This window comes from Bos indicus, chromosome 12 (assembly GCF_029378745.1).
Source record: "Bos indicus isolate NIAB-ARS_2022 breed Sahiwal x Tharparkar chromosome 12, NIAB-ARS_B.indTharparkar_mat_pri_1.0, whole genome shotgun sequence".
NCBI classification, from domain to species: domain Eukaryota; kingdom Metazoa; phylum Chordata; class Mammalia; order Artiodactyla; family Bovidae; genus Bos; species Bos indicus.
This window is the reverse complement of record NC_091771.1, coordinates 53460424-53532512: the sequence shown is the minus strand read 5'-3', so window position 1 is coordinate 53532512 and position 72089 is coordinate 53460424.

Below are 72089 nucleotides of genomic sequence, written 5' to 3'. Positions count from 1 at the left end.
TTGCTTTTGTTTGGCTTTTGGCTACAGAGACAGGAACCTTCTAATGGGGTAAGGACATTTATTTTATCTGCAATCTATTGCTGTGAGAGCAGGGGCGGCAGATGGGGCTGGTGCGATAGTCACAGTGTAATTTAGAGCAAATCCTAATAACTAATAATGATTTATGTTAATTTTGATCACTTACGCGACTTTACCAAGGCGTTGTGATGAAAGAAAGGGAAAGAAAGAGAAGCAGAATGTGACAAGGAGGTCTGAGGCTGAGACTGGAGCTCAGCTACCCTGCTTAAAATGTATTTTATGAGTTAGCAATGGAAAAAACAGGCATTTTAAAAAGCAGGTAGGATCCGTTTGACTCTGGGCAGAGGTATCTCCCGGGGGCTTTCATTTCTTCTGAACAGATATCTAAATGAGAGGAACCATGACGCCTTTGAGGGGTGTCTCTTTCATCCCAGTTTTAAAGAAAACAGATATGGTTTCAATTGTTTCATTTGCTTATATTCAACTAAGAGGGTGTGTGTGTGTGTGTGTGTGTGTGTGTGTGTGTGTGTGTGTGTGTGTGTGTGTGTGTTCGCTGGCGCGCGCGAGCGCGTGTCTGGGTTTGTAGGGGAATCAAATGTGTGAAAGGCGTTAGTACGCGCCGGGGTCTTCCTTCCAAAGTGTACTCAGAGCCCGAGGTTTGAAAGCAGATTTAGCGCCTAAGAACACGCTCTTGTAGCTCTGTCGCCACGCCTTATGCAAAAGTTTGATTACTGAGTGATTAAACAGGTTGCCTTTTCTTAATCTTCACTTCCCGTCTGATATTTGTTTGTCTAGAATCAACTTTGGGGAAGCTTTGCCTTTTCTGCCTCCTGTCTTTCCCCTCCCTCAAGGAATCCCAGGCTTTTAAACTTAAAAGTGCTTCCCCTTCTCCTCATCCTCCGGGTTACGTGGCACGGGTTCAGAACCCCGGGGGCTGCCAACAGGACGCAGTTCTGCACAGGAACAGGCGATTTTCGGCTGCCACGCAGTGCGATCCAGAGGGTAGGAGCGATTTTGAAAGGGAGGGTGCATCTTGCTCGTGGCAATTTACTTTTTCGGTTACCTTTTTGCGCGTTTGAACGCCTCGAGGCTATAGTTTGAAAGTAAAACAGCATCAAAGCACCTCCTTATTAGCTCTGTATTTGAGAAATCCGAAGATGAAACTACCTAAAAGGTTTAATAGGGCGGAACAGCATTTATTTGCCAAGCAAACAGCCAGAGTACAGTTCAAAAGGGGTACAGCGGTTTATCAGCAGGAGGCTGGAAGGAGAAGAACGTTGAGTAAAGGGAATTTCAAGCTTCAGTTACGATGTTAAAGTGAATTAAATAAGCTTCAAGTGGGATGCCTGCTTTGATTTTGAGTATCATCTCCCTCGCCAAAATTGTATACATACACATGTGTATACATTATGTGTGTGTGTGTATATATATATATATATATATATATATATATATGTTTACACATATATGTACATCCTAGAGGCTTCCTCCACCTTTCAGAGTTATTGTCAAGACTTTGTAACTTTAGGTTTTGTAGAGCAATAATAGTAATCTTTCCAGGAATTTGATCTGCAAATGTATTTAAAATATAATCACATTTTTTAAAACCCAGAGTTTCATCACTCTCTTCCCCTTTCTTATTTCAAGGCTACAGATGTAAAAATGCACTTAATTTCATCTACTAGGAGAAAACACCAAGCTACATGATTTAATTAGATTAAAACATTATGCTGTATTTTGTTTTCACTTTTGAATCGTCTCTATCAGTAAATGTACTGTTATTGTATTGTTAGTATTCCCAGTATAAAGAGGACTTTAAACAAAATAAATCCAAGCAGCTGATGTTGCCTGTTTACTGATAATACTCAGGAGCTGATGCGTGTTTGTGAGCTTGAAGCTGCGCCTCCACGTGCATATCTCTATACAAACAGATTTTTTTTTTACTGTATTGTACTAAGCACAATTTTTTACTGTTGTTGAGTGTGGTGGAGTCATATCTCTCAACTGTCTTCTGGTTTTGCCCCAGAGTTTCAGCACCAGGAGCAACTCCCTTAAAATTGAAGAGTGGTGCATTATTGAAACTCTCTATCAAACAGCTCTGGGGTGCAGCCTTTCTGAACACACCGGCTCTAGATGAGGTCTGACTGTCTGACTGCACATAAGCCCCTAATATGTTAATGGCCGTAGGGGATGCCTAAGGTACTATCTCAAGCTGCTTCGAACACCATATGTCAGGCCGTTAGCCACATGGATCTATTAATCAAAAAGAGCTGGAGAGGGAGAAGAGGGCCTTGGAAAGGGAGCGAATGAAAGTAATGGGGGAGGGGGGAGATGGAAAGAGAAAGCATTTAAAACCCCCCATCATTTGTGTTTCTTATTGAAAAATGAACGGAAATAACTACAGACTCATCCACTGCAGATTTCCTTTCTGTCAAGTTAAAGATGGTTCATAAATCCCTACCACAAGATCTTGAATAGTATCTAGTTCTATTAATATAGAAGTTAATTTTACCTGGAGAGTCCTATTTAGAGTTGCTTTATTGCAAAACTTTTATAAGCAAGACTCTTGATACAAAAAGTTGTTTTTGCTACGTAAGTTTGTTTTGTAGACAAACTTTATCAAAAGTAGTAGGAGAGGTGGAATGAGGCAAATGAGTAAACACTCATAGATAGAAGGGGGGCCAGAAAGGGAGGTGTCTGGAGAATTTGTAATGAATATATAATTTATCAGTGTGTATCTGCACTGACAGTAGAGTTTGCTCCACCTTTAGTTCTTCTGATAGTACATGTAAACTGTTTACATTTTTATCCTTCTTTTAAGCTGGCTTTATGATAAATGAAATTGCAGAGTCTACAGGGTACAAAAAGTAATTCTTTTAGGAGGAGAGGAAATAGGAAAACATTTAAAACTCCCTATTTCTCACTTCTGGTTTGTTTACAATTATCTCTGCCCCTTGAATATTTTAAAATAATTTCAGTTAGATAAATACTTTAGAAAGTTTGCACAATCTTAGGTACTCAACATGGAGATGGCATACATGAAAAAGTACAGTAAGTCTATTAGAAAAATTTAGATTTTTTTTCTTGAAGCAGTGAATATGTTTGTCATGTGCCACAAACTTAGAATTTTTAGGGAAATCAAATGAAAGTACTGATTTTAAAATGTCAGAACTCTCAGAAACAGCAGTAAGAGGAAAACATAGAGGCACTTAGATTTAAAAGTTCCATTCTTTTCATGTGTTACCTAGGGATAGAGAAAATATAAAATCAGATGTTCATTTAGGTATCATTATTTTCTAAATTGATAGTCAATGATTATGACTCATGTGAAGACTCAATTTCTGGATTATCCATTTTAAATTTACAACCTGTAATTGATGATATGATTTAAGAAAGAATACCCTTGAATATGATTTTTAATGTTGCCATGATAGTAGGCTTATATTAAAGTATTTATAGGATAGTGAAATGACTGAAAAATTTACTCATCTTAAGTTTAAATGTCTATATCTATATGCAAGTGATTGACTATTTATATATATTGAGAACAAAGATTATTCACTCATTCTACAAATCCTCTGTCATTAACAGATTCATAGCACTCTATATATTGGATGTGAAGAAGAGACAGGCAGCAAAATGTTCTTTTTTATGATTTAGAAATACATTAAAGAAGATACTTGTGAGACTGCTCAGTGATAAACAAAAATATAAATGATATCTGTTACATTATTTAGAGTATGTAAATAGAGTACTTTGTACTGTGTATTAGATTGGATATATTAATTTTTTAAATTTTCACAAATGCACCTATTTGTGTTCATATAGAAGTAAGTCCTCAGTTATAGAGAAACGTTAACATTGTTAGGTGCCTTTAATTAAAAACACCCATTATGTTGTTTGGTTTGCTTAAAAAATCATCTATAACTCTTTCAGTAAAAGAAAAAAAGAAGCATTTAAAACATAGACAATTGTCTTGTAGAGAACTGCAGTCAGTCTGTAAATATGAGGGGTTCTAAAGCACTGTATTTCACTCAGGAGATGATGAATACATAAAGTCAGATCATCCTGAATCTCAAGAGTAGTTGCATACAGAGAAACACTTATTATCTTTAAATTTTGGTGCATGCCACACGAGCCTTCGTTTCCTTCCCTGTAGTTAAAAGGTAGCCCATATATCTGTCGCATTGGGTTTCCAAAGACTCGTAACTTAATTCCTTCAGGCTATTCATCAGCACAGTAATTAAACTAGCAAATGGATGTAAATAAAGTGAAATTGGTTTCATGACAGATGAGGCGAAGAGGCCTCTGACATGAAACGAGGCAGGACAATAATGATTTCGGCAGCATTGGGCTACGGAAGGAACGCCAGCTGGATTTATTAGATGCTGCAAGTGATTTGCTGGAAGCGGGCAAGACAAGAGCACTCTTTAATTTGACAGGATTTTGCATCCTAAAGAGCATATTGAAATATAAATCCAGAAACAAGTTCAGGCAAACTGTAAACAGATGTATTATTGGACTGAAGGTACTATTCAGCATTAAAAAAGGAAAAATGGAGAACTACAACCTGACCCCAACCCACCCACCCACCCTGTAGTAGAGCTTCAATTGCATAACTTATTACCTAGTCCTGGAGAGTGACAAAATAATTATGAAACATTCTTTCCTATTTATGAATTCTATTGCTACTTCAGGGCTAGCAGTTTTGTATTTCCAGGTTTATTTACTTAGGAAAACAGCTAATACAATGGATGATTTAAAAACCAGCATGATAAAAACATATGTAAAAATTATGTATGGGCACATGCATACCTGGAAGGGAAATATGACAAACTGAGAGAGAAGCCCCCAGATGGGCAACTTATTTTACAGAGTGCAATTATTACTGCATTTAAATAAAATCTGGGATAAAGATCTGGTACCAGCTTATTGCCTCTAGCAGTCTGTGCCGGGATACCCAGAAAGCAAATTTCTGGCTACAGAAAGAATTGTCTTAAGCCCTTGATCACACGAAGCTTTAAAATCAAATATAGATTTGTCCTTGCAAAATAAGCAGGTCCATAGATTAGGGGGAGTCAAACCATAGACGAAAATTGAGAAACAAGAGGAGAAGGTGCAAGGAATGAGTTCTTGGCTGACTCAACAAGACTTAAATGGAAATTGAGTCACCAATTCCACTACAGTAAGATCGTCACACGTAGAATAAATAAAGGGCAGATTTTCACACTAGGAGCAGATTAGCCCCTTCTCCATGAAAAGAGAAGAAATGAACTACTTTATGTTTAAATATAGTCTCAATTATTTAAGCCCCCTTTCATGAGCAAAAGCCTTCCCTTCCCACAAGATTCACGCAGGATTTTCAGCACCGTGGCCAGCTCCCGGGAGGCACGGGGCGGGGGTGGGGGTGGGGGGTAGAGGCCAGGGGCGGGGGAGTAGGAGGGTCGCCTTTGACCCAGGAAAGGGGAAATCTAAATACTTCTGAATTCTAGGGGCGGTTTAATTATTTAGCAGTGGATTCAGATCCACGAGTGGGATACCAACGTGGCCCACGTTCTCAAATCTTTTGGAAAGCTGTGTTTTAAAGGAAGAGATAGGGTGGGGTTGGGGGAGCCGTGTGAGGAGAGGAGAGTAGGTTATTAAAACTGTTAATGAAAATAAGATCTTTCAAAAAACTAAGCACAGACTGCATCTCGCTATTAGAAAATAGTGGGTGATTTTCAGGCCACGAAGGAATTTATAATAAAACTCAATTGGCTTTTCCCCCAAGCCTGTCCTTTTTTTCTTTAACAGAAAAAATATGCCTAATTATTTTAAAGTTCTTTTCCAATCGTTAGGCATAAGCAAGTCCTTTAATTATAATACAGTCTGAATAGGGGGAGCATATGGAGGAGAATGTCAAGAAAAGGGTGCCAGGGCAGAGCCTCAGAAATCTGTATTCATTTCGGGCTCTTATTTGTTCAGTAATCTCTACCATCATAACTAAATCTTGAAGCACTGATGTAGTTCGAGTTGTTGTTGACTTAACGTCAAAATTCAATCACTGGGGGTTTTGCATCAGCCGGGCTACTTATTTGTCTAATAAATCCGTCATTTTGTAAGAAAAATATTTGAGCAGCCGTACTTGACCTCTTGGTATCCACAAGTCACATTTATTTCTCCCAGTTTACAAATGCAAAATCGAGATGATCATCTAATGCCTGGAGGAACTGTGTTGATTTCTGATTGGATTTTAGATGGAAATGTCTATTTTAAATACCTTGTGATTAAATTGTACATATAATAGAATCCATGCATTTTAAGCTGATTCCTGCTTGGAAATTTAACAACCCTCACTGCTAGTCACACATACCGATGCCAAAAAAACCCCACAAAAAAAAACAAAAAAAAAAAACCCCACAAAATATCAAACTCATCTTTTCCAAACAAACACTTAGATTCAGTCTCAATTGTAAGACTTTATAAAAATCAGGGTCTTATTTTTTCTTATCTTCAAATAGCTCTCATATGGTTGGATTCCGCACCCCCTCCCGCCCCCCCGCCGAAAAATGTTCTAATTCCTGGAGGGTAGGGCTTCATTATCTCAATTCCAGAGAGAGAACACTTAGGAGAATTCATGGCTGGCACTTCAATCTCAGGGCAGCAGTTTCAAGCGTACTGCTAGACTGTAGCTAGAGTCCTAGGACGTCCACATCTACATTTAAGAACATTATTAGTCAAGGAAAAGAATGTGATATGTTTGGTTGAATTAATTTTATCCTCCGACGTAGCAATGCGTTTGGAGATTACTTTAAAATATTTGTTCCACTCCCACCCGATCTTAGTGCCAGGCCCCTTCACAACTCGAGAATCTTTCCTAAGTCTTAGGCAAAGACGCAAAGGTCCATTGGAGAGTTTCTCTGTGTAGTGTGTGGGAGAATGAGTCACCACCAGGATCCCATCTGTTGTGACAAAGTGCTTGAATGGAAATGGATGTCTTCAGAATCAGACCGAAGAACTGATTTTGTCAGCTGGGGATGAGATTGGGCTAACTGAGGCCTCAGAACCCTGGAATAACCGAACACATGCATTTATCCACGAGGCGTGCCCTGCGCACGCAGTCCCTCCGGCTCAGCGGGGATGAGAGGGGTGTATGTATTGCTGGCTGTGCCTTGGTTGAGAGAGGAGCAGGACCTGGTAACTCATTCAAGTTTTGGACCCTCTTTGTTTTCGACCCCATTTACCTTCTTGCCTGCGTGTGTGTGTATTATACAATAACTGGAAAATATGTACAGAAATGTCGTTCAAACTTGTTTGTATCTGAAATCGTCCTGATGTTCGACCCCATACACAAGAGAATTCAAGCCCAACGCGGCCAGTGCAGGGGGAGGGTCCCTGAGCCCCTGCAGCCTCTGCCCTGGTTTCTTTTGGAACCCCCCGTGGGTTCCGCCTGAATTTACTGTTAGTATTTTTCCCTCTCCTGCCCAGTTTACGCTCAGGATCCCCCGAAGCTTCTCTAAGGTGGTGACGAGAGGGATGCTCTTCTCCAACATCTCGGCGCTCCCCTGCCCGGGCGGCCCGCGAGCTGGATTCCCTGCGCCGGGCTCTGGCGCCCAGTCTACGCCCGGCCGCTTGCAGCCTCGGGGATGGGTTCAGGGATGGGTCCGTCCGGACCTCCTGGCCCGGGAAGAGTGTCCCGGATGTGCTCCCGCTTCTGCTCGTTTCCCCTTGAGATCTGGAGGGGTCGCTAGTGAGCAGCGGCTTTCCTGCCTCAGGTTGGCAGTGATCCTGCGCTTGCTCCCTAAGCTTCGCTGGTGCCTGCTGCTGACCAGTCATAGGAGAAGGCAGCTGCGATCCGGGAAACTTCCTGCAGTATTCATTTCTGAGGCTTTCTCATAAACATTTCACTTCCATTTCCAAACCTGCCCTCTCAAACACTGATTACTTCATTTCCCCCTCATTGGAACTTGAGGCATTTAATATATTCAGAAAGACACTGGGAAGAAAACAAAAACAAAAACACCCTCAACTGTAGACCCACTCTCGGTGGGAGAGGAACAATCTACACGACCCTATCCCAGTTCCAAGGCTTGTGGGGAACGGAAGGACTGGATTATATCTCTGTGGTTTATGCCAGTGGGTCTTGCTGGATGAAATTCCAGAATGAGGAGGGGAAGGAATCCTTCTTTTATTATGTGACGAAATTGGGCCGACTGAACTGGCAAATTTGTTCAAGATTTTTTTTCTGTAGTGGAAATGTACTGATGGGTTTTTGGAGTCATGTCTCAGTCCCCTCCTTCTTCCAACTTCCCCTCAGTTATGAAGAAAAACAGCGGAGGAGATGTTCCTAGTGGTCTGGGGGCTGTCTTGCTCTAGCTGATTCTCTAGTTTGCCTTCAGATGTGGAATTCTAGGGGAACTCTATTCCTTGTGTGTGGTTAGGCTAGGGAGACACGAAAAGTATCTAGGAAGGCCCAGCTCCCTGGGCTTTGTTTCTGAACAAAGTTTGGTCAGGCCTCCTTTGGCTCTCAGATACTTTTCCATCTCCTGGAATATTATAGAAGGAACTTCTACATTTCCGTGGGTTTCTTTGGTTTCCCACAGGTAGTCACTCTATCAGAAGCTGGAATTAAGTGCAAAAAGGTAGTCGTGTCTGGTGGGGTAGTTAGGAGATTTATTGTTATTGTTCAGATGCCAAGTTGTGTCTGACACTTTGGGACCCTATGAATAGCAGCACACCAGGCTTTCCTGTCCTTCCCCATCTCCCAGAGTTTGCTCAAACTCATGTTCATTGAGTTGGTGATGTCATCCATCTGTCACCCTTATCCTCCTGCCCTCAATCTTAATGAGGGAAAAATATTTCAGAAATAGATACAGTTTTAAATGCAGGTGATCCTATCCTTGCAAATGTATTAGACATCATTTCTTAGAGAAACCTTTGGAGGATTTAAAAATACTCAAGGCTTCTACCTATGGTAGGGTTTTGATGTTAGCTTTTACCTGCATGGAGTACTGACAAATTTGTGAACTTTTTAATGAGAACAAAACTGGAGTGAAAAGGAGGCAGTACTTTGGCAGTTTGAAAATATTAATGTTAGCTTGCGGAAATAGATGTACTACACTGTAGTTATTAGCAACTTATAAAATCTTAAATCAATACAAATTAATTTAATTATGATTTGTAATTGCATTATGCATGATCAATTTGAAACACTACATTAAAGATAATTAGAGCTGGGCGCCATCACTCGTCACTCCTCTAATAGCTTAATGAAAAGGAATGTCATGTACCACCTTTGGGTTAAATCTGTAAATTAGGATAAATGCTTGTTTTCCAATAAAAATGTGGTAGAATAATTGTACTTTTAATAGACATTTTTATGACTCAATTGTGAATGTATAATGGATTTTTTGGAGGAATCGTATTATTATTTTTTTCCATGGACCTTGTTAAGTATTTATTAGGGTTGATTGAGCTGTCAGTGTTCTTTTCAGGATCAGACCTCGAGGATTTGAATGAGGACTAACTTTTATGTAAAAATATCATGCTGTCCTCGAAGCTGGTGCCAAGAGGTCACTGCAGATGGAGGTCCTAACTTAGCATAATGGGTTTAACATTTCCATGACATCATCAGGGAATCTGAAAGGAGTCTAAGGATAATCAGAGTGGTCATTCAGAAGAACAGTAAATATTTTATGAGGATATATAGAAGACAGGAAAGATGGTCAGAAAGGTGATTCTGAGCTCCTTAGAGTTCCGTGAAAGAGGCTTCTCAGTTACTTGAAGTTAAAAGAGCCACTGCATATTCTTATATTAGTGAGACTCTTTCCAGATCTCAGAATAGGACTCAGATCAGGTGTTAGTTTGAATATGATTATTTTTGTTCCTGAACCCTTTGTATTTTGTTGAGCCACCTGTAGTTATCCTTTATATGCTTGCAAACAGGAAAACATATTTTAAAACATGATTTTAGTGTGTTGATTTCCCAGTATTATCTAGCTCTGCAATATTATCTAGTTCTTTACTTTTAGGGTGATAATGGAAATTACCAGAAGCATACCAGAAGTGCTTGTCAGTTAGATGAATTCAGTAAACTCTATTAATTATTTGTTTTATTTTTTGCCCTTTACTGAATATAATATTTGAATTCTTAACATTACTACAGGTGTTTAGATGAGATTCACTTTATTTCACCACTGAATTTCTACTTCTGCAGCCAGGCAGACATTGAATATATCTCTGTCTCTCTCCATCTAGAGAGTGAGAGAAGAAACAATTAAAAAAAAATCTATGAAATGCATGATTAAGGGTATGAAATATCTCTAAATTATGATCATTTTGTTTCCTGCCAGATTTTACATGAAAGAAATAAGCTTATTTTGTTATTTGAAAAGTAAACACATCCTCTTTTTTCCAGAATATGTTGAAGTACACTTGCTCCAATTTTTTGTTTTTTGTGTTTATCACACTTTATATTAATTGCATTAACTGTCTGACATTAACCATTAAAATGGGTATTTTAGGCTCAGTTTCAGAAAAACCAGCTGGAATGAGCATCGAGTCTTCATAAATTTATTTATATATTATTATAAAAATCATTTTGACACTTCTGAAAAGAAAAGAGCTTTTATCATCCTCTGCAGATGGCATAAAATGCATTAAATGTTTGGAAGGGTAGATAGAATACTTTAAATTCTAAAACTTAATCTTCTTCTTCCCAAACTTGTTTTTTCCAACATCTTAGGGATGGGTACACCCTCAGAAGCACAGGTGTTGTCATGCCATGAAGCCTTCCGTGGTCTTCTAATAGGAAGAAACCTGTTTGTGAATTCTGAGACACATTTTCCCGTTCTTTAGTCTCTTGGCCCTCTATCATAGAGTCATGTTTGCTCTCTTGCTTTTCAACCATAGTTAGAGGCTTCTCAAGAGAAGACACTTTATCTTTTTCACCTTTCTATTTCCCAGAATGTCTAACACAGAATTACATAAGCTAGGTAATAAAACTTCATAAATACATGAGTTAAGAAATGCGAAGTTTCTCCCCGATTACCATACTGAACCTGTGTGTAAATAATGCAGATTCTTGCTCTTCTTTCGTATAATTGCATGTTACCCTGGTGATTTCACACACAGTGGACAAATGGCAACACTAACCTTTTCAGGCTGAGGTTATTCTCATTTTTATATTTTATCTTAAAACTATGTTGTATCAATTAGAATTCAGTTCCACAAAGCTCATTATAGTTTTATTTTAAGTGATTTAAAAGCTGTTGATATTTGAAATATTGTAATTGTCTTCATATAATTTGTGGAAACAAAATTTGTGCCCTGGCCTCATATCATTGCCACTTGCTGTGGACTGTTCTCATGACTCAAAGCCTCCGTCTCTTTGCCTAAAATCCCAACACACTCTGTTATTTGTCCCATTGGACCCAGATTGTGCCTGAAAAATTTGGCATTGTATGGTTGCTAGATATTAACGTGAGAATGTCTCCGTGCGATTCTTTCTTTCTTTCCCCTTTGTGTAGTCACTGAATATTGCAAAGCAGTGATTTCCCCAAGTGGACCAGTCAAAAGTTAAATAAATCATTCCTTTATAAGATGCAAAGTTTAATGTGCCAGTTAGCAAGTTTTGCTTCTTGGTAATGGGACTCAGCAAATTTTACTTTCTGACACATTTTATAACGCTTCAAAGTGGTACAGTAATTACAAATGACTCAACTTCCATAGCCCTTTTGGTGCTCTATATATCTCCGAGAATGGTTTTGATTGCAGCTGAGTAGTTTTTAGTGACTGGTACTGTGATTTGATCAGTGCATCAAATGTTACAATGTGATTTTCTGGGACACTGATGCCTGTTGGTCTTCAATACAGGAAACAATTTTTATTGCTTTCGACAAGGGGAAGGATGCTATAACTGAGTAACATAAACTTATGTCGTTTGATTATTTCTGTTTTTAAATATAAAACCCATTTTGCATTTTAAAACACCAAAGAATTTTTATTTGTAATGACTGTTTTAACTCTAGTTCCTCATCTGAGAACAGTCTCTCATGCAGCAAGTTTTTCTTTGTCTACAATATATGAGAAAACACAGGGTTTCTGAGCATAGTTCTTTTCACATTAAACAAACCCCCAAAGGGAAAATGTACCAGTTTGGGGCCTGAACATTACAGTTTATGAATTGAAACCACAAGGACCAAATATTTTGTTAATCACCATCCATATTTTTCTTCATATTTTGAGCTGTTTGCCAAACAATGGGAAGGCAAAAACTCCACACTTACACAAATCTACATTAAATGTAGAAACATTAAAAAAAATTAGATTAGGAAATAGATGAATATAATGACCTTACTCTCCATCACATGCTGCCAGCTAAGTGTTTGAGACTGAAAAATTGCACTAATGAAGCTATTTGAAGGCTTTTGTGGACAACTGCTTCCTCTTTGAAGATTAAATGAATGATGTTGATGTGATTAATCTTAGTACAGGGAGTGATGCAGCAGCTAGAAAATACCTTGGTGATTTTCATAATTAAACTGAATCAACATTTCAAAGAAATGCCAGTGTTATCACTTGTATATTAGAATTACATTCATTAGACAGAAGAAACAAATAATTTGAGCAAACAAGATTTTCCTTTTGGTGTACTGAGATTTCGGTCATGTCTCAGAGTGTCTTACTATAAATCATCACTACTGTTTAATTTTGTCTTTGCCTTTTTAGCTGTTTTTGTGTCTCTGTGCGCATGCGTAGTGCTGTTAATGATTCAGAGCAGTTTGCTGCTCTTTTAGTTGTTTTTCAACCTTTGAATTTTATTTTTTCTTAACTCAACTTCCAAGGTAGTTGTCTGCTCACTGTAAACTTACATGGATAATATTTTAAAAACCCGACTTCTAATAAAACAAGACTTCTTGGAATTGCTTTGGTACCTGGCAAAGAATTGAGAAAATCATAGTTCTGGTCCACATATCTTTGATATATTTCAATCTCATGGTATAGCATTATCTTGATTCATTTATTAAAGTAATTTCTTTAAATAGTTTTTCTTTTTTCATAGAAGGGTAATTCCAACAGAGTCACATTTTTTAGTGTTTTGTGGATAACTAAATGAGAAAATCATCAGTACCACTCCCACTCAACTAAACTGTGGGAAGTTGCATTGGGAGATCAACCAGAAACAGTTCTACTGACTTCTTAGCACAAGTACAAGTTAGGTTCAAGGGGTAAGGATTACTGTATCAATAGAGACACCGTATGTTACTTGTTCTATCACCACTTTAAATTATTTTAAAGGTTTCTTGGTAACTCTTGGTAACCCTGATATTTGCAGTGCTCTTCTAGCTGTTGTACAATATTTTCTTTCCTGAGTGTTTCATAGAAATAAATACTTTCTTTAATGCACTGGATAAAGAACTGGTCTTTCTTTTCAAGGACTCCAGTTTGAGTTCAACCTACAATCTTAAGTAAAATGAGTCTTGTACCTGGTACTGAGTCACTGGTAACACTGAAAATACTCAGCCCCAAACTGTTTTCCTTTCATTTGGTAATACAAACAACAGTAAAATGATCAAATGCCTGATAGCTCTGGAACACAGGTTTAAAATAAACAGTGTGCTGAAATTGATCTAAGGTGCTGGTACATCAGTTCAGTTCAGTTGCTCAATCGTGTCCAACTCTTTGTGACCCCATGGACTGCAGCATGCCAGGCTTCTCTGTCCATCACCCACCCCCAGAGCTTGTTCAAACTCTTGTCCATTGAGTCAGTGATGCCATTAAACCATCTCATCCTCTGTCATCCCCTTCTCTTCCTGCCTTCAATCTTTCTCAGCATCAGGGTCTTTTCTAATGAGTCAGTTCATTGCATCAGGTGGCCAAAGTATTGGAGTTTCAGCTTTAGCAACAGTCCTTCCAATGAATATTTAGGACTATTTCCTTTAGGATTGACTGGTTTGATCTCTTTTGTACATATTCCCTGCTATAGCTCCTCTACTAAACCATTACCTGATGGCTTAGAATCTATTGGCATTCTTCATGTAGTGGTTTGCTTGCACATGCTTGAGGTACCAACAAGTCACCCCATGCCTGGAAGTTCCCAGTTAATCATGTCAGCAGGTGAAAAATGAGATTGGCTTTCCTCACTTGGGACTGTAGGATGTTCCATACAAACAGGTTTTCTGCACTCTCAGGCTGTGCAGATGAAATATGAGTAATTACTGAACCCAAAGCACAATTTTCCCTCTGCTTCTGTCTTCCTTGCTCATCACTGGTCACCACAACTGTCGTAAGAACCAAGGAAGGACCGGAGTAAGTGGAGACTCAGGATGCTGGGGTGTGAAGAGACCTCCTGGGGAAGGAGAGCCCAGAAAAGCTCTTTTTTTGTGGGATATTTGCCATGAGGCAGATGGGGAAACCAAGAAAGTATGGCTGGAGGAAAAGGGAGGAAAGATGGTGTCACACATGAAGGATTTGATGTTCTGGGGAGCAGATAGTCCAGGGTAGAATCAGCATGAAGGAACGAGGGGAGAAGCAAAAAGGGAGCCAGGGCTTTGGATAAACATGCAAAGGGTAGATGCAATGATTTTCGTGACTTGGTGCAGTAAACAGTCCTCAGTCAGTGAGGAGCGAGTATGGGCTGAGAGAGGCAAAGTGAAAATTACAGATGTTGTGCAGAAAGAAAGTAGAGCTGCCTCATGAGTAACTGGAAAGTTGTGTATCCTTGAGAGGAAGCTCATCCGGAGAACTCTACAAATATAATTCAGTCGACTTCTCTGCTGTCCACATTCAGAGAGCAGAGGGCGGAAAGAGATAATTGCCCAATAAATCATCCTTCTCAGGCACATTTTCTCTTCTCTGGAACACTGTAGGAAGTTGGAGACATTGAGAGGTTATGAAATTGCTCCCTGTTCTTCCAATATTCTGGCCATGTTCCTGAGTAGCCTACTTCCTTCCTCCTCCTTCCTAACTTTCTGGCGACATGTTTAGACACCCCTGCCTTCTTCAGCTTCACTCTGCTTGCCCAGCTCATCTGTAGTGCCATCTTTTCCCCAGAGATGATTTACATGTGTTTCTGTTTCTCTGCCCTTGCCTCCCTTGCTACTTTGTGCAGGCAGGAGACAGTGGTTGTTGTTGTTTTTGCCTCTCAGCTGATTTTCCTTTAGGATTGATCTTCCAAAGAGAAGGTGACATTGAGAAAATTTCTTCAATCTGCTTCTCCTCCAGGCCACGCCTTGATGGCTGTAACTGCATTTTAGCCTAAAAATAGGGTTGGTTCATGTGTAGGAGACAAAGACCACAGACGGAGGCCAAATCAAAATGGACTGTCCATCAGTACTGAAAACTCTGGTTCTTTGAATGCCATCCCACACTACCTAAAAATAAGCCTGCATTGATCCTAACCTCGCAGTTGGTATTTCCCCCTCTTCAATTTTGCCAATAGTGAAATGATTAGAGATCACTACACTTGAGAGAAGCTGTGTTTGTGTTGGAATGTAACAAAATATGTCTTGGAGATAATGTCTTTTAACCCAATTATAATAACTTCACCCTCCTAGGAATTCAGTTATTACTAAAGTGTTCCGGATTTCCAGCAACTTCCCCATTGTACGAATCTCATCTGATTTCTCCTTGTCTCCGCCCACACAGGCCAGATTGGCCTCATTACTCCTCCATGGGTGCTCCATGCTCATTCATTGTCTTGTCAGAATTCCTTGCTCTTTGCCTGCCTAGTGTCTCGTCATTTACCATGTTCCAAGTTAGCCCACTTTCTCTGTGAACCTCTCCAACTGCCATTTATCTTCTTTTCTGTAAATTATTATAACACTCAAGGGTTTTGAGGGTCAGTATAACATGTTGGTTAAGAGCAAAGGTTGGGGAATCAAAATGTGTGGGTTTGAATCCTGGATCTGCAATTTATTAGCTGTATAACCTTGGGAAAGTTATACAGATTCTCTGTGCTTCACTTTTTCCTATCAGTAAAGTGGAGATCATAATGTATTCTACTTCATTGGATGGTGGGAGAATTTAATGGGGTATTATAATTAGGGCACTTAGTGCATGCATATTTAGAATGATTACTTTCTGTCCATCACAATTTGTGTTCTGTATTTTTATTCAGTCACATATTACACAATAGAAGCAGAGGTCATCTTTTATTCTCTTTAGGCATCCCTATCAGTGCCAAGAGAAAACTAAGAGCAAAGAGGCATATAACCACCTGCTTATGGATTGATTGTGTCAATTAAATTCAAATGTCTTTTCTAATATGTCAGATGGCAAGAAAAATTCACCCTGAATGTTAGTCTATGAGTGACTTATACTAACAAGAGTGTTACTGAATCTTATGAACAGCCCTAAGCCCTAGACAGAAGTCAAGAGGAAAATGAGTACCTGCACCCCTACTGATTCAGAATTTGAATTTTTGTCCACAGTCCACACTGCTACCACCACAGGGGGGAGGCGGCACCCACTTATCTCTGGTTTTTGAACCAAGAAAAACAAGTAATTTGTAAACTAGGTCAACAGAATGTGTAGACTAGGACCACAAATGAGGAGTTGCAATAAAAGTGGAAAAAACTCAGCTTTGGTGTTTGATAGGAATCATTTCTTTCTTTTTCTCTCATTTTTTTCCCTTAAATGTTCAAGGATTTTGTTGTCCTTAGCTTTATATCTGAATTACAAAAATTTCATGCCTTAAACTAGTCACCCTTTTCCAAAAATTTCAACTGAGAACTAAGTTGTTACTCTCATTACAACAAAGAGGAGTAAGAAGCCCTTCTTGATTATTAAGTCATCATTTTATATTTTAATAATATATTAAGATTATTTGCCATATTCCTGAATTCCATGGCTCCAAACACAGGATTAGAAACATAGTGTATGTGTGTAAACATATTTTTTTTTTATTCTCACAACAGGTCACTTTGACTAGTCATGTTTTGATATTCCAATGTTATTCTTTGGTGTGCTTTTCAAAAACAGGAAGAAATAGTCCAGGCTGAGACCTCTACATGAATAGAGGCCCACTTCTGTGGCTGCTGCTGCTGCTGCTAAGTCGCTTCAGTTGTGTCCGACTCTGTGCGACCCCAGAGACACCAGCCTACCAGGCTCTCCCGTCCCTGGGATTCTCCAGGCAAGAACACTGGAGTGGGATGCCATTTCCTTCCCCAATGCATAAAAGTGAAAAATGAAAGTGAAGTCGCTCAGTCATGTCTGCTCTTAGCAACCCCACGGACTGCAGCCTACCAGGCTCCTCTGTCCATGGGATTTTCCAGGCAAGAGTACTGGAGTGGGGTGCCATTGTCTTCTCCCCACTTCTGTGGAGATAGTACCTAAACAGCAGCAAACCATCCTTGGGACCACTCAAAAATGGAGGGAAGATTGAGCAAAAATCAAAGCGTGAAAAGTTGCATGGATCTTCTGCTGTGTGGGGACAATTGATGTCATTTTCTCATTTTCTTCATGATAAGGATGGAGAGAGTTTAGGGGTAGGGATGATGTAGACTCTAGAAGTAGAATAATCATATAGACTTGGATTTTTTAGAAGCCAAGCACAGTCTATGGAGGTGATCCAGCCTGGAGTGAGTATTACATGTATCTGAGGCAGGGGCTGGAAGGGCAGATAGTGGGCAAAAGAGAGTGTTAAGTTGGGAAAGAGATGGAGATTTGGTAACACAGCTACCAGCATAATTGCTTAAATAATTCTGTTATTTGAACTTCCCTGGTGATCCAGTGGTTAAGAATCTGCCTGCCAACGCAGGGGACATGGGTTCAATCCCTGGTTGGGGAAGATTCCACATGTGTCGGGGCAACTAAGCCCCCAAGACCCCATCACTGAACCCATGTACTGCAACTACTGAAACCCAAATGCCGAGATCCCATGCTCTGCAATGAGGAGCCCATGTACCCCGACTAAAGAGTAGTCCCCACTTGCCACAACAGCACAGCCAAAAATGAATAAAATACATAAGAAAGGAAATAATTCCACTATCTGAAGACACCTGTTGTGACAATTTCCTCCTGTACAGGAGTAGTGAGAGTACCTCTAGGACACATACAGGCTGAGTTCATATAGGATTCTATACCCATGTTTCTTAGTCTCACCAAAGAATCAAGCAATTTTAATTTTATATGTATATATATATAAAATGGGAAAAGATTAAATATGAAATAGATAGTAAGTGTAAATAGATACAAATATATATATATAGTTGTACTTCCCAGGTGTCTCAGTGGTGAAGAACCCACCTGCCAATGCAAGAGATATGGGTTCAATTCTGTGTTGGGAGGATCCCCTGGAGGACGGCATGGCAACTGGCTCCAGTATTCTTGCTTGGAGAACTCCCTGGGTAGAGGAGCCTGGTGGGCTACAGTCCATGGGATCACAAAGAGTCAGACATGACTAAGCAACTGAGTGCACACACACACACACACACACACACACAGACACACACACATACACACACACACACATAAGTAAATCCCAGTGACTCCAATGTGACTCATAGTTTTACTAAATATGTCAATTTCCATATTTTTACATGGATATTATTTGGAAGAGGAAGGCTATATAAAATTGAAATGACTTTTCTTTTTTTTTTTTTTGAAATGACTTTTCTAAGCAAGTTTAACCAAACAACTGGTATAAAACAAACTTCATCTAAGAAAAGCATGCTGCTCCTTGGTGCAATGAATTCTGTTTTAAAACAACGTATTTTCTATGGACTATGCTGTAGAACCCTCAAATACCACAACAGTTTTAATGTAATTCCATTTAAATCTAGATTTTTGATGTTAGTTTAACTGTACTTCAGAGCTGATCTCATTTCTCTTTTAGAATGCACACATCAAGATACTTTTCTATTGAAAATGTTTCTAGAGGTCACATAGCAAATTCCATTTCTGCTCCTTCTCTCCTTGTTCAACCTTATTCCTTGACCTAAATACACTCACTCCTGCTGGACTCTAAGATTCAGAACATCTGTCTGCCCCTTTTGCAGATTGCCTCTGGAGGCCCGGCCTTGCTCTCGACTGTGTATTGCTAACCACAGTAGAAGCCATGAAGTCATCTAGTTTCCCTACAGGTCCCCGATGGCCTGATTGTCTGTCAGTGACAGCACATTATGCTCTTATGACCACTCACTGCTATGACACATTGAGGTTTTCTGGTATTAACTTATGGAGCCAGTGATGTTTGTGAAATTCAACTGGGTGTGCAACTATCTTTGGTTTATAATCCTGTCTTTGGAAATGTTTTCCTCTTTAAGTTTTTCAGAATTCCAGATCCCCCCAAAATCATAATGCTTGTTATGACTGCTTATTGACATGCATTTTAGACCAGCAGTGGCCCAGGGCTTAGACAGATGTGGTATCAAACACCAGAAATGCACCTTGCGTGGCATTTTGTATCACCGTGAAAATGCTGAGTTAATAACAATATCAATGGAGTAGTATTCTCTAACTATGTGCTCGGTAACCTTCATCTAGTCATACTAAAACATGATGGAAACACACCTGAAATCACTTTTATGTGAGTGGACTTCCAGCACAGCATGTTATTATAATTTTCCTTGAATTAAAGAGGTAACTCTGACTTAGGATTCAGGTATCTTGCCTCACCAACTATTACTTCACAGATTCTCCCATTATTTTATTTCAAACAAGGACACAAACCCTGGAGATAGTGGAAATTCTAATGGTTGGAATAGGCATGATGTGGTTTGCATTGTGGAGATGAAGATCAGGGGCCTTTAGTATAGAAAGGGGCTGTTGTCAGCTAAGAGGGACTTCATCAAAGTCAAGGTGATTACAAGTCCATGGAAGAACAAGAATTCCAAAGGGCAAAAGCACATCTGACATGGGTTTTTGAAGCTGATCTCAAAGATATAGGGCAAAGCACAGTGTGTTTGGAAGGAAAGAGCAGAGATGTGGAAGAACAGTGTGGTACAATGGTTCTGTGCTTTCAGGCAAGGGCAAGTGAAAGCTGAAGGGGCTAATCCTGCAGAGTCACAGAGTGCAAGGGCTTTTGAGATTATGGTAAATCAAGGGATAAAGAAAGAGAAAGAATGAGCTACATAAGTAGGTTTGTGAAATTAAGGATGGTTCTAAACAAGCTTGTTGAGCTGAGAGAATTGCAGTAATTCCTAGTGAGGAGGAAAATGAATAGACACTCAGGTTGGATGGATTCTTTTATTTCATTATCTGTTCTTACTTTTGTGCTGTAGGACAGGCACCTAATTCTTTCATATGCTCGTCTGTATAAAGGTAAACTGAGTCTCCACTTGTTTATATAGAGGGTCTAAGGGCCAAGGAGATATTGACTGCTCAGTACCTTGGAGCTCTTTGGAAGGGCATGTAAGTGCATATTCATTTAGTGGAGTAACTGTTCCTTGTTTCAACCAAACCAAGCCAAATCCATATAACTAAATGATTAAAAACAATGTTCAAAGGTGTGGAATTAAACAATCAAGGTCAAAACTAAAAACCTCATGAAGGCAGAAGCTCTCTCTCTCTTTCTGCTGTCGGCACCAAGCCCAGTGCCTGGCACATCTTACACTGTTTATGGATTTGATGAGAAATGATTCCGAAAATGGCTTTAAAAAATTAGCTTTTTCGGGGGAGTTGGGGAGAATTGGATTCATCAAAGTCATTTAATGAGTGGAGTTAGTCATGCCGAACATGTCAATTTTGTTTCATCACAGTAGAAATAAGACCATCCGTCATTGTTTTGCACTTTCTAGCATGCGCTAAGCCTGATATGCAGTGCTGTTTAAGCTGTTGCGTGTGGGCTGGATCTAGTGATTTGCTGCTACTGAATAGATTGTGGCAAGAGTGTTGGGATGGCTTTTCTGAGTTTAGGTTACAAGAGGATTGTAACCTCTTTTGTGATGCTCTCTTGCACGCTCTCTAGGGTTTCTTGTCCTAGGGGAAGTGTGCTGCCTGGATGTGGGTAGTTCTGTGGAGATACCCACATAGCATTGCAAGGAATTGAGACCCTTAGTCCAAAGTGCATGAGGGTGTTGAGCTTGGCTCCAACAATGCAAGGGAGCTGGAAAGCTAATCCTTCAGCCCTAACTGGGACTTAGGATGGCCACAAATAACCCCAGCTGATCCCTGGATTGTAACCTCATAGTGACTTTGAATCTAAGGTACCCAGCTAAACTATACCTAGATACCCAACCCACAAAAATATGCAAAATACTAAATGTTTGCTATATTAAGAAGCTAACTTTTGGGGTGACCTGTTATGTAGCAATAGATAATGAATACACTGTTAAATAAAAAGGAAAAATTGCTTGGGCAAAATGGTTGAAAATTAGAGGTGTTTTTCCCCTGACAGTTTCTACTAATATTTTTGATGAGGGTCCTAAAGAGACAGAGAAAGAGAGAGAGAAGTAGAAGGAGAGAGAGAAGGGGGTGGGGTGGGAGAAGGAGAGGAGAGCTTGACTCTGTCTTTCCTTCTACTCCATCAAGGACTCTAACTTTTATCTTCCCTGTCTTCTGAGATAGCAGGGTTGAGGTGCTGAATTGAATGTATACTGGCTTTCAAATGTGTCTTCAAATACATAAAGGCAGTTATATAAAATAGTACAAAAATTATAAGAAATTATAGCATTCTGAATGAATAAGAGATGGCACAGGAATGCTTTCAAGAGTATTTAGAAAAATGTAAAAATATCTTAAGAAAGTGAAGCAAAGACTAAATTTACATTGTTATAAGAATTATTACATATAATTTCATTTTGTTACTTATTGTTTTTATAGTAATATGTTTATACTAATAATTGCAAATATTTGCTATTATATGTAAACTTGTTTCATGGCTCTGTTTTGGAAATTTATATTGCATTTCACCTGCCTGTATGTTTATTATGGTTTCTATCTCATCAAAGATAGGAACAACATTTTGCAGGCTTTGGTGATCCTAGGGAGTTCAACTATCTTTAAAGTGATATTCTATTCATGAGGATATACTGTCTGAGAGCATATTGAATTTTATTAACCATATCTCCTAAACTTCTGAAACTTCTTAGGATAAGGAGAAATATTTTGTTTTTTTTTTATTCTTGCCACATATGGTAACTTTCTGAATCCTTTACTTTTATGGCATGCCATTTACATATGAATATTTTAGAAGTTAATTGTAAAGAACATAAATATGATAGCTGTGAAAATACACCGAAGCCAGTTTTATCTTTTTAACCAAAGACAGAATCTGAAGAAAAGCTTATTTTCTTTTTCTCCTCCTCATGATAACCAATGGGTCTTTATAATTACCTATAGTCATTGTACTATTATCTACAGACTTTTTAAAAAAACTTTTTATTTTGTGCTTAAGTATAGCCTGTTAACAATGTGATAGTTTCAGGTGGACAGCAAAGTGACTCAGCTATACATATACATGTATCTGTTGCTGCTGCTAAGTCGCTTCAGTCGTGTCTGACTGTGCGACCCCATAGACAGCAGCCCACCAGGCTCCCCCATCCCTGGGATTCTCCAGGCAAGAACACTGGAGTGGGTTGCCATTTCCTTCTCCAATGCATGAAAGTAAAAAGTGAAAGTGAAGTCGCTCAGTCGTTTCTGACTCTTAGCGACCCCATGGACTGCAGCCTACCAGGCTCCTCCATCCATGGGATTTTCCAGGCAAGAGTACTGGAGTGGGGTGCCATTGCCTTCTCCATATGTATATCTATTTTCCCCCAAATTCCTCTCTCACCCAGGCATCTACAGATCTTTTTTTTTTCTTTAATTTATTCAATGAAAGGGTTCCCAAATTCACCTATTCCATGAAGATCTTATAGAAATAGTCAATATCATCATCCCTTAAACTGGTAGAATGATTCATAGTTCACAAAGCATTTTCATGTGCGTCATCCTATTGTGCCACCTAATTCCATTCCACAGTGGCCCTGAAATTAGGAGGGACATTTACTGTTATTTTGTAGAGGAGTAAATTCAAGCTAAGAGAATTTAAGTGACTCTGCTAGTCAAGGCGTTAGAAAGTGGTATGCTTGGGTCCTGAATCTATATACTAACACTCAGTCCAGATTCCACAGTTTGTTTCTGTTTTACAAATTCTTGACAGATGTAATCACTCCAAATTTATGAATAATAATAAGTGTCAAAAATGTTGAATGACTTAGATAAGTGCATGAACATTCGAATGGCTCAGGTTAATTGTGAAAGGAATTACACCAATTAAACCAGGAGTCTATGTCTCACTCCATCTGCAGCTGTCAATTAAGTGTAGTAAAGTTTTTTGTTGTTGTTCAGTTGTTAATTTGTGCCTGACTGTTTGTGACCCCATGGACTGTAGCACACCAGGCTCATCTGTCTGCCACTGTCTCCTGGAGTTTGCTCAAATTCATGTCCACTGAGTCGGTGGTGCTACCTAATCATTTCATCTGCCACCCTCTTCCCCTTTTGCCTTCAATCTTTCCCAGCTTCAGGGTCTTTTCCAGTGTCTTTGCATCAGGTGGCCAAAGTGTTGGAGCTTCAGCTTCAGCTTCAGTCCTTCCAATGAACATTCAAGTAAAATTATGCAAGTCCTACTAATGGGATATATTCCCCACACTTATTTCCACTTGGGTTTATGGCCCAACTTACTTAACAAGTGATAAGGGCAGCACCTTTGATTTCAGCTTAAAGTACATTTTGTATTAGAGGCCTTGGCACACTTGTTATCCCATACTGGAGAACATCCAGTTAAAATCAAATCTACAACTTGATGATTGCTTTAACTAGAATAAGAAGTCGTTTGTACAAAGATGTGCTTGACTAACTGCTTTGAAAGATCTGAGAACTGGGTAAAGTCAGTGACCCAGTGGAGACTTGAGTGTTTGCGCTGTCCTGCCTCCTCCACTTCTCTACCCTCTTCCCCTTATTAGAAATTGATGTGTGTGTCACCTGACTGTCTGACTTTGAGACTGTGGTTTAATCTTCTAACATGGATCACTGGGTCATAGATTCTTGATCTTGATTGCTAGAGGATTCCTACTGGCTGAGCAATAAAGAATTTCATTCTAATGTGCACATTTTAGGTGTTCAGCAAATATTTGTTAAAAATAAATTAATAAATTCATTCTTTCATAATTGGAAACTTTAAAAACCCAGAGAAAACGTGATTTACACTTTCCCAGGGCTGGGCCTGTTACTTTCTTTATGAGAATTTCCTTGAAGAGTTTGTTAAGTACAAGCTTGAATATCCTTCACATTTGGGGTCCTTGTGTCCTGATTAGCGGTGGAAAAACTTCTGCAGTGTGGTGACAGGGGCATGGAAGGGCTCCCAGGGGGTCTCTGGAGGAGCCATGCTTTGTGCAGAGGTAGGGGTGAATTCTGGGCTCAGAAGCACCTGGGTCAGCCAACACTTTTGATCAGTTACCCAGGAGGCAGTGATTAAGTGGAAAGCACCAAGGTTAATTTGTTGATGAAAATTATAATTCAGCATTTACATTTTCAAAGTACTTTATGATTGCTAATGAGTTGTTCTTCAAAGTGGGTCTGGGAAAGATGTCAGCATCTTTGTCTTCACTGTACAAAAGAGGAAGCTGAGACACCTTAAGTGGCTCACTCACAGTGGCCCAGGCAAGTTCACTGTGGAGGAGGCTTGGTTAAATTTTAGGAACTACCTGTCTACACTGGGCTCAAAGTCTGCCCAGGGGGGTTGACTCATCTCTGGGTTTTGTTGTTTAAATATGGGTTGATTTTAATCTGAGATCTTCTAATGACTATCCTTATTACTGAAGTGAAGTGAAGTCACTCAGTCGTGTCCAACTCTTTGCGGCCCCGTGGACTGTAGCCTATCAGGCTCCGCAGTCCACGGGATTTTGCAGGCAAGAATACTGGAGTGGGCTGCCATTTCCTTCTCCAGGGGATCTTCCCATCCCAGGGATTGAATCCAGGACTCCTGCATTGCAGACAGACACTTTACCGTCTGAGCCACCAGGGAAGCCTCTACTACTACTGAAGGATGTGAAGCAAATGTAGCACTGACAGCTGAAAGAATAATTCTAGGAATGAACTACTTTGATCTGTCCAGGACTGTGACTGTGTAAATTCTGCTTATGAAGATTATTTCCAGGTTCTGGATCTTTGCTTTCACTTTCCAACACATCTCTCAAGAAACCTTTTCCTACAAGTCTTCTCTCTGAAATAGATTCATGTTCATATTAATCCCACTTTCAGATTTTTATTGACTTAAAGTAGAATATCATATACATTTTTTCTTGTTACAAGGAAATAAATCAACTGTTCATCCCTAATTAGTGCTTATGGGAGGCCCAGACCTTCAAAAGCTCTTTGAGCCATGTTGTTGAGGATATTTCTTCCTCAATAACTCACCAAGCCATCGTGCAGATGCAGATCTTAATTTTTGCATTTACAACATTCTAAAGGATGCTTTCTCTGGCACTTTCTAGGAAAATTTTCACTACTTTATCTCTCTACAATCTTACACTATACCTGTCTAATCATTAATTCTTAGTAGTAAATGCTTGTTAGTAGAAGAACAAATTTAAGTCACTTTTTTTTCTTTTTTAACAAGAGGCTATAAGCTCTTTGCTTCTTTCCAGTAAGGAGTAATAGATATAGAGTAAGACAGAGAGAGAAAATAGGAAGAAGAAAAAAAGGAACTGAAATAAAGAGAAGTAGTGTCAGCATGCTGTGTACTGTCTTACATAATCTCATATGTTCTCATTAATAACTGTTTTGTGGATGAAGAAATGATGAGAGAAAAGGGAAGTGGGGAAGAAATAGGGAGATACAGACTGTACTAGTCTCCCAGGTGCAAATATGTCCAACATTTGTAGTTTTAATTATAATAAAACAAAGGTAGCTTCATGGTGAAAAAATCATCTTTTCCCCAGCCAAACCCTGTGAAGGTCAATGCCAACAGGGGAATTATCTGAAAGTTGGTTTCAAGGAGCTCAGTCTAAAACCTGTGGGTGAGCCAATATTCCATCCCCAAGAGCTTCCCAGATTTTTTTAGTGTGGTTTTTAATAACTGGAGAAGAGGATGAGGAATGCCATCCCAATTCCTGGCCATCACATCACCTATTTTCTATTTTTCATTTATAATAGTCCAAACCATACAGTCTATACTGTATGGTTTAACATTTAAATATCAGCTCTTGGAATTTTCTAAGGAGAGGATTAGTCACAGTTACACAGTAGAGGTACTTGAGGAGAAAAAATCTTTGGTAATTGAGGGGTTACACAGATGCCTCATATCAATGGAGGCTGTATATTATGAGATAACTATGATGTATTAGCCATTGTATAAGAGTATGAATCAGAGATCTAATTCCATGTCTGTATCTGCCACTTACTAGCTATTTAGAGCAAGTTACTGGATTCTTTGTACTTCAGTTTCTTCACTGTTTTATAAACACGGATGACATTACTTACATTAGAGATGTTATGAAGGCTAAAAAATAAAGTATTAAAAATGATCATTGAATTAGAGAAGAGGAGGAAATAGACAAAGCACAAGAAAATTCTTTCTTAGAGAAAAATGTCAACTAATAAGTGTTGAAGGAATGATAAAATTAGAAAATCACCATTTTGTAGTCCCTAATGTAGTTCGTTCAGGTATGAGTATGATCAATGCATGTGAAAGGCACTGGGTGAGAGATGTTGAGGAATACGATATTCATTGTAAACCTTGGAGAGTAAGTTGACAATGGAGAGGTCAGGTGATCACCACCTTTACCAACTGGTGAAACTTAGCACGACTCCTCGAGGAAAAACCTGACATTACAGTTGACCCTGGTTCTGCCTCCATGGATTTAACCAACCAAGGACTGAAAATATTCAGGGAAAACATTCCAGAAAGGTTCCCAAAGCAAAACTTGAATTTGCTATGTGCTAGCAACTGTTAACAAAACATTTACATTGTATTTATAACAATTTACATAGTACTTACCTTATATTAGATATTATAAGCAACAATGGCACCCCACTCCAGTACTCTTGCTTGGAAAATCCCGTGGGCGGAGGACCCTGTGCAGTCCATGGGGTCGCTAAGAGTTGGACACGACTGAGCGACTTCACTTCCACTTTTCACTTTTCACTTTTATGCATTGGAGAAGGAAATGGCAACCCACTCCAGTATTCTTGCCTGGAGAATCCCAGGGATGGGGGAGCCTGGTGGGCTGCCATCTATGGGGCCGCACAGAGTCGGACACGACTAAATCGACTTAGCAGCAGCAGCAGAGATGATTTAAAGTATATGGGAGGATATATGTAGGGTATAAACAAATACTATACCATTTTATATAAGGGACTTAAACATCTGTGGAGTTTGGTATACTCAGAGGTGCTGGAACCAATCCCCCCAGGATACCGAAGGATGAGTATATATGCTACTATATAACAAAACCTGAGGTACCCAGTACCATCTATGAATTATTCTGGCCAAAAATGTTTAATATAGATCTAATCAAACCTCTAACCTAACTTCTAGTTTCAGAAATACAGGAGATGGAGGTACAAACTAAGGCGTACTATGAGAAAACAACCAGAATGTGTATAAGACAATTGGACCTGAATGCTTAAGAATGTTCAATAGCATGAAAACAAAGGCAAGAAAAGGGACTGATCTGGATTGAAAGATAACAAAGAGCTATCCCAACTCATGAAATATATGAAACAGCAACAAAAGTGTCAGTAGCAGATGAGCTGTAAGATGCTTTTTTTTAGTCACAGGTAATTAGGAAAATATATGTAACAACTAGATATAGGTGGTACTTATGGAATAATTTTTAATCTATAAAATTTGATAATTAAATTTTTTCCTAGGTATAATAATGATATTGTGTATATTTGAGAATATCTCTCTATATACATATATAAAGATATAGCAAATATGAAAAATATTAACAATTGCTTTATCTAAATGGAGGTATATGAGTGTTCATTGTGTTAGTTTTTTAAGTTATTATGTTTAGAATTCTTCATGTTAGAATAAACTAAAAAAAGGAAATGCATACAAGACACTCAAAAGATAAATCTAGGAAAAACATAAGCTTTTTTTCATGTATCAATTGTGTCTACAAAATATCTGTAATGGCATAGGAAATTGTATGCTAATCTCTTGGTGCTGAGAAGAACAGGATAAAACATCCCAAAAGGAAGTAAAATTTACACAGAAAAAAACCCCAAAACAGTTCAAAGACCTTTAAACAACTAGGAAATGCATAAAATATTTTTCTGTTCTTCTTGAGTGCAAATTTTATTAGATTTACAAATTTGTTTATCATCCTCTTGATCTGGAGAGAAATTAAGATAATGATCCTTTGGGGCAAACTCAGGAATCATATATTAACAGTGCCTGTCTTAATCTGAATGCACCCCCCAATACACAGGTGTCCCCACCAAATACATGCAAATCATTTGCTTGTATTCACACTTTAATTCTGGTAGACAAATAAGCCAAAAATTTCTTTCTCAATATATCAGTGAAGAAACTTAGTCTATAATAGTACATGGGTTACAAATGTGGAACTAGAATCAATAATTATTCCCTGCTCAATTGAATGGGGAAATTTTTTATGTCAGATTGACTTGGGAAAATTACTTTGGAAAAAGTAATCCAATCTGTATTATTAGTAAGATATTGTGAAATTGTTTATGCCTTTAGCTGTGAAAAGGCTGCTTGAATTTAAAAGCTACTTGCTATAATATTGTACATCAACTATATGCTGTGCTTAGTCACTCAGTCGGGTTCAACACTTTGGGACCCCATGGACTGTAGCCCACCAGGCTCCTCTGTCCATGGAATTCTCCAGGCAAGAATACTGGAGTGCATTGGCATGCCCTCCTCCAGGGGATCTTCCCAACCCAGGGATCGAACTCAATTCTCCTGCATTGCAGGTGATTCTTTACCATCTGAGTCACCAGGGAAGCCCGTACATCAACTTTACCTCAGTTAAAAAAATAAATAAAATAAAACTTACAAATTATGGTGTCAGAGTAGGCCACAAATTCTGATGTCACTCCATTAACGTTGATGTCTTGCCTCTAAAAACTGGTGCGATTGACCACATACTTACAGCATGAAACTAGGTTTTTTTTTTTTGTTTTTTTTTTTTTACTGTAAGTAAAGAAAATGAGAAACTGACAGGATTTGCATTGCAAATATTTAGCTCAGTTCAGTTCAGTCACTCAGCCGTGTCTGATTTTTTACAACCCCATGGACAGCAGCACGCCAGGCCTTCCTGTCCTTCACCAACTCCCAGAGTTTACCCAAACTCATGTCCATTGAGTTGGTGATGCCATCCAACCATTTCATCCTCTGTCATCCCCTTCTCCTCCTGCCTTCAATCTTTCCCAGCATCAGGGTCTTTTCCAATGAGTCAGTTCTTCGCATCAGGTGGTGAAAGAATTGGAGTTTCACCTTCAACATCAGTCCTACCAATGAACACCCAGGACTGATCTCCTTTAGGATGGGCTGGTTGGATCTCCTTGCAGTCCGAGGGACTCTCAAGAGTCTTTTCCAACACCACAGTTCAAAAGCATCAATTCTTTGGTGCTCAGCTTTCTTTATAGTCCAACTCTCACATCCATACATGATTACTGGAAAAACCATAGCCTTGACCAGACAGACTTTTGTTGGCAAAGTAACGTCTCTGCTTTTTAATATGCTGTCTAGGTTGGTCATAGCTTTTCTTTCAAGAAGTAAGCATCTTTTAATTTCATGGCTGCAATCACCATCTGCAGTGATTTTGGAGCCCCCCAAAATAGTCTGACACTGTTTCCACTGTTTCCCCATTTATTTGCCATGAAGTGATAGGACCAGAGGCCATGATCTTAGTTTTCTGAATGTTGAGCTTTAAGCCAACTTTTTCACTCTTCTCTTTCACTTTCATCAAGAGGCTTTTTAGTTCCTCTTCACTTTCTGCCATAAGGGTGGTGTCATCTGCATCTCTGAGGTTATTGATATTTCTCCCGGCAAACTTGATTCCAGCTTGTGCTTAATCCACCCCCGCGTTTCTCATAATGTACTCTGCATATAATTTAAATAAGCAGGGTGACAGTATACTGCCTTGACGTACCCCTTTTCCTATTTGGAGCCAGTCTGTTGTTCCATGTCCAGTTCTACCTGTTGCTTTCTGACCTACATACAGATTTCTCAAGAGGCAGGTCAGGTGGTCTGGTATTCCCATCTTTTAAAGAATTTTCCACAGTTTGTCATGATCCATACAGTCAAAGGATTTGACATAGTCAATAAAGCAGAAATAGATGTTTTTCTGGAACTCTCTTGCTTTTTCAATGATCCAGTGGATGTTGACAATTTGATCTCTGGTTCCTCTGCCTTTTCTAAAACCAGTTTGAACATCTGGAAGTTCATGGTTCACGTATTACTGAAGCCTGGCTTGAAGAATTTTGAGCATTACTTTACTAGTGTGTGAGATGAGTGCAATTGTGCGGTAGTTGGAGCGTTCTTTGGCATTGTTTTTCTTTGTAACTGGAATGAAAACTGACCTTTTCCAGTCCTGTGGCCACTGCTGAGTTTTCCAAATTTGCTGGCATATTGAGTGCAGCACTTTCACAGCATCATCTTTCAGGATTTGAAATAGATCAACTGGAATTCCATCACCTCCACTAGCTTTGTTCGTAGTGATGCTTCCTAAGGCCCACTTGACTTCGCATTCCAGGATGTCTGGCTCTAGGTCAGTGATCACACCATCATGATTACCTTGGTCATGAAGATCTTTTTTATACAGTTCTTCTGTGTATTCTTGCCACCTCTTCTTAATATCTTCTGCTTCTGTTAGGTCCATACCATTTCTGTCCTTTATTGAGCCCATCTTTGCATGAAATGTTCCCTTGGTATCTCTAATTTTCTTGAAGAGAATTCTAGTCTTTCCCATTCTATTGTTTTCCTCTATTTCTTTTCACTGGACACTGAGGAAGGCTTTCTTATCTCTCCTTGCTATTCTTTGGAACTCTGCATTCAAATGGATGTATCTTTCCTTTTCTCCTTTGTTTTTTGCTTCTCAAATATTTAAGTAGAATGATAAACATTTATTAATTAATTTTGTGCTACTATTTATTAAAAAATTAGTGTTGACAGTATTAAAAAAATTTAATTGGTAACTATAGAATTTTGCTAACTATTGATTTTACCTGTCTGTACTTTCCTCCTTTTTCCTTTCCTCTATTGTTTTGCTTTCCTTTCCATTAGTTTTGTGTAAGGCAGGGGAAAATGTGTTGAGGATATGTCTATGGAATAAGGTTTTATGTTTTCTGTATTGAATTTTTAGAATAATTGAAATGTAAATATATTAAACAACTAAACAAATCTAAAATACATCTCTATTTGCACAGATGTCTTGTGTTTTTCTTTTCTGTACCCTTATCACTCAGAAGAATAATTTCCATTTTTCACTGGAACTTGTTGATTAATATTACTATAATAATTCTAGAAAATCATGGATCTAAGAATCAGAACTGCCCAAATCAAAAAAAAATTCAAATCATTATCATTAAAAATACCATCTTAAAACAATGAAGGATGACCACATTTATCCAGAGTTATCAGGTGTGAGTACCACATTGGTGAATTTTCCAGAAAAACATTTACATGGCCTGAACTTTATAAACAGATTGTCAATTTAAATGGAATGTTTTGAAACTCTTTTGTGTACTGCTTTTAACAAAAAAACTTTATATACAGACTATAAGCTAGTATTTACTTGATTCAAGGTTATCATTATAAACAGGATGCCTTTAATCCACATAACACTTTTAGTTTATAGATTATCTTCATACATCTTTTCCTTAGAAGTTCACCACAGCTTTATGCTGTAAGCAGGGTAGGTATTGATATTGCTGTTTTACAAAAGAGGAAACTGAGGCTCAGAATGGCTAAGTGACTTTCCCCCATAGACTCTCATAAGTGACAGAACAAGAAAGCCAACTTCTAGCTTCCAGCCTGTGGCTCCTTCCCATAGCAGCATTGCCCCCCTGGACTAGCGATCACATAGCAGTGTTTACAAAGATAATGAAGTAGTAACATGGACCAGTTTTCCTTTCTCTAAAAACCCTCAGACTCCTAAGGTTTTATGTTCTTGCATTTGCTTTTTATAGTTTTTACTGCACCGCACCTGGCATCTAATCAGAATTTAGCCATTGTTCCCAGGAACCTATTAGCTGTTGGTTGCAGTATACTTGGCACTAGAGACTTATCTTCTTATTAATATTCATTCATCCATTCATTCAATAAATACTTACTAAGAATGTACTATGTGCCAGGGAGCAGGACTAAATGTGGGGATAAATGCTGAACCCTCTCCAAAGACAACGTTTAGGAGCTTCCATCAGTCACATTGTCATTCAGTTCTAGACTTCCCTTAAATGAAGCTACTTTGAGAAAGATAGCAATGACTCTACATGTTAATTTGCTAAGGCTGCCATAACAAATACCACCAGACCAGGTAGTTTATACAACAGAAACTTATTTTTTCCTGTTCTAGAGGCTAAAGGTCCAGGTGCAGGTAGGGCTTGTTTCTTTGGAGGCCCCTCTCCTGGGCTGGAGCATGCTGCCTTCTTATTGCTTCTTCATCATGGTTGCCCTCTTGGCCCTCACAGCCCTGGTGCCTCTCTGCTTGTCCAAATTTCCTCTATTATTAGAACACCTGTCATATTGGATGAGGTCGCTCAACGTGTCTGACTCTTTGAGACTTTGCAGACTGTAGTTTGCCAGACTCCTCTGTGCATGGATTCTTCAGGCAAGAATAGTGGAGTGGGTTGCCATTCCCTTCTCCAGGAGATATTCTGGACCCAAGGATCGAACCTGGGTCTCCCACATTGCAGGCAGACTCTTTACCATCTGAGCCACCAGGAAAGCTCCCATATGACCTCATACCACCTTCATTATCTCTGTAGAGGCCCTATCTCCAAATAAAGTCACCTTCAGAAGTACCGGGAGGTAGGGGTTCAGCATATGAATTTTGGGGGTGGGGACACAATTCAGTCCCTAACCCTACACTAATTACTTTCCATGGAGGGTCTTCATGTGCCAGCACTTTCTAGGCACTTTTATTAACACAGACTCTGACAACAGCCCTGTAGGTTAGGGTACAGTTGAAGACATGCTCAAGGTGGCAGAGTAATTTATGGAAATACAGCTCGTACATGGCAGGGCCTGGATGAGAGCCTGGCCATTCTGACTTGACTTTCTTTGATGTCTATTTAATGGTGTAGAAGCCTTCTCTTATCTTGGTCTTAGTCTTTCTGAGTCCCTGGTAAGTGTTATGTTGTAGGACAGCAGTATACATTTACTGCTGTATACAATTACATATACATTTACTTAAGTTGTCAATCTTACTTTAAAAAATATTCTGGCAGAACTCTTTTTTACCCAACCAGGAAGTATTTATTGTGTGCTTATTACATACCGAGAAATGTGCATGGTCTTTTCTAGGCAGCGTCGCTGCTGATTTGCTTGTTTCTTGCACTAAGCCTTGCTAAGTTGATAGGCCATCTGGCTTTTGTTTTTTAATTATGGTGATGATTGAAATACTCCTTTAAAAATCCATATTCATATTCACATCCCTGTCATTCAGGTGAAGTAAAGCAAAGTGTTAATAAATATTTGTGAAATGAATTTTGGTCATGTTAAACAAGAGTTTCCAGTTTATTTTACTTAATAGCATATATATTCTTGCTATACTTTATATGATGTGTTTATGGAATTGTTGTCTTGGAATCTCAGTATGCATTACAATGGGCACTAAAAATGCGGTTTTAAAGCCAAAAGATGGAGATTTCACTGGAGTATGGAAAAGGAAAAATACATTTAATGCAATTAGTAAATGTTATTTGAGTGTATTACAGGTACCGTGAATGCACTAATTTGGTAACCAGACAGTTGTGACTTAGCAAATCAGCTAAGTAAAACCTCAGTAACAGTCATGTTCAGGGAATAGTTAGTTGGTTTAACTTGTGGGTTAAAACAGAAACTCCTGCCCTCTTAAAAAAAATCTCATTTGACACTGTGTTTAAAATATTTTGTATAACCTTATTGCTAATATAATAAAATACATTTATAGTAGATACCTAGTACACAAACATAACATTTAATATTAGACTTTATTGACGATCTTTGTTAAGTCTAAACATAAATCCTTTTTTCAGTTATTATTGAAGTGTTGTTGATTTGTAGTATTGTCTTAGTTTCAGGTGTACAGAATAGTGATTCAGTATTTTTGCAGATTATGATGTTATAGATTACACAGTATTGTACAAGATAGTGGGCTTAATTCCCGGTGCTATACAGTATATCCTCGTTGCTCATCTATTTCATATACAATGGTTTATATATGTTAATCCCATACCCCTAATTTATCACCCCCACTCCCTTTCCCCTTTGGTAACTGTAAGCTTGTTTTCTGTATCTAAACATAAATTCTTAATAAATTCCTATCTACTTACAGAATGAATGAGGTAATAACACAGTGAATTTCTACTGCTCTGAGAACACAGTGTAGACATATTTTAATTTGTTTTTTATATTAAATCCCTCTTATGGTTTGGTTTGCTCTTTCTAATATTAGCAGAGATCAGGAAAAAAATACAGTTGATTAGATAGTCAGTTATTTGGATTTAGATGTTAATATTTAATATTAGGGGCTTCCCAGGTGGGCGCTAGTAGTAAAGAACCCACCTGCCAATGCAGGAGATGTAAGAGATGCTGGTTCTATTCCTGAGTCAGGAAGGTCCCCTGCAGGAGGGCATGCCAACCTACTCTAGTATTCTTGCCTGGAGAATCCCATGGACAAAGGAGCCTGGCGGGCTATGGTCCGTAGTGTCGCAAAGAGTCAGACATGACTGAAGCAACTTAGCACAAACACACACATTTAATATTAGAGGTTGGAAACATGATGGCCTGAATTATAGCTTTGCCACACTCACACTGTATGTGTGAGTAAATTACCTAATTTCTCTGAACCCCCTTTTATTTATTGTTAAAATGGGGTTGAAAATGGTAGAATCAATAGTTCATTTCAGTTGCTCAGTCGTGTCCGATTATTTTCGACCCCATGGATTGCAGTACTCCAGGCCTCCCTGTCCATCACCAACTCCTGGAGTTTACTCAGACTTATGTCCATTGAGTTGATGATGCCATTCAACCATCTCATCCTTTGTTGTCCCCTTCTTCTCCTCACACCTTCAATCTTTCCCAACATCTTTTCAAATGAGTCAGTTCATTGCACCAGGTAGCCAAAGTACTGGAGTTTCAGCTTCAGCATTAGTCCTTCCAATGAATATTCAGGACTGATTTCCTTTAGGATGGACTGGTTGGATCTCCTTGTAGTCCAAGGGATTCTCAAGAGTCTTCTCCAACACCACGGTTCAAAAGCATCAGTTCTTCGGTGCTCATTTTTCTTTATAGTCCAACTCTCACATCCATACGTGACTACCGGAAAAACCATAGCTTTGACTAGATGGACCTTTGTTGACAAAGTAATGTCTCTGCTTTTTAATATGCTGTCTAGGTTTGTCATAGCCTTTCTTCCGAGGAGCAAGCATCTTTTAATTTCATGGATGCAGTCACCATCTGCAGTGATTTCGGAGCCAAAAAAAATAAAGTCTCTCACTGTTTCCATTGCTTCCTCATCTATTTGCCATGAAGTGATGCGACTGGATGCCATGATTTTAGTTTTCTGAATGTTGAGTTTTAAGCCAACTTTTTCACTCCCCTCTTTCACTTTCATCAAGTGGCTCTTTAGTTTTTCTTCGCTTTCTGCCATCAGGATGGTGTCATTTGCATATCTGAGGTTATTGATAGAGTTCCCATAAAATTTAAATGAGGTAATATAATTGAAGGTCTAACTGGATGCTGTCAGTAAAGTCAGTTGTTGTCATCCTACCCAATGACATTTACAGTAAAATTGAACCAGGTTTGGTTTACCTGGTTCTGGTTCTTTCTCTGGTCGCTGTTGACTGGGGTCCTGCCAAAGGCTGCCAGTTAGCTAGTGCTCCTTTCTCCTGGGTGAGACCCACCTGAGCTTCTCCCGCTGAATCTCACTCTTCCTCTAGAAAAGGCATGTCCACCCAAGAGACTTGCTTGATTTAAGCCATTCTAATAGCTCAGAAACTTGGCATATATGTGATTTTCCTGGTGGCAAAGGGTAAAAATATGAACTCACTTGCATTCTTCTCCTAATAATTTAATCTCATTTTAAATTTAAATCTCATTTAAATCTCATTCTGACTATAACAGAAAAATGGACAAAATTTTGGTAATATCTTCTTTACAATGAATTCTACGGGAGCCGCAGACTTCTTTTTACATTCTCAATTTCTTTTCCCCCTTCGAGTTGTGGTGGTGGTGGTAGTCACTTAGTCACGTCCAAATCTTTGCATCCTCATGCACTGTAGCCCGCCAGGCTCCCCTGTTCATTGAATTCTTCAGGCAAAAATACTGGAGTGGGTTGCCATTCTCTTCTCAGGGGATCTTCATTAAATTATCCAGTTTCTCAGCAATCCTATTTTTACTTCCCCACTTGAACTGTCCTTTCCTCACTCAAGTTCCCTCTCCAGCTAAAGATACTTGAATTATAAATATCCAAGTCATAACTATGGTAAGGAATAATCTCTTGCAGTGTCTATAAACTTAATGCTTTAAGTGAGATTAACTCTAAAACAACAGACTGGTTCCAAATAGGAAAAGGAGTATGTCAAGGCTGTATATTGTCACCTGCTTATTTAACTTAAATGCAGAGAAACATTATGAGAAACGCTGGACTGGAAGAAGCACAAGCTGGAATCAAGATTGCTGGGAGAAATATCAATAACCCTCAGATATGCAGATGACACCACCCTTATGGCAGAAAGCAAAGAACTAAGGAGCCTCTTGATGAAAGTGAAAGAGAAGAGTGAAAAAGTTGGCTTAAAGCTCAACATTCAGAAAACAAAGATCATGGCATCTGGTCCCATCACTTCATGGCAAATAGATGGGGAAACAGTGGAAACAGTAAGAGACTTTATTTTTGGGGGCTCCAAAATTACTGCAGATGGTGACTGCAGCCATGAAATTAAAAGACAGTTACTCCTTGGAAGAAAAGTTATGACCAACCTGAAGTGAAGTGAAGTGAAAGTCGCTCAGTCATGTCCGACTTTTTGCCACCCCATGGACTAGTCCATGGAATTCTCCAGGCCACTGGAGTGGGTAGCCTTTACCTTCTCTAGGGGATCTTCCCAACCCAGGGATCTAACCCAGGTTTCCCAAATTTCAGGCAGATTCTTTTCCAGCTGAGCCGCAAGGGAAGCCCAAGAATACTGGAGTGAGTAGCCTATCCCTTCTCCAGGGGATCTTCCGGATCCAGGAATTGAACCAGGGTCTTCTGCATTGCAGGCAGATTCTTTACCAACTGAGTTATCAGGGAAGCCCAACCTAGACAGCATATTAAAAAGCAGAGACATTACTTTCCCAGCAAAGGTCTATCTAGTCAAGGCTATGTTTTTTCCAGTAGTCATGTATGGATGTGAGAGTTGGACTATAAAGAAAGCTGAGCACCGAAGAATTGAAGCTTTTGAACTGTGGTGTTGGAGAAGACTCTTGAGAGTCCCTTGGACTGCAAGGAGATCCAACCAGTCCATCCTAAAGGAAATTGTCCTGAATATTCATTGGAAGGACTGATGTTGAAGCTGAAACTCCAATACTTTGGCCACCTGGTGTGAAGAAATGAGTCATTTGAAAAGACCCTGATGCTGGGAAAGATTGAAGGTGGGAGGAGAAGGGGACGACAGAGGTAGAGATGGTTGGATGGCATTACCGACTCAATGGACATGAGTTTGAGTAAACTCTAGGAGTTGGTAGCGGACAGGGAAACCTGGCGTGCTGCAGTCCATGCGGTTGCAAAGAGTCGGACATGACTGAGCGACGGAACTGAACTGGACTGAACTCTACAACAGACTAAATCATAAGTAAGAAAAAAAAATCAAAGGGGTTGAACATGTAATCCACAGCACAACTACCATCTTTTCTTGACCCATTGTTATTATACCACATACATCAAAGCTAGGACACAGAGAAAAGGACTATCTGAGATGCTTGGCTGTCTTCATTACTGGAAGTACGTTGTGACACTTTGGAGATCAGAGAGGCAACATCTATTTCTTGCTTGCTAATCTCATTGGAGAAGGAAATGGCAACTCACTCCAGTATTCTTGCCTGGAGAATCCCATGGACGGAGGAGCTTGGTGGGCTACAGTCCACGGGTCGCAAAGAGTTGGACATGACTGAGCGACTTCACTTTCACTTTCAATCTCATTCTATAATATTACTTGGATCAAATTTTGGCCCATTAAAGTGTTACTTATATAACCCAGTTTCGTGACATATGTGAGGAAAGGCAATAGAGTAAGCATGACATGCTCAAAAATGGATTTTGGAATAAAAAAGATGCATGTGACTACTAACACATATGTATCAGTTTCCGTTTATTTATATGTGAATTATGATGAACAAGACTGGTTGCCCCACAGGCTTGTGAGAATTAAACAAAACAGTGTCTAAGCACATGAAGTCTATCCATTCATCCATCTCTCTCCATCCATCCCTCTATTTATCCATCCGTCTCTCTGTCTCTCCATCTATCCACTCATCCATCCCTTTCTCTATTTGTCTAATTAACCTTTGTGACAATTTTATTTCACCTGGCCTTGCATTTCTATAATTAAAATTAAAAAGTCCAGTCAGAGAAATGAAGCTTCTGACCTGGAATAAGGAACAATGTCCTAACCAGAATTTCCACCCCTTCCCCTGTGCCTGTGCTCTGACAGCCCTGGGCGTGGTTGACAAGCTTTCCTAGTTTTATTCACAGGAACTGAAAGTTTCCTATGTTATCAAAAATCTTTCCTCCCCGACCCTGGAACCATCATCCACATGAGGCCAAAGGATGGATGTATAATTGGATGGTACATTGCCAGATTTTCTGATGTTTACCCAGAGGGGTGAGAGTGGGGCCATATGCACGTGACCCTTCCGTGAGCTGATAATCCTGAGGGAGATCTGTGCAAAAGCGTGAAGCTTTTAGACAAATCTGGCCCCAGGCAAAATGATAAATCTGACTGAGATTGTCCTTACCTGCTGACCTCTGAGCCTGGGATACTTCCTCCTCCAGCCCTGTCCGCTCTCTCCCCCAGCTCTCATAGAGTTCCACCTGTCATCCTTGGTGGTACTCAGAAGAAGCTAAAAGTGCCTCCCTTCTTAGGTGGTGTGAACTTTTATTAAATAGGCATCAAAACTGCAAGTTAAAGGACACTGAGGCTTGGAAATGACCTGCGGGGCAGGGCCGGGAAGCCGATACTCTGGGTCTGCTTGAAGTCCAACCTTTCCATACAGAGGGGAAGGGCACATGGTCAGAGAAGCTGGACAAAGAGGATGGCAGGTTCTTTCCCCCTCCGTCCGCCAGCAGGTCTCATGTGGCATGGCACAGTTCAGTCTCCAGCTGGAAGTTACTTTGTGGTTCTCTCCTTTTGGGTCTCAACCATCAACTTCCAAAGAGTGGAGGTGGCAGTCTGGACCCTCCTGGGCCTACACATTCATACCTTTTGGGGGGAGCACGGAAGTCTAAAAGCTGATGACCACTGCCCATGCTACCTCTGAGTGACTCTCTGTGCAAAACATCCATTGAGCTATCTTTATTTTTTTTTAAGTGGGTAGCTGTCCCGTCCTCCAGGGGATCTTCCCAGTCCAGGGATCGAACCCAGATCTCCTGCACTGAAGGTGGATTCTTTACCGTCTGAACTACCAGGGAAGCCCAAGAATATTGGAGTGGATAGCCTATCCCTTCTCCAGTGGATCTTCCTTACCCAGGAACTGAATCAGGATCTCTTGCATTGAAGGTGAATTCTTTACCAGCTGATCTACTAGGGAAGCCCTTATTTATTTATTTTTTTTCACTTTCTCATTCCCCCTTGCTTTATTTTTTTTCCCCTTATTTTCCTCTTCTTTTTCTTTTTTAAAATTTTAATTGGAGGCTAATTATTTTATAATATTGTGGTGGTTTTTGCCATCAATTCACATGAATCAGCCATGGGTGTACATGTGTTCCCCATCCTGAACCCCCCTCCCACATCCCTTCTCATCCCATTCCTCAGGGTCATCCCAGTGCATCAGCCCTGAGCACCCTGTCTCATGCATTGAACCTGGACTGGAAATATATTGCACATATGGTAATATACATGTTTCAGTGCTATTCTCTCAAATCATCCCATTCTTGCCTTCTCCCACAGAGTCCAAAAGTCTGTTTTTTACATCTGTATCTCTTTTGCTGTCTCGCATATAGGGTCATCATTACCATCTTTCTAAATTCCATATATATGAGTTGATATACTGTATTGGTATTTTTCTTTCTGACTTACTTCACTGTGTACAATAGGTTCCAGTTTCATCCACCTCATTAGAACTGATTCAAATGCATTCTTTTTAATAGCTGAGTAATATTCCATTGTGTATATGTACCACAGCTTTCTTATCCATTTGTCTGCCGATGGACATCTAGGTTGGGAAGCCCTTATTTTTTAAAAATAATTATTTATTTTTGTCTGTGCTGGGTTTTTGTTGCTGTGCTGGCTTTTCACTAGTTGGGGCCGGGGGGCTACTCTCTTACTTGCTGTGTGCTGGCTTCTCACTGCAGTGGCTTCTCTTGTTGCACAGCATGGGCTCAAGGGTGAGTGGGCTCAGTAGTTGTGGCCCACGGGCTTAACTTCTCTGTGACATATGCGAATCTTCCGAGATCAGGGATTGAACCATTGTCCCTTGCATTGCAAGGCAGATTCTTTAGTGCTGAGCCACCTGGGAAGCCCCTGGGCTATCTTTAAACATCACCCTGGAAAATATTTGCCTTTTCTGCTACATCTGAAACAAATAATTTCATAAAATTCTATCAATAGAACATTTAACAGGATACAACAAATTCCAACAAGATCATTTAGGAACTTCTAACTCTTAAACCTTCCCTCTAACACTGGGAAGAAGGGCAAGACAGTATTTAACTTTCTACCTCTGATAAGAAGGATGAACTAAAGACCAGAAACTGTAGGTTTTATATTCCCTTCACTCTGCCAGGTAATGACAATGTGTGGTGGTCCCTTCCCCTTAAACAAATTTGATTAAAGCAGATTATTAGTTTAAAAAAAAAAGCAGAGTCTGGGAAAAAGGACATCTTTTTATGACAACTCACTTATGGTTTTGAAGTGTGCTGTAAATGGTAAGATCACAGTAAGTAACTTAGCTGAAGTGTAATAATTGGGTTCCAAGTGTTATGATTGATACATTTCATTGAAAATAGCACCCTGAGGTTTTTCCAAATTAAAGATGAAATCTAAATAAAACCTTAAATAACCCATGTGGAAATACTTTATTGTAGTTAATAACCAAGCAAAAATATGCTTATTTTGTCTGCAGACTCATTCCAACAGATTATATCTATTGTGGCTTTCCTTTGAAAGGCATCTCACTTGGCTTATGTAAAAATAATAGCATTCCTAACTATTAATAGCAAATAAGAGAGACATTTATGGACATTCATACATCATTTATAAATGACCCTTATGAATAAAGTGTTACAATGATTCCATTAGCATAAGTTCCACAATCACGGCCTGCATAAGAGAGACATCTTTCTTTCTTGAATGCCCATATAAAAAGTTGCCATTTACTTTGCTAAAATTATATCCATAATGCTTCAATGTATTTCAATGCAGCTAAATGACTATGCACCTAAATATTAATATATAGACATGGATGTATCCCTATATGTCTGGGAGACCCACGGGGCTCTTAAGGATGTATCTCATTGGGCGCCAGGGCACATGACCATGTCTAGTCTTTGGACAGTGGAGTTAAGAACAAGATCGGGCTTCCAGAGTTGGCTTGGACAAACTGGTAGGGATTAAGGCCCTTGATAGGGGCCTCGATCTTATTTTTTGCCTCTCCCTGGCATCTATCAATCTGGATTCTTGGGCACTGAGTTCCCCCTTTACAAGGGTTTTCAACTCTGGAGTCAGCTACTTACTCCAACTTCTGATGGAAAGGACAAACTAGGAGACCAATAACTAGGTTTTATATCCCTCTCTGTGTGCTTGGTAAAGTCAACGTGTAATGGTGGTTCTGTCCTTTTAAACAAATCTGATTAAAGCAGATTATTAGTTTAAAATTTTTTTAAAGAGTCTGAGAAGAGGCTATCTTTCTATGGTGGCTCACTTGTAGTTTTCAAGTGTGTTGTAAATGGCCATTTACACAGTAAGTCATTTAACCAAAGTGTAGCATCTGAGTTCCAAGTGCTATGATTGATACATTTCATTGAAAATAGCATCCTGAGGTTTTTTCAAATTAAGATGAAATCTAAATAATACTCAAATTTTCCAACTTTGGAGTAATTAAGCTAATATCTTTCCTTGATGACCTAGTGAGAGAAGCATCTTTCTGTGATGGGAACGCAGAACATGAGAACTGATGGTTATTGAGCTCCTGCATTGTGTCAGGCACTCGCTGTGTAACCATGATCTTGCTGACTCTCATAACTACCCTGTGTCGTTGTGCATGTTGATGGTGAACCTACGAGCTACATTCTGTTACACTTTTTCCCTTAGATGAGGAAACCAGAGCTCAAAGATGTGACATAAATTTCTCAAGACCACACAGAGCATGACAGAAAGGGTTTGATCCAAACCTCTGCTTGTCCTACCATATACACCCCCTGACCCTAGGGCTCTGCCTGAGATCAGGGTACCAGGTCTCTTAAGCTCTTCTCATTAATAGTCTGGATGTAAAACTACTTTGAGCAGAGTTGTATTTTATGTAGGATGTTATTGTGAATTTTGTCTCAGAGTGCCAGGAGACTGTCTGGGCTATGAGTTGGAAAGATTGACCCAAGGACAATGCCTGCAAGGCAGTTATAATGAAGCATATTTTCCAGCTATTGATTTAGCATATGCTGTCATCCCTTGCCACAGTCCTGCATCTTCTTAGCGAGACCATCTATGGTGGGCAAGAGGTCCTAGCTGTGGCAGGGATCATTCTGATGAGCTATTTCCACAGTTCCTTTTTTTCCTTTTTATTTTTACTTTTGTTTTATGTTTTAAATTCTTCTTCTTCTTTTTTTTTTTGTTTTTACAATTTAAAGCTTGCTATCCATTTACAGTTATTACAAAGTATCGGCTATACTCCTCATGTTGTACAACACATTGGTGAGCCTGTATTACAGCCCGTAGTTTGTATCTCCCACTTCCCGCTCGGTATAGCCGAGCCCCCCATCAACAGGTAACCACTGTTGTTCTCTGTATTTGGGAGTCTGCTTCTTGTGTTGTTACATGCACAAGTTTGTTGTATTTTTCAATTTCCACCCAATTTTCTGAGATTCTTGAGGGGAGGGCAGTGAGCTGACTGCCGTGCCCCTTCCCCATTTTTTTTTTTCTCAGTGACTTTCCTATACTCTCTCTCCTTGTAGTGACTGGAAGCATTTGGGCAGCAAAAAGGGGCTCCTCCATTAAAAAGTTGAGGAATCCTCTGCTTCGGAGTGCATATAAAGATGAGGAGTGAGGAATTTTAGAAGTGGAAGGGGACCATTTGCTCCACCCTTCGTATTTGTACAGAAGACACATATTTATTGTGCTTAAGAACCAGCCAGACCTGAGTTTCCAGCTCTGTGACTCTGTCACTTACGAGGTGTGAGACTGCAGGCAAATTATTACCTCTCTGTGTCCTCAGTTTCTTATCTGCAAAATGGGAATAATAATGGTACCTGCTCCATAAGGCTTTGAGAAAATGAAATGACCCCAGTCCAAAAAAAACTTCCAATAAATGGTAGCTCCCATTATTATTATTATTATTATTTTATTTTTTATATGTGTTTTTTTAAATTTATTTTTAATTGGAGGATAATTGCTTTACAATATTGTGTTGGTTTCTGCCATACATCAACATGAGTTAGCCATACTCCACCTAAGATCATACTGCTAGTTTGTAGCACTTCTGGCACAGACCTTGGGACCAGGACTCCTTGTGTGTGCATGCTCAGTCACTCAGTCGTGTCCAGCTCTTTTCTACCCCATGGATCTAGCTCACCAGGCTCCTCTGTCCATGGGATTTCCCAGGCAAGAACACTGGAGTGGGTTGCTATTTCCTTCTCCAGGGGATCTTTCTGACCCAGGAATCGAACCCATGTCTCTTGCATCTCCTGCATTGGCAGGCAGATTCTTTATCCTTCAGCCATCTGAGAATCCCCAGGTCTCCTTACTTAAACCAATTCTTTTTCCTCTCTGTTTCAATTCTAGATAGATTTTTAATTTTGATATCAATTTTTAATGTCAATCTATAAAATGTTTATAGCTGACCAATAAAAACAGGCTAAAAGCATTATATTACTAATTTTGACTATTAAATAACTCGTTGTTGCTTTAGAATAGGCTGTTTGCTAGTTTTCTATTGATTACATCAGCATTCAATCAACCCCAGCAATTGTCTGTTTCTGCATATTATCAACGATTAACTAAAAAAAGAATCACTTTTTCCATTCTATTCTATATCTTCATGCAATATAGCTTCATCCACCATATAATTCACTAAGAGTTTGTCACTCCAAAATTGTGTTTTTCCCTTTGAGGACAAGAGCAAGTCAGATAATGACCTGTTCTGATGAAAGCAATTGGAGTCTATGAGTACTGATGTTATAATTTGCAGTAGGAAAGCCTTGCTAATATTTACAAAATAAATTTTAACTTCACAACTTCATAATTTATCCCTGCACATTGTTTTCTTTTCTTTTCTTTTTGAAATTACCAGTCTTAACCCTAAAATTAATTCCAAGGAAAGCATAATATTTTAATGATAGTAATTGTTTTCACTGTGAAATTTACTGATTAATTGAGTAAAATCATGAACAAGGAATCACTGTTTTTTTCTGTAAGATATAATGTTAACATACTGCTTTAATGTCTTCCAAAAACATTTAAGACTAATGGATCCTGAAGCCAAAATATCTCTTTTGTGAAGAAACAGGAATCAGAATAAAATTTTAAGGTTAACTGTGTTTATATGCATGAGTGATTATTGCATAAGGATATTAATAATAAATTATAGAGATTTATAAATAAATTATCTATGGTAAACTAAACCAGGACTTATAATTTCCTCTTTTACTTTGTATACATTGAGCTACTATTTAACTATAAGCTGTTTAGCAATTAACTGCAGATGTTTTCAAAATTTTATGGATCTCCTCTGGAGATAAGCAAAACCAGATATCTGTTGTAAGAGATATTAATTCTATAGCCTTTAGTTTATACCAACAATTATTTAGGGATTTCTTGGTGGTTTGTTAAAATTTACTGTAGAAATATCTGTTTATGACAAGCAGACATATCATAATTCTATTCAAAACTCAAATTGAGTTATGTTAAAGCCCGTATTTTGAAAGATCAAGAGAAACTGCAGGTAAATCATCTCGGACGTTCAAACAGTTTTCAAAAACCATCCGACCTGAAAAAGACCATTTACTTCACATAACTGAAACTGAGCTGCTCTTGTTAACCTGGGCCTTTTTCCCACACTTGTCCTGGTATCAACATCCCTGAGAGAATGCAAAAGCCCTCCTGACTTCTAGTATATCCCGTTAAATTGGAATTTTATGAAAATATCTTAAGAAAGAGAAATAAAATGTCAAATATAATAATTATTGAAGTCTAACAATCTGACACTTGTTAGGTCTACTCTGACTTACATTTGTCATACTGTGCAGAGGGACCAATATTTATCATTGCACTTGGATTCTTTTATGAGATAGAGGGCTGCCAATTTTGTAGTAAATTGAGTGTGACAAAGATTTGGACAAAGGCCAGCATCAAAACAGGCACAGAAAATGTGTTTTTACCACAGTGAAAGGAGACTAGACAAACTTGCATCGTTTCTGTCAGCTTTATGATAATTAATTTCAACCATATTATCTGAATTAAAAAGTGACATTTATTCCCTGGACTGATTTCCTGGAACCTCTCCAATTTCCCTACCCTATTTTGGAAAAAGCTTGGCTAAAATATGAACGAATCATTAAGGTTTGATGTGTTACAGGAGGTACATATTTGTATAAAAGATGACACCTTTAAGACTTGATTTTAAAATGACATTAGTAGAAAAGAAAATGTATATGAGAAAGGACCATCACCCTCCCTGGCACAGCTGGAGTGCCTTGAGATGGAAAGTAAAAAGGGCGGACTATTAGCAGACCTACTGGGCCAGCGGTATGGATCTCTACTCCTCACGGAAACCTGTGTTGGCTCATTTGCTGGTAGCAGTGATTGACTGTGGGGTCGTATTATTGCCTGCTGTTCCCCCTCCCTCACTTCAGGGGATAGCAATACAGGAACCCTCAGTCAGGGCTCCATCGATTATCCTCAAAATTTGCTCCTGTTATTGACCATAATGTGGGGGGAGGTGGGAGGGCATGCCTCTGAATTATTCAGAATGAAAATATACACAGAAGAAATCGATAAGGCACATCTGATATTAAAGACAAATTAAAACAGGCAGTGAAGGGGGGTTGGAGGCAGCTACTACGTACAGAGAAGAAGGAATTCTGGAGATAAAGGAAAAGTGTTTTTTGCTTTCTGAAAAAAAGATGTCATAGCTGTCAAGGCTTTTCAAAATTAATAGCTTTATTAATGGAGGCATTAGGGCTTCCTGGCCAGATAGTTCCTTATAACTGTTAGAACTGTACTTTGAGACGCCAGCTCCGTAATTTCTTCCTAACATTGCCGCTGTCTTTTTCACTTAACTTACACATGCAGTGCTAGAGGGATAAAATTATGGGGAAAAGATCAGGTCAAAACCTGGATTCTAACAAATAACCAGGGCCTGCACTAAGTCCTGGTAGAATTTGATAGGAGTTAGAAATTAAACAAATGGAATAAATGTACCCTTCTTACCATCACGGTTGTGAGGAACATAACTGTTTTGCAAGAGTCAGCTCCCCTGAGGCTGCTAGCAGCAGGTAGGGGTTAGGGAGTGTAGGAAATCTGGCACAGAAACTTCATCCCATTTACTCGGGATTTCTGGTGGGGGAGAAGAATCTATTCAGATTTATTTTAGTGGCATTGAAGTGGACAACTTGCAGCTTTCTGGAAATTTGATTCCCTGGGCGGGTTCTGTAGAACTGTAAGTTCCCTGTGCCTCCTTTTCCTTCACGAATAGGTGAGTTTTGTCCAAGCTATCAAAAATAATTGCTTAGTGTCTCCACCTCACTTTGTGAGGCTTTTAGTCTTGGTTTTCATCTGTTCTCTGCAGGAGGCAAATTACCCAGTAGTCCGGGAAACTGGAAATCAAGGCCCTCTGCCCTTTCCAAGGCTCAGGGACCAGCTTAAAGAACTGGAGGATTTATTAGGGAGGCGGTAACCATCTGCCTTGACTCTTGGTTGAAATGTCACTCAATTCGGGGTGTTCACCCAGACAGCTCAGTGGAGAGAAAGCATTCTCCAGGGATGTTCCTCCTCCAGCCCTCCTTCTGAGGGGAGGCTCCTAGTTGGGGAAACCTGTCTGTGACATTAGCAGGGGTAATATGGAAGCACTTCAGCACTTCAGCACTTCGATGACCAAAGATGAAACTTTTTCCAACTTTTTTCAACTCCTCGTGGATTTTTAACTCTTAAATAATGTCACTGCTTTAAAAAGTTATGTGTTTTAAAACATATAATTAATATATGTGCTAATATAAGGTGCTTCAGTCGTTTCCAACTCTTTGCGACTCCTTGACTGTAGCCCACCAGGCGCCTCTGTCCATGGGCTTCTCCAGGCAAGAATACTGGAGTATTCTCCTCCTCCAGGGGATCTTCCTGACCCAGGGATCAAATCCAGGTCTCCTATGTTGACAGGCAGGTTCTTTACCACTGGCGCCACCTGGGAAGCCCTAATTAATGCATATAGCTATGCAACGCATCATGGTCAGTTCGGAAAGGTGGATGGGCAGTGTGATTTGACTTCTATTTCACAGCAGTTGAGATTCTGCTGATGGGAAGTTGTTCAATGTTAGATGTGTGACGATTTTGGTAATTAAAAAAATTTTTTTTAATTTTAATTTGTCTTTCAGTTTCAAAAAAATTTTAGTACTGAACCCAGTACAGTTGTGACTTTTGCAATTAATGCTCACAGGTGTTAGGCTGGGATTCCAAAGATTTTGGTAATTTTTTATGGCCACACCAAAATTATAGAGGTGGGCTGTGCCATTGCTTCTAGAACTTTCCTTGGCATGGCCTGTCAATCGGAGTTATTACTACTGAGAATGATCAGAAGAGAGAAGAGAAGCATATTGACTGGTCCCCACTGGGCTTCCAGGTCCAGGTTTTCTTCCTTATCTGTACGCTAATCACTTTCTCAGCTCTCAGATGCTATCCTCTAGCCTCTCTGTCACCCTCTAGGGGACTGTTTCATTCTTTTCCTCTTTCTTCATTATCCTTTCTCTTCCGAACTCCGACTCTCCTGCACTTTGGCCACCATCTTCCTTCTCACTTGTGACCTTGCTTTTCCCTGTCATGAGTAATCTGAAGGAATCAGACAGCATTTACACATCTACCTGAAGCCAGTCTCTGTACCTTTCCACCTGCTCTTCCTGGTTCTGGCCAGGGCTCCCACAGGTAAACTAGTTTGTAACTCTTTTACCTGTTCAAGGACTTTACTCCAGCAATGTTTTCTTTCCTGCATCATCCGATTTTATCTTTCTATCAGATAATTCCCATTGATCTACAGACATGGTGCTGTTTCTGTTAGCTGAAAAGAAAGAAACAAAGAACTTTTTTGATTCCATTTCCTCCTCAAGCTACTATTTGTTTTCCTTAGCTTTTCAGGAAAACTCTGTAAGGAAATTACCTACACTACTACTAATTACTTTCTTCCCATGTATGTTTTCTGACTTTTTATTCTGACATAATTTTAAATTTACAGGGAAATTGCAAAATATTACAGTACATTCCCATACATATATCTTTCACTTAGCTTCCTTTAATGTTAACACTATGCATAACCACATTATATTATCAAAGTCAGGAACTCAAGTTTACTCTTGAACCCATTGCAATTATACTTTCTTGCCTCCAAATAAACCATGACCTTCACATCATTGAACCCAAAAGTCAGTTATCAGAACTTATGTTATCCATTTTCTCTCCTTCTTAGGGTTGGTAATCCCTTCACCCCACACACTTTTTTCCCTTGGATTCCAGGTCATGTCCACCACATTTTCCTTCTTTGGTTTTATTGTCAACCTTTTCCTCTTCTTGGTGCTCTTCCCTGGTTTCTCTTTATCTTTTTGACCTCTTAACATCAGAATGTCCCAGAGTTTAGTCCTTAAAGGACCTCTTCTCTCTCTCTACTGTCCTGACCTCCCTGGGCTTCCCTGGTGGCTCAGATGGTAAACAATCTGCCTGCCATGCAGGAGGCTGAGGCTTGATCCCTGGGTCAGAAAGATCCCCTGGAGAAGGGAATGGCAACCCACTGCAGTATTCTTGCCTGGGAAATCCCATAGACAGAGGAGCCTCATGGGCTACAGTCTATGGGGTCTCAAAGAGTCCGATACAACTGAGCGACTTTCACTTTCACTGTCCTGACTTACTTGGTAACTAATCAGCTTCCATTGCTTTAAATACCATCTATACACTGGTGACCTACACACTTTCCATCTTCAGTTCAGACTTTCCCTCCAAACTCTAAACATGCATGTCCAGTTGTTTACTTTTAACCTTTCCTTGGAGGTTTAACAGGTGTATCAAACATAACATTTCCAAAACTGAATGCTGTTCTTCTATTCCTCTAAACTATTTCTCACACTGTAATCTCAGTGCTGGAAAATGGCTACTTTATCTTTCAAGTATTCAAGACAGAAATTCTGCAAAGAGATGCTCCTCTTTCTCTATCTCACATCCAACCTCCAAGACAGTTCTATTCACTATATCTTCAAATTCCATCTAGAATCCAATCACTCACTCTTCAATACCTTTTCTGCCACAATCCTGGCATGAGCCCCCATGATCTTTTCCTGGGTTATTTCCATAGCTAACTCACTGGATCCCTTCTTCTCCCTTCCCCTCTCATCTATGCTTCATCTATAGTGACCTTATTAAATCATAAAACAGACCACATAACTTCCCTGTTCAAATGGCTCCCCATCTTCAGTGGCTCCTTGTCTTAGCCAGAGTAAAAACCAAAGTCCTGATGAGGCTCCTCTTGACCCCATGGTCCTGTCTGCCACCTGTCTAACCCGATCATCCTGTCTGCCATTACTCTTCACATGGCTCCTTTTGTTCCAGCTACACTGGCCTTCTTACTACGCTGTGAATATTCTGGCCTACTCCTGCCTCAGGGCCTTTACACTTGCTGTTTCCTATTCCTGGAATATTCTTTTTTTCCTGATATCCTCATGACTGGTTCCCTTACCTTCACTGAAATGCCATTTGTCAGTGAGACCTAGCTTGGATCACTATGTTTAAAACTACCTCTGCTCTTTTCTAAGAGTTCTTGTCTTCCTTTCTGTTTTTTTTTTTTTTTTTGAATTTCACTTATCTATCTATCTATCTATAGATATACATCTTACTTTATTATTCTCTGTGACTTCCTGTGTGTATGTGTGTGTGCTCAGTCATTTCAGTCATGTCCACTTCTGTGTAATCCTATGGACTGTAGCCCACCAGACTCCTCTGTCTATGGGATTCTCTAGACAAGAATACTTGAGTGGGTTGCCATGCTCTCCTCCAGGGGATCTTCCCCACCCAGGGATCAAACTCGTAGTATCTCTTAAGTCTCTTACACTGGCAGGCAGGTTCTTTGGTAGCAGGTTCCCACTAATACCACCTGGGAAGCCCCTGTGTCTTTCTACTAAAATGCAATTTCCACAAAAGTAGCCATTTCTTTTTTCCTTGACCATTACATCACCAGTTCTTACACATTGCCTGCGGTACAATATATATTCAAAAAATATTTGTTGAATCAATGCACAATGGCCTCATATTTCCATAAGACATACCAGGTAAGTACTTTTGTTCTCATTTAATTGGGAAGGAGACAGAGAAGAAAGCATTTTGAGGTTAAATAACTTGTCCAGAGTAACAGAAGTTTAAAATGAGAGCCCAGTTCTCTCAGCTTCCAGTGCTTGGGCATTCTGTTACTTGTGGCATTTAATTCAGGAGAGGGTATCGATCTGAAGATCTTGCTGAACTTGGCTTGGCTAGGGTTATCAAAACAGACCTGGGGCAAAGGAGTACACACTCAAGTCACTGGTGGTCAACCGGTTAAATGTTTTGGATCCAGACTTCTTTTTACAAGAGAAGAATTCCAACTAAGTTTTCACTGCAGGATGACAAGAAGGAACATTAATCTGCTAGAGCAGCTGTTTGCTCTTATAAAATACATCAGTCTTCATCATAATGGAAAATCCAAGAGGCAGCTTGGCTGATTGAACTGAAAGTCAGTGGAAATCAAGGAATCATCCATGTTGAATTATTAAGAAACTGTTTCTAAATTAAGCCTTTTGGATGAGCAGCAAACTGGATGGCAGCTTGCACAAATGTATGTTTTCCTCACTTCTCTAGTAGGAGAAGCTACATTAGATGGACTCCAACACATCAGTCAAAGACCCCCCAAACAGGTGTGTGAAATGCCCATCCATCAAATGGAATCTTGGCCGCTCCACAGCAGACTGATTTGGAACCTGTTCAATGGGTAATGCACAGGAAAAGAAAGAGGCTGTGCAGAGCTATTAGTGGGAATTCAAAAGAGCAGGGAAAATACAATTTGGTGCTGGAATGAAAGCTGATGATCTACTCAGCAGTTTGCTTATTCTGATGTAGACTGTCAGTCTGAGAAATGAAAGAAATAATTCAGGCGTGGGATGGTGGAAAGGGCCTATTTTTTTTTAATGAATCTTTTGCTTTAGAAAAGTTTTAGATCCACATAAACATTGCAACAAGATTCCAGATTCCCTTATATCCTACAGTGTTCTCCCCCTTATTAATATTTGACGTTAGTGCAGTGTATTTGTTACAATCAATGAAACAATACTGTTGTACATTATTATTTACTATAGTCCATTTTTTATTCAGATTTTTTTTAGTTTTAAGCTAATGTTCTTTTGTTTCCTTGTTTCAGGATCCCATTTAGGTTACCACATTACATTTAGTTATCATGTCACCTGAGGCTCCTATTGTCTCTGACAGCTTCTCAGATTTTCCTTGTTTTGGACGACCTTGTAGTTTTGAAAAGTACTGGTCAGATATTTTAGAGAATGTTCTTCAACTGGAATTTTTCATGATTAGATCAGGGTAATGTGTTTGGGGGAGGAAGACCATAGACGTAAAATGCCATTCTCATCATATATCTAGGGTACCTGTTACCAATATAACTTATTGCTGTTGGGGTTAATCTTCACTTGGCTCAGGAAGCCAAACATCTGGAAATGTTTATCAGATTTCTTAACTATAAGGTGACTCTTTCTCCCTCTTTCCATACTGTACTCTTTGAAAGGAAGATTTTTCTGTGCAACCTCCTCTTAAAGAATGGGAAGTGAAGGCTAGTAGGGGAAGGAGAGGGTGAGGTGAGTTGAGAGAGTAGGACTGACATATGTACACCACCATGTATATAATAGATGGCTAGCGGAGCCTGCTGTATAGTGCAGGGAGCCCAGCTCAGTGCTCTGTGATGACCCAGAGGAGTGGGGTGGAGGAGTGGGAGGGAGGCTTAAGGGGGAGGGGATATATGTATACATACAGCTGATTCACATTATTGTACAGCAGAAACTAATACAACATTTAAAGCAATTATTCTTAAAAAAAAAAAAAAAAGAATGGGAAGTTGCATTCCACTTCCTTTTAGTATCTACATAAATAATTTGGAATTCTTCTTTGTGGAAGATTTTTTCTTTCTCCCTCATCCACCTGTCTATCTATCTATCTATTCATTCACTTAGTATGGACTCATAGCTATTTATTTTACACTCCATGTTATAATCCAATAATACTTTATTTATTTATTTTTGCTTAATATTTTACAGCCTTGGTTATTAGGAGCTCTTTCAGTTGGCTTTTATGACCCTTTGACATAGCTCCCCCCTAATGCCCCACGAATGGAACTATATATATGTATAAAACATTTCCTTACTTTCTGGGGCTATAGTATGCTTCAGGCTCATCATATGTATTCCTGTCTTATTCCTGGTTGCTTTTATTGGAAAATGGTATTAGAAACTGGGATCTGGATTTTACACATGTCCATTGTTACTGTTGTTGTTTTACTCACTCAGTCGTGACCGACTCTTGCAGCCCATGGACTATAGCCCACCAGGCTCCTCTGTCCAGGCAAGAATACTGGATGGGTTGCCATTTCCTACTCCAGGGGATCATTGTGACCCAGGTCTTTTGCATCTTTTGCTCGGCAGGTGGCCACCTGGAATATAGTTAATTCTAGGTGTCCTCAGTTGACAGAGCAAGGGAGTGTGTGTGTGTGTGTGTGTGTGTGTGTGTGTATCTGTATGGAGCTGTCTGTTCTATATTTAAGCTAAACACATATTTATACTCAAGTATCTGACAGTCTGTTGCCACATGGATCATTCTAGTCTCCTTGCTTATCTGTAACCTTCCACTCCAACAGTGACAATCTGGCTCTCATTATCCATCATTTGAGCTTCCCAGATAGCACAGTGGTAAAGAAGCTGCCTGCCAATACTGGAGATGCAAGAGACGCAGGTTCAATTCCTGGGTCAGGAAGATCCCCTGGAGCAGGAAATAGCAACCTACTCCAGTACTCTTGCCTGGAAAATTCCATGGACAGAGGAGCCTGGCGGGCTACAGTCCATGGGGCTGCAAAGAGTCAGAGGGGACTGAGCATGCATGTACGCATCCATCATTTGCCTCATTGTCCAATTTCATGTACATTCATGGTGGTTGCAGAACTGTTAACCTATACCCTTGTGAAACAACTTTATCAACTACAGTACAGGGCTTATTTATAGTGGGCTTTCTTTTCACTTAAGCTTACAGGTTCTATTTACTTGGAAAATTACTTAGTTTAGCAACTTTCCCCCCTTAACCTTCAGTGAAGTTATTTAATACATTGGTAATGTATTTAGGTTCCTTTGTCACATTTGCATGTCTCCTGTCATCTTTCCACCTTCTGAATGATTTTTTAAAAGTTGTAATAAATAAGGTTTGTTCTTAATACTGTAAAGTCCTATAGCTTTTGACAAATGCATAGTCTCATGAATTCATAATTAGAGTGCCATACAGAGAAGTTTCACTGCCCTAATGGCTGAATAGCTTCACCAATTCAATTCTTATCCTTCCCACACCCAACCCTTAGTAGCTACAAATCGCTCTACCATGTCTATAGTTCTCTCTCTTCCAGAATATTATATAACTGGAAACATAAGCCTGAAAGACTACTCATTTCTCTTTGTAATAAGCACTTAACTTTCATCAATGTCTTTATATGATGTGATAACTCGTAAGTTTTTTTACTGCTGAATGGTATTCTACTGTGTGAATGTACCACAATTTGTGTGCCTATTCACCTCCTGAAACATATCTTTGCTTTCAGTTTTGAGTGATCATGACAAAATCTAATATAAACATTTATGTGCAAGTTTCCAAGTCAGTTCAGAAAATACCTAAGAGTGTGATTGCTGGATCATCTGTTACGACAATGCTTAGCTTTGTAAGAAATTGCCAGACTATCTTCCAAAGTGGTTGCACTATCTTGCAGTCCCACCAAAAATGAATGGCAGTTCCTGTAGCATGGCATTCTTGCCAGCAATTGATGTTGTCAGAGTTTTGGATTTTAGCCATCCTAAAAGATGTTTAGTGGTCTCTTGTTGCTGTTTTAATTTGCATTTCCCTGATGACAAATCACACTGTCTTTTCACACATTGATTAGGCAAGGACACCTTTTTAAGCATCCCCAAACCCCTTACATGATGTGAACTGGCTTTCCTGTGTCAGGAATCTATTACTCTTCAGTCTAAACTTCCAGATGTTGAAAGGAAAAGAATTTTAAATTAAAGTTTTCTTCCTTACAATTTCAAAATGGCTTAAAATAGTTCTGACACATCTATGAAGTGGACAACCAGGAGATGGCAATGTACTTTTAAACAATGAGCTTATTCTTTGCATAACTGTTTAAAATGAAGTTGGTTTGTGTTCTAGATAACAGTATTTTTAAAATTTTAGGTAAAGAATATGACTTTTCAATGACTTTCCCCAAACATTTTAAAAAAACTCTGCTTCATCTCTGACTGGCCTTCATCCTCTGATTGAAGTGCACTGGACAATTGCAAGGCCCATTTTATAGACTTCCAGTGCTTCTGGCTTTAATATTCTGTGCTAGATGCACAGAACCTTTTACAGATGCTAAGCATTCAATCCTGAAGGCTCCACTTCATCATCAGGTAATTAGTATTTTCATTAACTTGCTTATTGTCAAGGAAAATGAGCCTTGATCATCTAATTTTTCCTCAATGAGTTGAATATTGTAATATATCTATAATTAATGTGCTTTATGCCACAAACGTGTAATGGAGTGGAAATCTGAGGCTGCTCCCAGCAGTCACTGTCAGTAAATGTTTGATGAATAAACAGAGACTTTCTAATGGGAAATGGTGGCGACTTTTATAAGCAGACACAATAAAGACTTTATTAACATACTTAAGAAGCATTCTGGGAAATAGAATTGAATGCATTATTACTGTAGGCTCCTTTTGTGAAAAGTAAATTTTACTGTCCCCATAACAAATGTTTACTTGTTTGATGCAAGTTGTAGGATCAGTATTTTATGGTGTATTCTATAGTTTAATGCAATGAAGCTTAAATTAGCTACATATTCCTTGTGGATTTGAGATTGTGAAAAAAAGTAGCAACAATTCTGTCTGTTAATCATTTGGAAACTCTGGTTTATATAGAAAGGAAACAGTTCACCTATTTCAGGATTTTTAAGAGCCCAAAGACAAATTTCAAGATATTTACACTAGCTAGTAATAAGAAGTAAATATGGGTGTGTTTTAGTTTCATTTATTAAGAGTACAATTTTAATTTATTTCTTTATTAAGCAGTATTTTCATTTTTATAATATGTCTTTTTCATAAAGTAGGTATTTTGTTATTGAAGTATAGTTGATTTACAATCCTGTGTTAATTTTTGCTATACATTAAAATGATTCAGACATATATACACACACACACTATATATATAGGGCTTACCTGGTGGCTCAGTGATAAAAAACCCACCCGCCAATGCAGGAGATGTGTGTTCAATCCTTGGGTTGGGAAGACCCCTGGAGAAGCAAATAGCAACCCACTCCAATATTCTTGCCTGGGGAATCCTCTGGACAGAGCAGCTTGGCGGGCTGTATCCATAGGGTCCATAGTCCATAGGGTCGTAAGGAGTCGGACACGACTAAACAGCAACAATATTTCTAGCACCTATCATAGTACCTGGCACATAATAAGCACTCAGAAACGTATCTTAAATAAGTATAGTTACTTACACATCAAGTATTGAAATGTAGTCATTCCTCTCATAGACTGGGTATTTAAATTACAACAATATCTTATAATCTTCAGGCTACTGCTAAGTATAGTTTTTATGCATATAAAGAGGTTATAATCATATCAACTCTCCTTTAATAGGTGTGAGAAACTCTAAGAGATTGTGATGTGAACAAAGCATGCTGAGAGGGGGAAAGAATCGTCTCCCTTTTTTTCAAAGGCTTATGAATGGCTGGGATTCTTTTCTGAGCAAGGTGGTCTAGGTCACTTCTTCAGCACACGCTCATTCTGAGCTCCACATACTTCCAATGGCCTCCTAGATTCCCACCTGTACACAGGTACATTCTGCAAGCAACCTGAATTCATTGCTCCCAAACCTGATCTTTCTCCTCTCTGTAACACCAAAATTATTCTCTACTCCTTCTGCCCTCTCAGCTCTCAACTCCAGTCCCTTAAAAGGATTCCCCTAGATATCTCCCCACATTGTCCTGTCCTTTCCACCCTGCAGCCAGTGGCTCACATTTCAACCACCTTTAGCAAGAGCCGATGCCTTGCCTTTCCAAGTGATCTCTTTTGCCTTTGTCCCCACCAATCTTCCTCTGTAGCATCAGAGTTTTCTGAGTATGCCTTTCCCTTACTCAAAATCCTTTTTTGAGAGAATGAGGGATGGCTAGCTATGACTTCCAGGAAAAAGTCTGAATTCCCTAGGACTGCAAATGAGACCTTTTACAATATCATTACAGCATATTTTTCCAGCTTCATCAATTGTCTTTCTGGATGCAAACCCTGAACCCCAATCATTTTGGATTTTTCTCTTTGTCACATTATGTGGCCCTTCACTTTCAGGAATTGCGAACTACTCCTGCTTAAAATCCTCCAGTAGCATCCCCAAACTGTCTCTAGTGGATCTAGAGACACTTTATTTTTGTTAAGATTATACCCATCAGTGGGAAATAGTCTAAGTTTCTGGTCTTTTGAAATAAAAGGCTTAAATACGAAATAAAACTGCTTTGTAGTTTTTGAGTACTTAAACTTGATTGTAGTGTTTGGGATATGACATAGGAGCATAAAAGGGTGATAAGGAGTTAGCAATTTCAAGTATAAGATACTATCCAAATTAATTTCCTGTAGTCTGATGCCTTTAAAATAACAGAGCAACACTTTTTAGAGGCTAGGGATTATGTAATATATGGGATTTTGAGTCAGACAATTTAAGTTAGAAATTTCCCTTCCTAATTTTCTGTTTTCTTAATCTCAGTTTTCTTATTGGTGTATGTGGATAACAGTAACTAACGTGGGTGTGTTTTGAAAGTCAATTTGAGGAATAAATTGCCTTATAAATAAATTTAATCATGTTACATGTTTGAAGTAACTTTTTTGATATATCTCACTTGTTCTAAATTCCAGACAATAATTCATCTTATTTTTCAGAAGCTTCAGCCTGGATTATGATAGATGTGCAATGGATCAAATGCATGCAATTATGAGATTTTCTGAGTTGCACTGAAAGAAGTTTATAAATGTTGCAGACAACTCAGAAAATCTTGCTGGGTTAGGAGTAAGGTATTTGCATTTTAGATATTTTTTTTTCATATTCAGGGAATATGCGTTTACACGTATGCTCATGGGCACAGGATTTGAGAGGAAATACAGAAAATGAAGAGTTTAAAGAGCCCATTCAATATTGATAGCATCATTATTTGCAATAACCAAAACATTGAAGCAACCTAAATGTCCATTGACAGGTGAATGGATAGAGAAGATGTAGTACATATATACAATGGAATATTACTCAGCCATAAAAAGAATGAAGTAATACCATTTGCAGCAACATGGGTAGACCTAGAGAATATCATATTAGCTAAGTCAAACACAGACAAATATTATATAATATCACTAATATGTAGAATCTACAAAAAAGTACAAATGGACTTATTGACAAAACAGAGACTTACAGACACAGAAAACAAACTTGTGGTTACCAAGGTGGGGAGGGACAGAGGGATAAATTAGGAGTATGAGAATAACAGATATACATGACTATATATAAGATAGATAGAAAAGATTTTATTGTATAGCACAAGGAACTGTATTCAATATCTTATAATAAACTACAAGGGAAAAGAATCAAAAAAGAAATAAAGGGCCTACTAGCTTCGGTAGTGATTGGCATATGATAGTTCGTTCTAAAATTTTTTACTCTTTCCTTTAAATGATCCATGCGTATTATTAGCAAGAATAATTATAAATGCATAAATATTAATTTGTGTTATTATTCTTACTCTCACTTACTCTGCTTCCATCAAAAGCTTTCTCAGAATGTTCATTCATACCATGAATGTTATATTGGTGAAGGCTTAAATGTACCCAGGTTAGAGGGTATGAGAATTAAGTAAGTGTCCTGGCAAGCAGTAGGACTTCAGGAACTGTCAGTCCCCACTTTTGTTCTATCCTCAGGACATTTGAAATGTGATCCTTGTTAAAGCCTTAAACCAGAGTGCATACTTAGCTGCTCAGTTGTGTCTGATTTGTGACTCCACGGACTGTAGCCGGCCAGGTTCTTCTGTCTGTGGGATTTTCCAGGCAAAAATATTGGAGTGGGTTCCCATTCCCTTCTCTAGGGAATCTTTCTGACAGAGGGATCGAATTCGAGTCTCCTGCATTGCAGTCAGATTCTTTACCATCTGAGCCACCAGGGAAGCCCTAAGTCAGAGTAATGAAATTCTAATATTAACTTCTAAGAGGGTGTATGGCTGATGCCTGGTGTGAGTGTGGGATTGAGCTACTGTGAAGTGCTGAGTGGTCATCTGACAGAGGGTTGAGTGAAAGCCACTAATATCCTTCAGTGAGGCCAGAAAATGGATACAGAATATTTCAGCTCTAGGACTTTACAGCTGTGTGGCTTTCGACATGTGGGTTACCTTTTCTGAGTCACTATTTTCTTAAATGAGACAGGGGTGATGGGATTATTGTAGTAGCAATAAACCTTGTAAACTGCCTAATACATTTAGCATATATGTATAATAAATTTAATATGCATAATAAATTTAGCATTGTGCCTAATACATAACCATTTCTTTAAAAAAATGAAGATAATAATACATTGTTCCTCTTCCTCTTTATTCTTTCTTGCTCTTTTCCTTCTTTCTTCAGCAAGAAAATCATGGCAAGAAGGAGCCACTATTAATCTAACAACATCAAAAAATTTAACTAGAAAACAAAATCAAACAAAGAACACATTTTAAGTGCCTTTAAAAGAAATTAGACATACTGACCAAATAAAGAGATGATGGTACAAATGTCTGTAGATTTTATACCTTTCCATGTGGCTGGAAAGTCACATTATTGAGTGAGGGTCACCACCATAATGGAATTTTAAGGAGCAAAATAAAAGTTAAAAAAAGGAAGGTATTTTTGTATATTTGCCTGCTGGGTGGAGATGTGGTTCTTGCCTTTTGTAATGAGAGCTACATTAGAAAATGCAGTGAATGTGTTCATTAACTCAGTTAGAAAACTATTAGTATTACCCTGCTTAAAATGCTCATATCTTTGCAAATATCCTACTAACCATCCAAAAAAACATTTTACTTTCACATAGTAATAGATCACCATTTCATATAAAGAGGTCAGCAATTGTCCTCTTCCCCTGGGACTCAATCCAATTATATATTTCTGAAGTAACAGTAAAAACACTGGAACAGATTAGGCAAAAGTATTAGAGAACATAGTCTAATGATCTGTGGGTATATATAGAGCCAACCATGCTGTCTATAGAAACAGAAAAGTCATAGTGATCCTCAAATGACAAAGACTATATGTGACTTATTTCTTTCCTAAATTATTTCTAATCATTGTCCCAGATTTCACAGATTACATTTTTCTATTTCAATTTTCTGGTTTTAAACAGATTCAGTGACACTGACATAGAATCTTTCAAGAGAATAGTACAGAGGAGAATCACAATTTAAAATGTAAAATTCCTAGTAACTGTAAAAAATATCTGAAATACAAGTGCAGGAGATGTGATTCCTCATTTTGCTAGATGAAGACAGAGGGGAGAACAAAGTGGGCAAAATAATCCATGTAAAGACATCTGAGTCCCAAGGCACTGACACTTCCTTAATGGACTACAGTGCACATAAAAATAATTAATCATGGGGAGAAGGCATTGCCAAGGTTAGAACTGAGGTCTCTGGTTTTTAATGGAAATGTTCTGTGTGTGAACTAAAAGAACAACTTTCCTAGCTCAAGCATTAGGGCATCTGTCATACTTAACTCAGATAGTTCAGGAGTTCAGTAAAATATCAGATAGAGTTCAGCACTTTTATTTCTCAGGGTATTAAAACTATATATAATAAGGAAAAAAAGGGGTTGTGATGAAATACCTAACATGGTGGGTGGAACATCAAAGAGGTTAAACTCAACATGTCTGAAATCTCAGGGAAAAAAATTTCCCCTATAACAGCCATTTCATTCTGTAGGATTCTTGTTATTTTGTGTGTGCTTCTGAAGACACTGAAGTAATGATAAGCAAATAAATACATAAGGCAAAACCTAGGGCTGCCCTAGAAGGAAGAAGTCTTGAAAAGTTACTTCATTGCTTAATTTAATAAGCCAGATTAATGTATTCATTATTTCTGGCTCCTGGAGAAAGTGTAGACAGATAAAATTAGGATCTTCATGGAGCAAACTGATGGTTAAATTGTGTACTGTCTTTCTCTGTGGCTATTTATGGGAAAACATCTCTTCTTAAGGGCTGGGAGGGAATGGGGAGATGGTTTTCCAGGGGCGGGGCTGGGAGTGGTGTCCCTAGCAAAGTATAAGGAAGTAGACTCTTGGGAAGGGCACACTCAGAGCTTTTGGGGCCAAATGCACAGATTAAAAGACTGGATGTCCTTGGCCAACTGAAGGACCAAACCCTCTGTCTCCTGATATCAAGCTGAACATTTTCAGTCTCAGCACAAATTCCTGGGAGTAGTTAATGCACTTGTATTTGAAGAATTTTGCTCAATAAGCAGAATCCTTTGCAGAAGTGGTGAAATATTGGGATGCAGGGCTTTAGGGCTGGTGTGGGTTTAGGATCTCTGTTTGAATGGCCAGAAAACACTTAAAACCAGCAGTACAAAAGTGATAACATTCGATGATTAAAAAGCTATTCTAGTTTCTGAATCTACAAACTGGATTTCACACTCCTGCCTCATTTTTAATTTCATGAACATCCTGCGGTTTGAAGAGGACAACATTGAGACCTACAGGACAACAGTTCTGGACAGGATCACTCTGCCCTCTGCCTAGCCTCCTCCCGCCCCTCTGCCCCCCGCCCCCACCCCGCCCCCCAGCCCAAAGCAAAAGGAAGGAGGAGGGAGAAGAATGGCTGGGGAGTATCTGGGACCACACTCTAGGGTAAGCTAACTTTCCACAAATTCTGCTTTTTGTGGTTTGAGATTATTGATGATTATCATGGGAGGGGAAAGTGTTTCTTCTCTGAATCGAAAGCACACAGAGAACACCACATGATTCGCAAATACTTTTCTTTGATTTGTTGAAATAGCAAGTCCCAAAGCGCAGCCCTGGGGAAGGTGGGAGGAGGGTGATCAATCTTTTTCATCCAATAAGCACTTGCGTTACTGGGTGCTGCGACTCACTCTATGACCCGATCTTTTGCTCGGTGGAGATTACATATTAATGTTTTGAGAGAGCTGGAGAGACGTGGTTGAGCGATCTGGGAAGAAACACGAGAGGATTTGCCTGGACTTAAAAAGGTTGGCTCTTTGAAATACTCTGAGTTTTCCAAAGCATCAATTAGCTCATGTAAAAATGCAAATCAAAGAAAAACTTTCTCAATCTTTTAAAATATAAATTCATAACTCATTTTCCTGGCCCATCTTTTAGGTGCCCCCACCCCACTTTCCCCATGAGCATGATGATAAGTTATATTTTAAGTTTACCTATTATCTTAGGAGGATGGCTGTTGGAAAGAACGAAACACCCTGTGATTTTAAATACACATATATTAGAAAGCATTCCAGGAGAAGCTAAAGACAGATAGGGTACACAATTATTGAAATTTTATATAGATTTTATTAGTTCAAACAGTAAAATCAGATTTAAGATTCAAATATTATTTCTACCACTGAATAATTTCATGACCTTGAACAAATTGATTTCTCTGAATAGCTTATCCTCGTCTGTAAAGTGAGATGATAATGGAACCTATTTCTTAGTGTTGTTTTGAGAAATAAATAAGATAATAAATTAAAATGCCTGGCATCCTGTCAGGCACCTGGGAACATTTTACAAGATATTAGCTACAGTAAATCCCCAACATACAGACCAGTTCCATTCTGAGAGTGCATTCATTAAACACAGTTTGCTCATAAGTCCAACAAAGTTAGCCTTGGTACCCAATTAACAGGTTTCCCAGGTGGCACTAGTGGTAAAGAACCCACCTGGCAATGCAGGAGATGTAAGAGACTTGGATTCGATCCCTGGACTGGGAAGATGCCCTGGAGGAGGGCATGGCAACCCACTCCAGTATTCTTAAAGAATCCTATGGACAGAGGAGCCTGGTGAGCTACAGTCCACAGGGTCACAAAGAGCTGGACACGACTGAAGTGACTTAGCAAGCAGGTACCCAACTAACACAATAGGTTATATAGCACTGCACGATAATAGGTTTAAAATACTTTTCACACAAATAATACACAAAAACGCAAACAAAAAATAGAGAAAACCTTTCAAATCTCACAGTACAGTACCTTGGAAAGTCCGATAGTGCAGTATAACAGCTGGCATATAGGGGCTGGCGTCGAGTGAACAGGCAAGAGGAGTGACTGACTGGAGGAGATTTGGGGTTTGAAATACAAATACCATACTAATGTACTCTGTAGAGTACTGTGCACTGAAGTACACAAAAGCACAACCCCTTGTAGAGGATGCACGCACATGCCAATGTATATAAGACACGTGAACTGGACTTGTGAATGCATGTTCACATCTTCAAAAATTCGCAACTTGAAGGTTCCTATGTAAGGAACTTATTGCATTTTTATAATTTAATTGTTGTCATCGTTATTTTTCTTCCCCAGCTCTGTACTTTTCTTCTCTAGTCTAGAATTTTTTGTGTTCCTATTTATAAACAGGAATAAATTGAATTGCATTGAGCATAAACATATCTTCTTGTCTAGTCTTTATCTGCAACATCTGCCATGACCCGTGCTGTCTACTTTCACAGATTTCTGCTCTTTGCAAATTTCTGTCACTTTGCAAATGATTCAAATACATGGAACCCCCCTGGAATGTTTGTCACTTACATATACTAATATCTCAATTCAAGCAATTTGCTTGCTTTTTCTTGTTGGCTCAAAATTCTTAATTTTTAAAGTTTTTGTTTCTCCAATGCATCTTTCAATTGAGTTGGTTTTCTATCATAGTTTTATGGGATCTATAATGAATATTTAATTGCTTCCCCCTTCTTTCATCTGAATTCTATTAATTAAGCTTGTATATGTTTCCCTTTTCCCTGGTGTTCCCGAAGCAATCTTTTAACTTGTAGCTACTTTCCATTTTAAAAAAACAATCTTCAGTTTCCTCTTCTTCCTCTATCTGCTCTCCCTTGACTGATTTTTCTCTAGGCCCCGAAGTAAAGCACCGAAAAGCTGTTACCTCTTGGCTGTAACCCGCTGGGCCGTGTCGGGGCTCTCCCATCATGACAGAGTGGGTTGCCAGAAACTTGTTCTGACACACCGCCCTGCTTTGTAATCCCTTCCCATGCTGTAAGCAAATTGAGTAGTCCTGTGCCTTCCTTGGGCGGGTAATTACGTCCCCTTGCGAGCCGAGCTTCCTGTAGGACAATCAGACAGCCGTGGTGTTTGGAGGCCAGCTGAGGAAGAATGCTTGCTAGCATTGTCCTTCTATGGGGCTATTATGCTGGACTAAGGGATTAGCGGCCCAAGCATCAGCTTTCAAATGCCAGGTTCAAATTCTGACAGCATTTGTCTCCATGTAATGTTGGAGGAATGCTTGTGTAGCACTGTGTTTGGGGCGAGGTGTCTTGCTAAGTGCGAATACTACTGCAGCTCCTTTCAGATGACCCCAGGGCCTGAGAAAACATTGGTATTATCATTGCTTTCTGGATGTAATAGCTGCTTCCCCTCCCCCTCCCTTGAAATAACTTCCACATATCGCAGAACATCATGCTTGGGGAGAGATTCTTTGACTTCCCTTCTGCATTTTTCTTCTGTTGAGAATGGGGATAATGTCATTTTGGCCAGTTTTTGTAATGTATTTATGTTTGGCTCTGCTGGTTCCTCACTGCACTGGCTTTTCTCTAGTTGTGGTATGCAAGGGCTACCCTCTAGTTTGGCTGTGCTGGTCTCTCATTGTTGTGTTTTCTCCTGGTATGGAGCACAGGCTCTGGGGCGCTGGCTCAGTAGCTGTGGCTCCCAGACCCTAGAGCACAGGCTCAGTAGTTGTGGCGCAGGGGCTTAGTTGCTCCCGGCCTGTGGGGTCTTCCTGGACCAGGGATCAAGCCTGCATCTCCTGTGTTGGCAGGTGGATTCTTCACCACTGAGCCCCCAGGGAAGCCTCATTTTTTTGTCAGTTTCTAAATAGAGCTGGGGATATTTATCCCTTAGATATTTCTAACGTTAGCAAAATATAAAATCAGAAAAATTCTCTGGCCGTTATCATTCACTGCTGACTTATGCTGCTTTGTGGTGTATCTCTTGTCTTTCACGTGGAAGTAAATAACTTGTATGAGGTCCTACAGGATATAGTTGGGGCTCAAACTTAGCCTGTGTGTGTGGATGCTCAGTTGCTTAGTCATGTCCGACTCTTTGCAACCCCATGGACTGTAGCCTGTCAGGCTCCTCTGTCCATGGGGTTTTCCAGGCAAGAACACTGGACTGGGTTGCCATTTCCTCCTCCAGGGACCTTCCCGACCTTTCTATCACCTCACACAGCTCCTGACATGTGCTACTACAGCAAGACACAGCCAAAGCTTCTTGGGAAACTTTCACCAAGTCTCACAGTAACTAAATATCAGTCCTAGCAGGAAGCTCAAAGCAAGGCAGCGGCAGTCAGTTGAACGTGGTAAACATCTGAGTCAGGAATTCTTCTCCCACCCTGAGCCCTGCCCTTTCTAAAGACGGAAGTTACTTTTATTTGCATTTTAGCCTTTAAATTAATTAATGGGAATTAATACGTGTGTAAGAACTTCAGAAATTTCCCAAAGGCTCATTATAAATTTAGTGTAAAAAGAGCATTGGATATATATTTTTTAAAGATAGGGGTCTCATTAAAATTTTAGGTTATTAATAAAAACATTTTTATCAGGGCAAGTTTAGTGTGAGTGCCAGGATAAAGATATCAGTTAACACATTTCAGTCATATTCAGTTGACTCCAGCAAGAGAAGCCATTTGACATGTGTGTGTGGAGAGTGAAGAGGAGGGGAGGTTGGTAGTGAAAAGTGTTAAAGGCTGCCTGGAAAGTACATATTCATTTTCTTTCATTAGGAAAAAGGTTCCCAATTTAACTGTTTGTATTATCTAAAAATCTAAACCTCGTCTGCTATCACAGGATTTAACAGGAGAAAACACATTGAGTGTATAGGAAAACAGAACCGAGTGTCTGCTTATTTGGGAATTTATATCTGTTTATTCCCTTATGATCACCAGCCAGGTAGCCTGATCAATGATAATAGGAGAGCTTTATGAGGAATGGTGCAGGCAACAACTCCATTGCCATGGAGGACAAATGCACAAAAGTAAATCTTAGTACAAACAGTAAAGTGGCTTAACTTATGCTCTTTCTGTCTTTAAATATAGGCTTCAACTGGTTGGGCCTCTACTGGCTTTCCCCTGGCTTAGTATCACCACGTTTAGAGTCAGAAGGTACTTCAGAGGCACCCATCTCTCGCGCACACAGGTCCTTTTGGTGTACTTCTGAAAGGTCATGCTGGATATGCTGGCAAACCCCAGGAACTAGGGCTTACCTCTTTGCTAGGGAGCAGGACCTGTTATGAGACCACAGGGAAGTGGTGTGTCTTGGTTAGAACACACCTCACCTTGGGACAGAATCTCCCTCCCTCAGGATCCACCTCTGCATCCAGTCCTGTGACTCAGAACACTGGCTCAGGGCCCATCACAGTTAAGATGAAGCACTTTAGAAATATTGGACGAATGAGGCACTCTGTGCTCCAGGGAATCTGGTGGGGACGGGTCTTTAGATAGTTAAAAATGTTGGGGAACTGATTTTATGATCCCAATTCTTACATGTCCTCATATCTAGAAAAGCACTAAATCCCTTCATGGTGACATCTGATCCTCATGACTAGCAGGAAACCTCTTGTAAAGTAAGCACTTGATTGCATTGAACTCCCCCTTCACCGAAATCTCATATATTGACCTTCCCCGACTGCCTCTTCGGAGCAGTCTCTCAGAGCTCTCTGAAGTGCTGCCTCCCAAGCTGCAATCCTCATTTTCCCCCAAATAAAACTTAACTCACAACTTTCAAAAAAAAAAAGAAAATACTGGAGGCACCTCCTGGCTCTCTCAAACAATTTATCTTCCTGGGTTAAACAGCTCTATTTTGCTAATTTCTTTAAAAAAATCACATATTCCAACTTTTGGAATTCTGAAAATCCTACAGACTGACAAAACTTTTCTTAAAATATGGTTCCCAGGAATGAGCACTGCAAGCCATATGAGCTCTATGGGGTTACAGGATAGTGTGAAAACACGTCTGTCTGGAGCCTATACCCCAACTGTTGCTGCTAAAAGTATGATTGTGAATTCTTCATGAGCAGGAGCTGGCCTTAGTCACAGTAGGCAGAGTATAAATGAATAAAGCTGCATGAATACTTCCTAACAATGACAATGACATAAACCATTGGCCAGTCAGCATGTCCCCTTCCTGTTAGCAGTTAGATGGCTCTCTGGGTCCTAGCAGGGGTTCTGTCTGTCCTTATCAGTTCAAACAGCATCTTCCCAGCTCCAGCCCTGATATCATCCCAGCTTCCTGATGACCCTAAGCCCTCTGTCTTCCTGAACTCCAGCTGCTCTTCCTGGTCCTATGTCACATGCAGACCTAAAAAAGCATATTTTCTATTCATGAAGATTACTGTCAAACATACTGAAAAGATAGATCCTTACCACTTGCTCATCAACCCATTGGTCTGCCTTTCTCATCACCAGGATTCTGAATCTGATTAACTGAACCATCACAAGCATCACATCTGCATGGAAGCCACAGCAGTTTATTTGCCCTTCTAAAAGAAAAACCTTCACCATTTAGGCACCCCTTATGTTCCAACATTTAGTTGCCAGGTACCAACTGAATCTCTTTCAAACCTCTTTCATTACAGTTGGTGTTGGGAATACAGTAAAGATAAAAAGGAGAAGGCCCGTGTTCTCATAAAGTTTACGTTATGAAGAAAAAAAAAGAAAATAATTACGATTGTGACTTGTTCTATGAAGGAAATAAGCAGAGTGATGAGATAGTTCTAGGTGGAACCTACTGTATATAAAGCAGGCGAGGAAGCCTCTTTTCAAAAAGTGGCTGTAAGATGAAAAAGAACAGCAGTGAAGAGAATTTGGGAAGAATATTCCAAGAAGAGGGAACAGTTAAACCCAACAGGCAAGAATGGGGTTAGTGTGTCCCAGGAACTGCTGACAGGCCAGTGGAACTGAAACAGGGTGGACCTTATACAGTTGTTACATGAATGACAACAGGAGGTCACTGAGGAGTTCACATGGTGAAGCAACACAGTCTAGTCTGCATCCCTGGAAGGAGCCTCTGCTGTATAATGAATGAACTGTAAAGGGAGGAGACTGGAAGAGGGAATGCCAGTTATGCATCTTCTTATAAAATCTAAGTGAAGCAAGAAAGGGCTGGAACCAGTTGGTGGCATTGGAGACAGGAGGATAGATTCAAGACGTGTTTTGGTTTATCCAGCTTAAAGATTAAATATGAGAGGTGGAGAGGAAGAAGGGGTAAGAGCAACAGCTCAGTTGGTAATGAATTGCAGGAGACCCCGGTTCTACTCCTGGGTTAGGAAGATCTTCTGGAGAAGGGATAGGCTACGCACTCCAGTATTCTTTGGCTTTCCTTGTGGCTCTGCTGGTGAAGAATCTGCCTGCATTGTGAGAGACCTGAGTTCAATCCCTTGTTTGGGAAGATCCCCTAGAGAAGGGAAACCCACTTCAGTATTCTAGCCTGGAGAATTCCATGGACTGTATAGTCCATGGGGTTGCAAAGAGTCAGACACAACTGAGCAACTTTCACTTTCACTTCACATGAAAGCAGATCCCCCAAATTAAAGACATCTCATGGACAGACTCTTAAAGAATGTGATTTTAAAGGGAATGAGAGATTTTAAAAGGTATATAATTCTGACTATGCATGTGAAACTAATTTAAGCAAGAAAGAAATGAGACTGAAGGTCAGGATACCCAGAATAGCTACAATAACTCACTCATGAGCTCAGATTTTTAAATATACCAAATAAGCCAGAAAGAGCTCATGACCGAGAAAAAGTACAAAAAATAGGTACAAACCTGTAAGATTTGAGTCAGAATGGTTGTGGATCAATACAAGATAACGTTTTACACACATCCAATATCATCATAAATAACTAGAAAAATTGCGGAGCGAGAAGGTACATGTCTGCTGTTAAATGATGTTATGATGTTAATAGATATTAAAGAAAGAGCCAAAATTTACTTAAATTCAATTTGTTTCTATTTTCTTCATCAAGGAAAATGGTTTCTAAATGGAAAGGAATGAAATATACTACTGAGAGGTATTTGAAAACTGAAACATGAGAAAATATAGTAAGCTAATGCTTGGAGGATTTATAATAATTTAAATATGTTTAATTATGTAATCCCAATATAATTGCATGCAAGGGTGTTGAAGGTTTTTGCACTTTTGACTATGGAGTCATCTATGAAAATCAAATGATTCAATCCAGAGTCCTGGGAGACAGGAATGGTAATAAAGTAGTAAGCAAATTTATAAGATACTGATACATTAAGGCTACATCAAGACATAATGCCAGCATAAGTTATGAAGTAATGTTGTTACATCAAGATATGAAAAGCATTCATTGGCCAGACCTTTGGCAGAGAGGAAAGACGGCCTTCTAGAAAAGATGAGACTTCCTTAAGCAACCACAGAATGGACAGCATTGGCAGCAGAGCCGGACTATTTGGATGGCAGAGTTCTCCATCACAGAGCCCTTGGTGGTCTCATAGCATTGTTGGCCCTTTGGTTATCTGCAGCTGCAATACTAAATGACCAAAATGGTGGGAGCATCTTGCTAACCAGGAGGAGAAAGAGCTCCTAGAAGACAGACAGAAACGCCTTTGGAAATTCCCCAAGGAATTTGAAGAGAATTGGGGTTTTTAAGAAATTGGTAGGTGCAGAGCCAAGAACATTCTATTTTGTCATTATTGTTACAGGTCTTCAGTCAAATCCATTCTTCTTGGTTTTGCAGAAAAATCGTTGACTCTTTTGTGGGCGTGTGTTACTGGTAGCTGATCTGTGTTAGTAGTCAAGGTAATTTTTACATTTTAACAGAGCATCCCTATGGGATATTTTGATCTAAAGGGATGAGCTCTTAATGGTAGACATTTAGACCCTACAAGAACATGACTTGGCAGAGGACCATCTCCTTGTGCCTCTCAAGTCTCATAACTGGTGTTCCATCTTTGCTTGCCATATGTTTTCATAATGTCTATATGGATCTTCCATTGATTCTTCTTTATCAGGGTCTCTGAATTATTTTCTGCCTTCCACAGTGATACATGCCAATTGAAGTAGGTGTGTATAGATGCACTTATAAGATCTGGAGACTCATTCCCTTCACCTTATTTAAGGAGGTGCAAAGAACACACTAACTGGATTGACTTCACATTTCAGATGTTTAACAAATGTTATGAGCCAGAGTTGTGTATCTCAAATGTATATTTATACAGTTGAGCACCATAGAATGTGTCTTCAGGGTGCTATTGTAAACAAGCTGTCAAGCCTAACTGGTTTATCTTGGGGGAGAAAAAACAACCCTTGTTGCAAATGCCGTTTACAAACCTTGTGAGAAACATTCACTAATCGAATCAATTGAGCAGTTTTAAAAACATGGAGTATGGTGCTATCTGTTCAGAAATCCAAAGCTTAGGTCTTTTTTCTATTTAGCATTTGGGAAAGCTATTTTTATTTTATTTTTTAATTTTAATTTTTATTTATTTATTTATTTTAAATTTTATTTTATTTTTAAACTTTATCAATCAATTAACAAATTGCCTCAAAATGTTTACAGTTGTTACTGTGTTTTTTTTTTTTACTTTTTTAAAAACCAAATTAAATTGATTCTTAGTGCATATTTGATATTGAGAGTAAATATCAGACTTTGGATAAAGTTAATATATTCAATTTTGATTGTTTTGCTTTTATTAGAGGACAAGTGTGTGCTAAGTTGCTCAGTCATGTCCAGCTCTTTGTGACCCCATGGACTGTAGCCCGCCAGGTTCCTCTGGCTATGGGATTCTCCAGGCAAGAGTACTGGTGTGGGTTGCCATTTCCTTCTCCAGGGATCTTCCCAACCCAGGGACTGAACCCGCACCTCCTGGGACTCCTGCATTGCAGGTGGATTCCACTGGGCCACCAGGGAAGCTCTTATTAGAGGATAAGAAGACTTAAACAAATATCCCAAATTTCTGTGATTAAATCTACTTTTCATCTTAAACATAAAGTACTAGAATTCCTAAAGTAAAATTTTGCTTATTACATTTAACGTTAAGCTTCTTTGTAAGAATTAACGGATTTGAGGATTAACTTTGGAGCAGGGAAGATTATAGCCAAGGGTAACAGGGAAAGCCTTCCTAGAAGAAGGGGCATTTGAACTAAGCCTTGGAAAATAAAAAGGATGACCATAGACAGACTCAAACACGAAGAAATTCAGGAAGGAGGGTAAAATAGGGAAAAATCTAGGCATGTCAATAAAACAATGGCTAGTGTGATGTAGAATAAAGTATATGTATGTAAGTTGTAGATCTCACGAAGGAACTCATTGGCTTTTCCTCTCACAGCAATTCAGGAAAGAAAATGTGGTTGAGGCAATGTATCCCCTTATATAATGATTTGTTTGTTTGGCATCTGTTTGTGGAGCACTTCCTACAAGCCAGATCCTACTGTGGGCAATGAGAGTGTTAAAGAGGGAATGTGTGAAAGAAAGAATGAGAGGCCTTGAATAGAGTACAAAGCAAGCGTAAGGTAAGCAGGGGAAGATGAAGTCCTGGAACATTCAGAGAAAAATCATCATATGCACTAGAGGAAAGTCCCTTCCACTAAAGCCTAAGGAGTTAAAGCAAGTCTAAACAGGAAAAAAAAAAAAAAGCCTATAGTATTGACTTCCATTCATTAATTCAACAAGTTTTTATGGAACCCCCTACTCTGGGCAAAGTGCTGTGCATCCAGGGGAAGCAATTCTGGGCTTCCTTGAGGGACATGTTGCAGAAGAGCACAACCTGGCTGGAATGGTCAGAGCTTGGGGAACCAAAGACAAG